The sequence below is a fragment of the Chenopodium album genome, chromosome 2, assembly GCF_948465745.1.
Source record: "Chenopodium album chromosome 2, dcCheAlbu1.1, whole genome shotgun sequence".
Classification (NCBI taxonomy): Eukaryota; Viridiplantae; Streptophyta; class Magnoliopsida; order Caryophyllales; family Amaranthaceae; genus Chenopodium; species Chenopodium album.
The window spans coordinates 65,010,023-65,069,500 of record NC_137835.1 but is presented as its reverse complement, the minus strand read 5'-3'; the positions used below and the strand labels follow the sequence as shown (position 1 = coordinate 65,069,500).

Here is a 59,478-nt window from a genome sequence, read left to right as displayed (position 1 = left end):
ACAATTTTTTTTTCTATCAAATTCATTTGACTAAAAGCTGCAACTCCATGACATTATTAGAGAAGAAGGGTAGGCGGCATGGGCATGGAGAATACAACGAAATTGACGATCGATTGCAATTCATATTGGTGAACATAATTCTGCCAACTCGTATTGCAATTCTTTGAGTTTGTATACAATGGATTAAGAATGTAATATATATTGTAGAAGATTTCCTTTAGAATCATGGATGGAAAGAGGAGAAGAAACATGATTTACCTTTATACCAAGACAACTATGGTGATGGGTTTTAGCGAACAACGCAAGATAGAGTAGGAAAATGGCTTCTTGAGAGTTCAATGGTTTTCTCACGGCAATTGGGATGGAGTGGTGTATTTATACATAAAGTATGGTTAGGGATTAATTAAGTATCTAGAAGGATCTTATGTAGGATAAGATTAAATTTAAGATGGAGTTGTTTTCTTGTTTCAATCCGAAACAACAAACTGATAAAATCAGTTTTTTTTTTTTTTTTTTTTTTTTTTTTTTTTTTTTTTTTTTTAAATCCGAAAATAAAAATAATAGTCATACAATTTGAAAATAATAATAATTAGTTTAAAAGTTTATTTTCGAAAATAAATTGTTGACTAAAAAAAATACTCCAAAATTAATACTCTAAAATTTGGGGTATTACAGCTTCAAATGTTAAATTGCGCTTATTTACATAACCGGTTAAAACAACTTTGACTAGTTTTAATTAGCCGTGTTAATTGGATTAACCACCTAGATTAGTTACTAGTTCACGCGTGTTTATGCATTGTTACTTGTTTATCGTTGTAAAATGCATAGGTCATTCACAAATAGTGAATGGATGAATGGAATGTATATTCTCTCACAGGTTTTATGAAATGGCAACTAGTGGGGCCCGATTAGGATAGGAAATACGAACTGCAATCCGTGATGTATTTTTGTAAATCTAAATACGGTCTGCGTATCATTGAGTATTTTTGTACCTTAATATTTAGATTAGTCCTATTCGTAGATACTAGTAGTTGCATTTAATTATGGTCAAGCCTTGAAGATGGAGGTTCTTGGAAGACGTAGCCATGAAGTTGCAATGAAGACCTTTGGAAGATCTCAAGGGGTCATGCTAGTTGCCAAATGCATCTATATTTATGTATTCGATATATATATATATATATATATATATATATATATATATATATATATATATATATATATATATATATATATATATATATGTTTTATGTATATGAATTATATGTTAGATGCATGTTTAGGATTTCGAATGTTGTGATGATTAATTAAGTTCACTTAAATCAACCAACATAGAAACCCTAGGTTCCTAAATATTGAGTAAAAACTTGTCATTCCAAAACAACACTTACCGGCCGAACGAGGGTAGTGGTGGGCTACGCCAAAGCGAGGCATCACTACCTCTCCTAGGAAGTAAGGCATACCGGGTATGCAAGTTGGTTTTGGTTGTACTCAACGATATGAGTGATGGAGTCCTAACATGTTGTGGCAAAGTGGATAAATTGTTGAAAGAGCATTAGATGCGACGATTTATTCAACCAAGAGTGGCTTGGAGCCATTAGCAAAACATTGCTTACCTTAGGAGATTGAGTGTTAAGACAAGCCAAAGCATGCTTAACCACTCTTTGTTTCTTCAGATCTTGGAATCTACTTATTCTCGCCAAATGGGGACAATTTTAATGCGTGGATAAGACGTTTAATAAGATTGAAAATTTGCATGAATACCTTTTAATTTTCAAACTTATTATGTTATTTACTTGATAAATGGTTATACTTTGCACTTATATTTGTAGAATTCCAAATCAAACTGTATTGTTTTTCATGATTGGTAAAGGAAATCTTTGAGAATGGTTCTTAAAGAAAAGTAAAGCATTTCTAAAATACAATTCTCAAAAATGACTTTTATAACAAAGTCCGAAAGGACGGTTGGACATCATGTATTCAAAATACTAGGTAGTTTTGATAAAACATGAAGTATTGAGTTGCAAACTCAAATTGTCAATATTGACAACCCACATATCTTTTCGCTCAATACATAGATGAGTCAAACTCATTGATATAGTAATTCAAGTGTGAATTAAAGGAAAAGATGGAACTTTGTTTTACGACGCATTAGATTCTTAATTATGCCTAACAAAGTATAAAAGTCAAAGACTCTTAAAGAAATGGTTCTTAAAGATTATGAGATAAAGTATGATAAGAAATATAGGAAACAAGGAACGAAGAAAGGAATAAGATTCCATTTCAACCCATGAGTTCATATTATTGTAGTTAACTTAGCAATTCGTTATCTTCACAAGTATCGGATACTGATTAAGTGTTCCACTTTGAAGTGACCTCAAACTATTGAAGTTAAGCTAAGTTATCGACTTACAAGCTAAGAATGAAGCATGTGGTGCTACATCAGTTGTAAGGGCGTATGCTTTGTTTAAAGACCTTTAAGCTAAGGCTGGAACAAATAAATGGTTATTGTGTTCCATAATCAGCAATTGATCCGTTTACACACGGAAAGACTCATATTCAAAGCAATGAGCAATAGTTGCAAATTTATTTGAATGGCATGGTTGTCTAAACCATGAGTCAAGAATGCTTGATTATAAACAAACATTATCTTAACATGATAAACTAGCAAAAGCTCAAATTCATGGGCATGATTTGCGTTCGAAACATCTTTAGCAATGTCACATCGACAAGAACGTACTCAAGGCTATATTAGATAGGCTCCTGATAGTTGATCGATTTGGAATCGTTCTAATACTAGCAAGTCTTACTTGTTGAAACCGACAAAGTAAAGAGCTATTGTTCTTGGTATAGACAATTGACTCCGAAAGCTAAAGAGGATTCATTTACTTCAATGTCTCACAAAGAATTTGAAAGAATATGGCTATATTCATCAAACGTGAACAAACTTGACCTTGAATAGTTCAAGAGTTCAGTAAAGTACAGAATCAACTTGGCAAGATATCAAAACATCTAGATTAGATCGAGCGATGTTTGCTTGAGCCAAGCGTGACCATCACAAAGTTATGAAATTGAAATTTTCATAAATAACTCCACAAAGAATATAGTGTGTCTTCATGGAGACCTTGATGCCATTTAAAAATGACTCGAACAATGATGGATCACATCCCTTCCTATAAAGTTCTTAAGATTTGCACGAAGGACTAATGTTACACTAAACAAAATGTCGAAGCTAAGAAAGAACACCATATTCAGTTTTGGATAGAATTAACTTCTAAATGTCTTTTCAAGTATATGTCTAAAACTCTTAGCCACAGTGGGAGTTCATTGGCTCAGTGGGAGCTAAGTGACTCAATGGGAGCTCACCGGCTTAGCAAGAGCTAGATGGTTGAGTGGGAGCTTAATGGCTCATTAAAGGCTAAGATGGCTTAAGTGGGAGCTAACTGTTTGTTTTACAACGAACTTTTACCCAAAGACAATATACATGTCTCTTTGTAAGCATTCAAGTGAGACCATGGGAATTAGCTCCACAACCTAAATGAGAGCATAGTGTTTGTTGCTCTAAGTGGTGTCTTTCTGGAAAGTAACACGTTTCCAAAACGACAAGTGGGAGGAAAATGAACTCGATGACCATCGAGCTTAGCAACAAACTAGAATTGAGAATCTCGGAAGACCTTAAAAGGGTTTTGTGAGAATACTTGATCAAGAATACTCAAAAGGACTTTACAAGTGTCTTAAAAGAGAATTCATTTCTCACAAAACTTTTGAAAAGTTGGAGTAACATCAAGAATATCAAAGGGCTTTGGAAGCGCTTTGAAACTCAATGTTTGATGCAATAACCCCGTATAGGTATAGAATTCACCAAAGGCTTGGATTGAATCCTATAAATTTTCTATTAAGTTAGAAATAAACCTAAGACTTACAAGCATACTATTTACTATTAGATAGTAAAGGAATAATATATTGTAAGATATCTACGACAAATCCAAATTCCGAATAATGGTTAGAGGCCATAAAAATCTGAAACAGACCCCATGTTTGAAAATCATGTTTGAAACTTGATTAATTTGCATAAAGGGTGAAAGACCCATCGATTGCAAATAAGTTTTCAAGTAGAAAACTAAAGCTAGATTGGATGAAAAGGATACAATTAAATTCACGGAGTTGATTTTAATAAAAACCTATTCACCAATAGGAATGCTAAAGTCTTTTCGTGATTGTTTTAGCAAAATTGCTCATATGAAATATGGCAAAGTAGATACCAAAACCGCCTTCCTAAAATAGGATTTTGGAAGTGACTATGAAAATAGTCTAAGGGGTTTGAAAATCTAAATAATGCTAGATTTGAAAGCAAGGTCAAGGAATCTGTCACGGGATTAATGGAAGCATTGCATATAGGAATTGGAACATGTTTTCTCATGAAGTTAATAAGAGGATTGACTTATGGAGGAACATAGAAATTCTTATGAATAAGAAGTTTAGTGGGAGCAAAAGTAAATTATATAAAGGTCCAATAAGAAGTTTACGAACTCTATTGTGAAATAACTATCAAATGCTAAAAGCTTAGATTTGAAAGTATTTTCGACAATGGACCAAGAAAAAGACGATACTTAGTACGTATAGGGTATTAAGTTCTATTGTATAGACTTAATAAAATGTTTGAACGTGTAAAGGAGTTTATCGTGTTAAATATGAATTGAAGGACTTTGAAAGACTTTCGACCCGTATGTATAAAACTAAGTAAATGTTTGAACTAAGTATAAGCTAGGCTAAATACTAAGTCAAACATGAAAGACTCTAATAGAGACTTTCAACCATATCACACAGCAAACTGTTTAGCAAAGACTCAGTGAAACTGAATGAGCTAAAATGACAAATTGATGGAATAAGATTGAGAATTACTCTGCAATTTAATTCATCATGTACGCTGTGATATGGAATCGTCGCACGACTTACTTGCTTAGAGCATCAGAAGTATGTATGTAGTACCAATCAACCTGAACCTATGTAATAGATCGTTAGATTATGACCAAGAACATCCAAAGTACTTGGATAAGTAACAAGATGAGTTCTTGACTTGTGGAAACAAATACAATTTGAGAATTGATGTTGCAAGCACAAGCCTTAATAAGGATTAGATCCTTAACAAGGAGGTTGTTTATAAGCACGAGCTTAAAATGAGTCGTGGCTTGAGAATGGTAACATGGACATGGATCCATGTGTAATGTGCAGGAATTTTAAGAAAAATTTCCATGATCACAAGTGATTAGGGTATCCCAAATCATTGTGAGCCGTTTGGAATGAAACCCAAGCAAAGCATCATCAGGAAGTCTACTAAAATATATGTTGAGAATATTATTGCCTTAATGGTGATAATAAAGAAGATGTTCTATGGAAAGTTCGTTGCTAAACGTTAATGATTGTAGGTTGTCAAGTTGAAGATCTCAATCATGAAAATGAGTGGGAGCCATCACTTGGACAATAAATCCTAAATCACATATAATCCATGACACTCTCAAATTTTATCATCTTATTATGAAAGTGATCAGCAATAAAGATGCTAAGATTAGCAAAGTAGTTATAACTAAATGATGTGTCTATTTTATATAGTATTTTACCCCCGTCCCTTGGTCATAATTAGTAGTGTTTTTGGCTCTTTAGAGCCATTTTTATTACTAATTGGTGTTTTCTAGTGTTTTCGTAGATTTGATTGACTTTTGCAGGGATTTATGCTTTTGGAGTATTTTCCCGAGATATTTTGGAGCAATCACGAGCATTGGAGAAACACGACCAGATTTTATGGCCCAGGGCCGGTTAGAGCCATCGAACCGGTGATTAAGGGCTCGGTACAGGTGATACCGGGGCATTTGGACCGAGTATTCAAGACCCAAAGAGGAAACCCAGATTGGCCCAAAGAATTGGAGCCCAATCGAAGTCCAAATATTGGCCCAAATGAGCCACCCGGCCAAAAAGGCTGGCGCCGGGAGGCGCGCCCGGCCGGGCGGGAGAAGCTTGGTCTGGCGCCCGGTGACGCGCCCGGCCGGGCGCGAGATTTGTATTGGAGTAAAAAAGGCGCGCCCGATCGGGCGGTGCCTTGCCCGATCGGGCGCGTGTATTTTTAGGAGATGATTAGCGTCGTTTGAATTTGTTTTAGTTTAGGATTTTTGTACGGAGTATAAATACTCCTACGTAATACGATTTTTATCATCTTCTCTCTTAGACTTTCTCTCTCTACTTAGTTTTCTCTCTCTTAATCTCTCTCTAAACTTTTGTTCTTAACTTTTTCATTAGTTCCAGATTTATTTTGGTAACGATTTCTCTTCCCTTAATCTTAGTTATTTATTTTATTCCTTTCATCATGATTTATTTTATTACTTTGATTAGTTTAGTTTTTAATATGTGTGAGTAGTTTAATTTCTAGGGTTTATGGGGATCTAATAAATAATATGAAGGGGTAAATTATTGTTGTTGATTATCAATGCTAGATTAATTTCCTATTGATTGATTTAATGCTCTGTGACTAGATTAGGCCTATCTTTTATGCATGGGTTTGACAATATTGATTCAAGAATCGAGAGATGAGAATTAATGTTTAGGTCTAGTTTCAATAGGCAAGTTAATTTATAAATGGTTAAGTCAAGATTCGAGAGATGAGATTTAATACCGATAAATTAATTGTGTGATTGTAATACGTAGCGAAAGCCCTTTACAATCTGGTTAATTGATGCATTGATGATTGACTATTATTGATTATTGGTATTGCATGATAATTTCTTATTGGATTGTTTTAATGTTTTACAATTGCGGCTTGTAAAAGTATAGCAATATTAAATTGATGAATCGAGCAGATGTTAATTTGATATTAAAGGCTATTTTCAATAAGGACTTAGATCTAGTAAATTGCGAGAGCCTGTTAGATCTATGTTGATTAATAAATTGCGAAAGCCTGTTAATCATGTTATTTATGCAATGTCAATGATTGATTACTATGTTTTACCCTGGAGTATTATTTATTGGTGAACCTATGCCCTAGATCCTTTCATATATTGTTTTCTTCCCATTCTCAACCTTAGTATTTTAGTCTTTTACTTAATTATAAATATTGGTTACTTAAATAATTTAGATTATAATATTTAATTAGGAGTAAAAAGACTTGTTTCCCTATGGAGATCGACCCTACTTCCCTATCTACCTTAGTTAGTGATTTAGGTAATTATTTTTGATTAGGGGATACGACTTTACCCTGTCACTAAACCTAAGCAATAAGTGAATCAAGCATATTAGATATGGGTGTGATTTCTTAGATGTTTTATAAAGAGTGATACTCTTAAAAAATTCGGAAAAACCATTTATCATAAGATGAGTCATTCAGGTTTTGGAGTAATTTAAAATTTCATGCAATTTTATCACTCCGTTTGCTATTTAATTGTGGTTTAGAATTAAATAATGAGTCCATTCGATTCTTGGAATATTCAAAATAGGGTATCGAGACCAGTCTTGGTAAGGAAACACCTATTAAGTGAACATTGAATATTATAATCGAAAATTATCCCTAATCGAGGTCATTTAAACAATGGACGATTAATGACCAGTTGAGATTAGTGTGTAGTCTGATTTATAGCACCGTTTCTTGTGCTACGAGGACATGATTGTCATAAATCATTTGCACAGGTATTGGTTTAGAACCATACTGGATCGACCTATGAGAATACTTTAAGAGATTAAAAAATCGTCATAAGTATACTTCTCATTATGGCTATCGGAACCTATTTCCTCGACCATGAGTATTGTGAGTTCTCTTGTTTGAGTACTAGTCCACTTTGATGTTGTCAAACGTCTGCCGTAATAGGGGATTATAACGACAACACTCGGGCGGCTAGGTCCTCTCAGTAAGAGGAGCTACATTACAACACTGGGAATGTCCCCCTACTAAAATAGGGAAGATGTCTTTGTTGTATACAAGGTGTAGACACCCATTTGTGTCTCCCCAAAACCAAACCCGATGATGAGTACCTTTCACGTCGAATCATAATCGAATAAAGCGAAAGTGTGGAAAGTTTAGTGTTGCGGATAGTTTTAATTTCTTTTCTCTTCTCTCTGTTTTTGAAAACTTATTTTAAGAAAACAGCCAATCCAGTTTGGTTGGTCCATGATATGGGTCCAATAGTAGTGTAGTTGGATGGGGCTTGCAAAGAGTTTTCCAACGATATATTATAAGCCCAATTCCGATGAATAATGAGGAAGTTATGACCAAATTACTAAACTGGGCCCGGTTTGAGCCTTATATGCGGCCCAATGATCTAGAGGAGGGCTCAAGGTTGGGTGACACATGGTTAGTTCACATTGCATGTGAATTACCTTGGGGACCAAGTGAGAAAGTGGTCCTCACCTAACCATGTGACACTTGTTACTTATTCCTTGGTTTATTTAACTAAGGATTGAATTCATTAATCTTTTTATGTGAGATCTTTTTGTGAAAAAGTCCTACATTGAAAGATGAGTGGAATTCACAAGTTATCCTTCCTTATAAATAGCCATAGCATGGCTTGAGAATTATTTGCTTGAGTGGTGATCGGGATAGGATAGGTCGTTAAACTATTCCCCTAATCAAATTAAAAATTTATAAAGCCTAAACCTACACTAAACTAGTTAGTGGCAAGTAAAGGGTCGATCCACTAGGGAAGCACGCTAATTCAACATCAAATATCACTAATGCAAGAGTGAAAAGGGGATTGTTTTGTTGGTTTTGTTGAGTAGAACACTAAAACTACAAGTAAGCAAGAAAATGATGATTAAAATCAATAGAAAATGACGCTAGGGGTTCAGGGGTTTCAAACATGCATTAGAAAGAGGGGAACAATGATAGTTATCATGATGAACATGCCAAAGAACACAAGATTCTACCTAAACAATTCATTCTCATGCAATAGTCTAGGCAAATCAATAAAAGGAGTCAATGCTAATTGGGATCATTCTCATGCATCCTATTAGACACAAGCAAATCAAGAGAATAAAGAAGCAAAATACATGAAACTCCATTTTAGGCTAAGAGTTTAGCCTAGAGAAGGGAGATTAAACATAATATCAAAACTAGAAATAAACACAAGAAACTCAAAACAAAACATGATTGAAATATATGAAATCAATAATAACTAGATAAACTAATAAGATAGACAAAAATAAGTAACAATAAAACAAATAAATAATATTAAAGGAAAGGAGAAGAGATTACTAAAGAAAGGATTGAAGAAAGATGAAAACTTGCAAAGTTGCTTGATTGATTGATTGAAGGGAAAGCTTGAACCAAAGTTGCATACAATGAGATAACTTGAGCAATACTACACTACCTCTCTCTAAGATTAGGGTTAAATTGTCTAGGATGATAAGATAATCCCCTACCATTACATAAAAACGTTCTAAATAACCGCCTAAAGTAAACCGTACAAAGCAGCTGGAATAAAAGAGATGATCCGACCGAACAGTGGGAAGGTTCGGCCAGACCACAGGGTAGGTTCGGCCGAACCCTGGGTAGGTTCGGTCAAACCTCCCTGATCCTGGTCTGGTCGAACTTCTGTGGTTCGACCACTCCTGCAAAATTGCCAAATTGCATCATGTCCCTGCCTCGACGTTCGGCCAAACCACTGAGCAGGTTCGGCCACACCTTCAGGAGGTTCGGTCGAACCTCTTCTGAATCATACTTCCTCCAGCTTCCCTTGAGCTTAGCTTCCTCCTCTTGAAAATCCCGATGGTTCTTACAAAGCATAAGCATGAAAATCACAATAAAAACAAAGCGAGAAGACTAAGAAAAGGGAAGATAAAGGAGAAAGAAAAGAGGAAGCAAAACTAAGTAAAAATGCTTAGAAAAAGGGCCAAACAAGTGCAAATGAGGGGAGAATCCTTAGAGAAAAAGGATAAAAGAGTGGTGAGTGGGAGTTAGAAAGAGCATTTCATTTTGGCAAAAACTCTTAAACTCCATTAACACTTAGGTTTTGGTCGGACCTTGCTAACTCAAAGGTAGCGGACCTAAAAAGTTGGTGTTCGTCCTTTGTGGGTGGATACTGTTGGAGGCTCGGTATTTTCGGAGCTGAAGCTTTCAAGTAAGAGCCCATTAGGTCGGGCAAAGCACGCGTCAAAGGTAAATTCCGATTTTATCCTTTTATGTTTATTTGTTATGCTTTATGGTTTTATTAATTGCGAGTGGTTCTTTGGGTCGGGGTCGTTTCCGTGGTAAGTTGGACTTACCAAACCCCAACACAATCAATAGGTTTATCCTAAACCTGTTTAATCTATGTTGGTTGAATATAAATGCAAAACAAAACTATTTTTGGCGATCACTTGAATTATAATCATATTAACCCTAAACAAGATTATTATTTATCTTATTAAGCGCGATTACAAGTATAAATTCCCTTTGAACATGCATAAAAGGCGTGATCAAGCAATAGCAATAAATATATATCAAGCAACATAATAATCATAATAATAATAATAATAATAATAATAATAATAATAATAATAATAATAATCAAAATAATCATGTTAAAACATAATAATAGCAAGATCCTAGGCATGATCCTAGGCATGATACTAACAAGATTAATAAAAAACCCTAGCATGTCACTAAGCAATAAAGATCAAAGCTTTAGCCCTGACATGATACTAACATGTTATTAAGAAAGAAAATAAGAAGCATCATAGAAATCATAATTGATTTAAGAAACTTATTCTTTACCCTAAACATGATACTAGGAAAAGCATCCTAACATGATACTAGGAATCAAAGTAACAACCTAAACATGATTTCTATATCATAAGATCAATTAAACAATTAAATTACTTGGATGCCTTGTATCACTTTCTAATAATAAAATACACGCGTTAGTAACTTCAAGGAAATAATAAATCAAAACAATTAAATAAAATAATTGAAATAGAGATTTGGAACCAAACCCTTACCTTTCACGTCTAGGGCGAAGGCAACTTCGAACTTGGCTAGGTGTGTCTAGTGCTAATGTATGAGGAATTGTGTTTGTAAAAGGCTAGGCTAGAAAGAGAGAGAAAGAGAGAGAATAAGCTTTAGATTAGAGAAAGAGAAGAATTAGAGAATTCTGGGTGAGAATTAATGATTGAAAACGGAGGTCCAGGGATCCTATTTATAAGAAAATAGTCCGGAATTGATAAAAACGAATCAAAGTTCGAAAAGGAATAAAACACGCCTCTACGACAGGGCTTGTCGCTAGGCGACAAAACTGTCGCCAACGACAGGGCTTGTCTCCAAGCGACAGGCTTTGTCGCCAGGTGACAAACCTGTCGTTTGGCGCTGCAAGACAGTTTTTTGCGGATTTTGTTTTTATCATATCTTTTGATCCAAAAGTCCAAATAAGGAATATAATATGTCATTGGAAAGCTCTTACTTTCCAACCCAATTAGAATCAGATTAAAATATTTTTTAGATAAAAAGATATGGCCGAAATAGTGGAAGGGTGTCAGTTTTGGATAGAGTTTCGTATTCCATTCATATCTTTTTCGTTATAGCTCGGAATTAATATTATAATATTTCATTGGAAAGAAAATTTCAATATCTATCCAACCATATAAGATTTGGATAAAGATTACGAGCCACGAAAATAGAATCTGAATATATTCCATTTCGTACAAAACAAGGATTATCAAAAGGAGTAGTTTTATTCAATTTCAAACTCTTTGAAACATAATTATCAATCCTCACTCCATTAGGATTTAAGAGAACCTTCTAGAGTATTCTAGAAGATTATAATCAATCCTAATAGCTTTAGGAATGATAATTAATAATAGGCCCTTCTCTAGATCATTGGGCCGTATGTAAGAACCAAACCGGACCCAGTTTAGTATTTTGACCATAACTTCCTCATTATTCATCGGAATTGGGCTTATAATATATCGTTGGAAAGATCTTTTTAAGCCCCATCCAACTACACTATTATTGGACCCATATCATGGACCAATCTAAACTGGAATGCACGTTTTTCATAAATAGGGTAAAAAAAGAAATATTTTCAAAAACAAAAAAAGAGATATTTTAATAAAACATCCTCATCACTAGACTTTTCACATTTTCACTTCGTTCGATAATCAAGTGACATGAAAGGTATTAATCACTGGGTTTGGTTTTGGGGAGACACATTTGGTGTCTACAATTAGCAACTTCTGGCAGTAACTAATATCATGGATATTCTCACCTCGAGGAACATTTTTATTTATTTTTTATTTTTTGTAAAATTATTAATTTGTTTAGGAACTTTATTATTTAATTAGTTTTTGTTATAATTAACTTTTGTGTAACATTTTTCTAGAGACTTCTACATTTGAATTTCAATTACACTATTTTTAAAATTGAGAGTTTCTAAACTATGTACTCTCTCCATTCTTTTTTGTTCAACACTCTTGTATTTTATGCGATCTTTAGTGCATATGATTGACCAATTACAGCTTTAATTACATACTAATGTAAATTATGAAAAACTAATACTACATATTTAGATACTACACTTTAAAATGATTCTAACAAGATCACAAATTATAATAAACTAATACTACATATTTAGATACTACACTTTAAAATGATTCTAACAAGATCACAAATTATAATGTTTTTTTTCAGTTCCCCCCCCCCTTTTTTTGAATAGTGATCCAACCCCATGAATAATCTGTGAGTATAACATTAATGAACAGAGGTAATACTTTGTATAATTTACCGTTGTGAAAAAATAATAATACAAAAACTTTTGCATGCCCCCGGTTTACAATAATTTTATTGTACATCGAACATTTTTACGAAAAGTGACCCTTTTTTCTTAAAAAAGTAACCCTTTTTTTTTGTACAAAAGTGACCCCTTTTTTGTACAAAAATGACCCATATTTTTACAAAAATGACCCTTTTTTCCACAAAAGAGATACTTTATTTCATAAGAGTGACCCCCTTTTTTTTTCTTCACAAAAGTGACCTTTTTTTCCACAAAAATGACCCTTTTTCACAAAAACAGAGTATCAAAATCAACATAAATAAACACAAAATTAACAATAGTCATGAAAAAAAGTACAATCACTCAAACAAATCAAACTAATAAAGATGGAGATCACATAACAACAAAAAAATAAAATAATAAAAGAATTAATCAAGAGTTATGACATTATCATTGATATAGTGAACTTTATCAATTCATCTCGTAGGTCGTAACCCCAAATCAACCCAGAAAAGTAGTGAAGAAACAAAACCTAGTTATTGTAGTATCTATCATTTCTCACAATTGATATAGAATTAAAGGGAAAAACAATTGAATTGATTTTGAGTTATATAGATTGGTGTATATTGGGAATCGATTGGGATGAGAGAGAAAGTGGAAAGAATTAAGAAATTTTCATTAAAATTTGAGAAAGAGAAGATTTCACAGTAGTGCAAAGGAGTGATTTTTTTTAGTAGAGGAAGATGGTCGATGTCGTCAAGTATCAGTTTTTTTATTAGCTGCTATATACTTGAAGAGGAAGATGGATCTTGAAAGAGAAAGGAAAAAGAAGTAAAAGTAGTAAGTCTCTGACCATTCAATAATTGACTGTAAATCGGACTTTTTGTAAAGTTTGTGATAATAATAAAAATATCTTTTTTCAAACTATTAAACCCACTTTCTCGAATTTTACCCCAAATCAACTAACATATTACCTCGTCAAAAAAAAAAAAAAAAAAAAAAAAACCCTACATATTACAATTTGTACCCCTTTCATCAATATACATATGGCAAAACAATGACCAGTTAAGATCGAGTATTAATTTGCCAGGACAAACACCTATAACACTTTGTATTATACATCTTATTCTTTCCAGTGTACAACAAAACACCCAAATTCGACATATGATAGTGATACACTAAAATTGCACCATACAAGAAAACTGTGTGAAAAATGGTAAGCTATCATGATCTGTAAATTCCTAAACTCTGAAAATGAGCAAATTATATGATAGTGATGTAATAATTTATATACACTAAAATTTGTGATTTTTGTCATGATTCCTGTCCCATATGCACAAGGATGTGCTTACTTAACAAACTAGATCCATGTTTAGAGAGCGTGTGGCAGAATGGTTTCTCCAACTGTTTCTTCAGCGCCATGACTGCAATAGGGGATTGGAAGAAATATAATTAGTAAAAACCAATATGCAGAGTGATGAAAAAGATTGGTTATATCAGAGTACCTTAAATGACTCAGAGCAGACATCCTGTATAGACAAGTAAAAACTAGGATATGTAACCCAATTGTGTAGAAGAATGCAAAAGTCCGAGCATATCTGCAACCAGCAAGTTTTGTTTAGTTCACCAACATTATAACGTTGATTTTAATGTTGATGAAAAAAAGAGGAATTTTAATGTTGGGATTCCCAGAAAAAGGCACGAGAAATATTACTGAGTATTTCCAGCCAAGAGCATTATATTTTTTGGTACACAAAATTTACATGCTGCAGATAAAAGTAGGAAAGAAAGGCAACCAACCAGAATACATTTTCAATAGTTGCATACAAATGTTAGAAATAAGAATGCAAATGACCAAAGGTATCAAGCAAAATATATGTTCAATCAATGAACGAAAGGAGCTACTTCTGCATATATGACCTAAGGAGGTAAAAAAGTTCAGTGATGCAGCATTGCAGCCAGTTAGCATGTATCTGATGAGGCATATACGTGGCGGAAAACAGCAATTACAATTTGAAGTGCACTCAAGCTAAAAAAAATAAAGTGAAAAAATCTTAATCTCTCTTGATTCATAAATCTAGATTTAATTTTAATCCCTGAATCTTCCAAAATTGCATTCATGGTTCCAAAAGATTTATTTCAATCAGAATTTGATTATTCATCATGCTGGGGAATCCCTGCTCAGCATCCATGGCATTTAGACACAACCTTATAGAGATGTGACATAATATTACATAAAACCTAGCATAAGAAAGCATACTTGTTGCCAAGAAGGAAACGCCCACTGGTAAGGGTTATTTTGTCTCTGAGACCCAACTCCTTGTACCTTTGATCCCGCTCCTGTAGATTAAAAAAAAACAGCATAAAACATGCAGTTTAAGATTGATAAATCAGCAAACAAAATAGCAAGAGAAAAGTACGAAAGAATCAATGGTCCAACTCTCTCTATCCCTTCCCTCTTTTAGTCTCTCATCTTCCCAAGTGCAGCAATTATAGCTACATTCCCTTAGGATGAGTATTATGAGGAATTGAGAAAACATTGACCTCAAGGAACATACTTTAGGATGCATAGACAAACTAACCAAATGGGTATATTTGTGGATAATGCCATGACTTTACTAGTCCCAATTGACACATACCCTAAAATGTATAGAACAAATTTACAAATCTTAAACAAAAACTTCACAGAAACTTCAAATTATAAGAAAGTAATAAATTTTAGCCATCTAGCATAAGGACATTCCTTCGAACCCTTCTTCAACTAATTATATATTTGTCAAATATGGCCTCTTTCATTGTCCTATTTAGATAGTCAATTTCAAGTTTCCATAACTATTTAATACTTCTTCCATTCCCCTAATATTGCAACAATTACCATTTTTAGAAGTTTTACAAATAGTGCAACATTTCCTTATTTGTGCATGCTTTTCTTTTTATCTCTCATCACAAGGGTCTCTAATTCTATTTTTCTCTCTCCTCAATCCTCATCTTAAAAAATCCATGCAATACAATGGTGCAATATTAAGAGAATGGAGGAAGTATTAGTTGTGACTTTGTGAGTGTAATTTCAGCCCGTGAATTGAAAATTTGTCAATTAATTATAATTCTTATTTATAACTTTTACTGGTTTCTGAAAAAAAAAATGAAGAGAGTAAGATTTACCTTTTTGGAGAAAGCTGCAAAAGGATTAATATCCTCCTCATAAATCTTCTTATACTTGGACTCGACATCAGAGCTCATGCCACTTTCTAGATCATCAGAGCCCTATATTTATGATACAAAAGGATTTACTCTGGTGACCTGAGAAAAAGGAAACACATATTATACCTGGTATATAACACACCTTCTTTGACCCTCTAGATATCACTTTCTCATGATTGTAGTCTTGGACATATCGGATCTTCCCATAAAGTTTTACATTGTCTGCTTTTGTTTTCTCCAGTTCTTCTGTCAGTTTCCGATTCTTGTCCTTCAACTGCCTTACTTCCTGTAAGATAGCAAGTTGGAGCATTATTCTAGCAAGAAATCTTTGCAAGATGTTATCATGAGCAATCAAAATTTGAACAAGAGGAAAACTGCTTTAACTTTATCAATTTACAACTACCACCTAAAAATATTAAAGATGAGAGGCAAAGGCTAATAAAGAAGAAACCAGGGGAAATAGTACAATGGTGAAGCAACTTACTTCTTCAGTCTCACGGAGTCGAGCTCGGAATCTATCCCTCTGATTACAAATCACCTTAAGCATTGAACTTTGGTCCTGATCAGCAGAAGTCTGCTTCTGTTCTGCACTCTGATCAATTCACAGTCATGCACTAGTGAGATACAACATAGGAATCTGGAAAAGCAACATACTCTAAAATAGGCATCTATAATTTAAAACAAAATTTCAAAATGAAAAATAACGTATAAAATTCCCAAGGTCATTTGTTCCATTGTGTCCTCACTAAAGTCCGTTTTGAAATCGCCATGATAGTTCATATTACCAGAATGTTTCATAGAGTTTAGAGGGACAAAGTGAACAGATGATGCATTGAAATTGGGAACTCACGTATTATTCAATTATGCAAACAACCAATTTAATATCTCAGAAAGCATCACAAATGCACTGGCACAAATAAAAAAATCACAAAAAATATATGAATCAAACAGTATTAAAAATTCTAAAATAGTAAAGATAACCTCAATGACAAGGTATTTTCTAAATAAGAGAAGTGATAAGCATTCACCCAAAAAAATCCTACAAAATTAAACTACTAGCATACCTCAGATGGCTCAGTAGAAACAGACTCTGAAAGATCCCAATCATTAAACAATGAGCCTCTCCTCTCTTTAGAGTTATATCCCTGCATTGCATATTTACAAATATAATTATAAAATACTATGTTCAATCATAAAGAGGTCTGTAAGAAAATATATAGATTATACAAAGTTATATTGAACGGTTGTCGATTATGAAGGTTGAACACTTGATCTTCGTCCATGTAAACATACCAGCTAGCAATAAGTTAAAAGCTAGCTTGAGAAAATTTAAAAGAGCTTATTGATAAAATTTTTGTATACCATTTTTGTTAATTCTCTAAAAACAAAGAACAAACATTCTTGAAAAAGTAATTATCAGTTTCCCCCAAAGAAAAACTTGTCGCAGCACATTAATTATCACTATTCTCAAATAGCACTTCTGATTAACCAAAAACCAATATTGAACATGTACCTTCAATATATCATCTTCAAGCTTCTGAATTAGTTTTTGCTGTTCATCAACCTTAGCATTAAGTTCTGATACCTTTGCTTCAGCAGCTTCAAGGAATGATGTTTTCTCAGACAGTTTTACCTAAGAAGGAAAAATAATATCACAGAACAATCAATAAAATAAGCAAATCTTTAAATGCTCCTCTTACTTTTCAAAGTGAAATAAAAGGCAAATAGAGAATTATCTTATCAAATGAAGTTATGAATTATTCATACCTTCAACTGAGTGAGTTCGTGTTCCATTTTTCTGTTTTTGTCGAGCAACAAAGATTCCAATTTGCTCATCTCTTCCCCACTTGTGGCTATTTCCCAATCTTCAGCCTCAATAGAATTGTAACCCACTGCCTATATAATAATCAAAGAACAGTTCAGACACACAAAATCAAGCCATTAGCATGGCTCTCAGACAGAAAAATGAAATTAAGAATATGTTAAAGAGAAAAAATAAAGAGATATTAGAGGTAGAAGGCTTTTCATTCATTGTGGACTCTTCTGAGAAATAATATTTAAATAAGAAATATACACTAACAATTGCATAGATCATCACTTGGAGAACTTGATACAATAATGTAATGAAATTGTCATGCAGCTGAAGCAATAAAATGAAAATCTACAATTCCACAAGAAAAAGAGTCTATTTAAGGTGACAGCTGTAAGTTTCTTCAAAAGAGAGCTTCACATTTCAAATTTCTCTCTTCAGGTTAAGATCATTGTTTGCTAGATTCAAGAGAACCAGAAATTTGCACCAATTACCAAGATGGTAACAAGTCATCAATTCATAACTCGAATAAAAGAAACCACATGGTCCTCATGTAATTAGTTGTGGTGATAAGAGGTTGACCAATTTTCTACGCTTAAGCTTTCTGACCACTTGTTTTTCAGATCATAGGGAGGTGAAAAAACAGATTCTTCATGCCAATTGTTTTGGGTATTTTCAAGCTTCAACAATGAGTTTCAGGAAAGCAAAACAAGGAGATCCCTTGGCAAACAGCTTCTTCAGCCATCTTGTTGGCAATGTGGTCGTAGCTAAGAACTCCTATACTGGGGTGCCCTTGGCAAATTTCCTTGAGTGAAATACTGTGTTCCAGCCTCCCTATGGGCTCATTGTTTCTAACGGCCCATATGGTACACATTACAATAGTGGTAATGAATTTCAATATGATTTTGGAACACAAGTCTTGTATAAATGTCCATCTAATGGAACTCTATCCTCATTTATGGTTTTCCTTGAGCCATTCATACTCGCCCCTATAGTCTAGTAACAGTAATTTATGAAGAGGAGACAAGTTTGGGGATGGACAAGATTTTCCCTTAGTTTTAAAAGGCGCAAGGCGCACCAAGGCGCAAAGGGTCCTTGCAGCCTAGGCGCAAGGCGCAAGGCGAAGGCACGCGCCTTTTGTATGCAAGGCGCATGTATTTAGATATTTATTTCAAATTATTTTTTACTTTGATTGTACTTAATACCAATTAAAAAGATTCATAATAAATTAAATAATGATATATGCTTAGTTTTAAAAAGCGCGAGGCCCACCGAGGCGCAGAGGGTCCCTGGAGCCTAGGCGCAAAGCGCAAAGCGAAAGCGCACGCCTCTTGAATATGAGTCGCAAATTTTTACGTAGTGCTGTTTTGAAGAAATTTTACAGCTTTTTTGTTATTATTTCTCTTAGAATACTTAAATTTAAGCATAATAAATAATTTAAACTATTTTTTTTGGTCAAAAAAAGGGAAGGTGGTCAGGTCACGTGATTAACAGTAAAAAAAAAAAGGAGGAGCAGGCTTTTTGGTAATAATAATAATAATAAATAAAATAAAAAAATAATAAAGAATAAAGACTTTACTTTATTGAAGGTGGGTAGAGAGAGTCAGAGTCTCAGAGACCGCATAGGAGAGAGAATAAGAAGCACCAGAAAAAGAAAGAATGGAGAAGAGTCTGGATCGAAGAGAGAGAATAGAAGCAAAAAAAAAAAAAACATACCTGGTTTGCTTCACCGATGCCGGCCGCCAGTATGTCTGCTGCCGGAAACCACCGGGACTGATCTCCGGCTGTCTGCCGTAGCAGAACCCACCAATTTTTCAATTGCAAAGCAACCCGTAAATTAGGGTTTTTAAAAAATTAGGGCTTTTAAATTGGGGGTCAAAAAGAGGTGATTTCATTCAATTAACGAGGGGCTTTTGCTCGAATTATCTCTCTAAAGATTGGGTTAGCTTTAATTTGGAAAAAAATGTGTTTTTTTTAGACAAAAATTAATCCAAATCCCCTTTTCTCACGCCTCTTAAACGTAAGGCGGCTCAGGCGCTGCGCCTTACGCCTTGGTGGAGGCGGTCTGAGGCGCGCGCCTTCTGGAATGCGCGACGCCTAGGAAGGCTGAGGCGTTTTGACCTGCGCATCGCGTCGCCTTGCGCCTCAACAGCGCCTAGGCGCGCTTTTTAAAACTAAGGATATATGTAAAGCTAAGGTAGTCTGAATTTGAAAAAATGTCCATCATTCTTCAATTTATAACTTAAATATTAGTTATTTTCCTTCAGGCGCAAAGGCGCGCCTTACTAAAGGTGCTTTGAGGCGCACGAGGCGCGCGCCTTCCGTAGGTGACTGAGCCTCGCCTAGCTAAAGCCCATTCCCAGAGCCTGGGAGCGAGGCGCGCTTTTTAAAACCAAGGATTTTCCATGAGCGTTGTCATGCAAATTTCCTTTGTTCTATAAATATTGCAACATGTAAACTTTTAAGATTCCCAACACACAACTTTAACTATTATCATCCCTAGTAATCTTTAAATAAAAGTTATAAGACTTGAATAAACTGAAAGTATCAAGACCAATCTAACAGGATCCACATGACTGAGTTTATACATATAAAAAAGAAAAGATGGTCAAATGAAAGTATGTGTATGTATTAATGGTCAAATGGGAGTATGTGAATGTATTAATGGCCAAACGTTGCAATGTTTATGGAACAGAGTAAGTGTAAATAATTATCACTACCACCAAAAAAGCAAGCTATCAGGACATCACCTAGATTCTATTTGCCTGAAGTGAACACAATTGAAGCTCCATACATTCTTGTGTAAGAAGTGTTCTACCCTCCTATAGGCTCATAGGTCTAGGGTCATCCCCTCAAATGTATGTGTCGACGTAGAGAGATTAAGGTTACTTGTTTTTCTCCTTAATTGGAAGACTCTTGGTCCTATCACTTCTAAACATTTCTTTTCCAATATTTTTTACCTTAGCTAAATCTGTATATAGACGCTTAGGTGCATAGAGACAGCAATAGCATTTAATGCTTATAAAATTTTTCAGCAAAGGCTGCTTGGCTTTTTATAAAACAAAAGGAGGTGGCATGGGGCTGTAATAAAATATAATGTACTAGTGTATAGATTAGCATATATATTATATCAGTCATCACAATAAAGTAGAGATGAAATAACCTGCAAAATTTTGACTTTTTTGCGCAAATCTTCAACCAATTTAGAAGTTGGTCGAGCCTGCAGCTCTTTCTTTAGCTCCTCAAGGGCAGTCTCCTGTGAATCCAAGAGTATTAAAATCCAATAAACAACCAAAAAGGTCCACATGTGATATTAAGGGAGGAACAAAAAGATATTGGTTAATAATGATATTAAGAAAATACTAAATATGGAAAATGAAAATTATCAACATTGAAAGATATATTTATGCCCCAAGTTGATCTAAGATAATAAAATTTAAAACCGAGGCCTAAACTAAATTACACTAAACATATCATTCATTATAATTTTCATCTCCCTATCCACAAAAACCAATACTTAGGAAAGTACTTTGAGCCTCAGAGGACCTTTAAACATTATGACCATTCCACTATGGCTGATTCGTCAGCTAATAAGAATTTAAAGTATGTTGAATATAGACCACTTAATCAGAAGCATTGAGCCTATTCCACTTCATGAAATGAATGGGGCACTCACCAAAAGTTTAAGTTTGGTTCTTCTTGAAAAAAATTAATCAAAAGCATTGAGCCTATGTACTTGAAGAAATTGTCCTAAAAGGAAGGCTAAGGCTCTGTTTAGTTCACCTAAATTATCCTAATATGATCTAGTCTAAGTTTTTCCTGATTTGATCTGAAATATGAAATAAGTCCAAAAATAAGGTGAACTAAATAGGCCTAAGTTTGGTTTTCCTTCTTAAAAATCTTACTTCTACCCAATGTTGTTGGGAATTTAGGAATTTGCATCTTCTTTTTCTACTGCCTACACGTATCCTTAACTTCACTTCCAAAGTTCACTCAGAATTCAATTTATGGAAATCTCATATATGGGTTACAAACTTACAATCCCACTTCAATGGTAGGGAAGTGTAAATATATTTATTGCTCAAAATTTTAAAATTTTAACGGACTCCGTTACACTATAGAATTTATTTAGAATCGACCTCTTAGTTTATTTTGTATATCAACAAAACCAAAATAAAAGGCAAAATAAACAAATCAAATGCCCCTTTTCACCTATCTTCTCTCCCTTCTCCTTTATTTCGATTGACACACTCTTACTACCCCACTTCTATAAAAATGTTCTGCTGTCCTTTCACCAGTCACCAGAAATAGCCACCAGCTACAGAAGAAAACAAGCAAACCCTTATCAGTTGCAATCCTGGAGCAACCATATGCCTGAAGGCTTGCCTCTTAATTTCTATCAAGCAAAGCCTTGATTAAACAAATCCAGGGTTTTCCGTGTGAACCCTATATCTAAAGAGATGGACTGCAATTTGTGAGAAGCAAGAGGAGAAAGTTTTTTATTTGTTATTTTTTACAGAGACTAAGATGTTCCAGGATGGCAGTTGCTAGGGTTCGCAAGCAAGAGTAAAGATAAAGGTATGGTTAGTAAATCTTGAGAAAATAATGCACTAATCAACTCTTTTAAATTAGGTTTGTAATTAATCTCCAATGACTCCAACCAGCTTTGGTTACTAACATGTTCCTCCTGCTCAAGAGCAAAATAATGGATTCCAAGCAACGGAATGGAATTGTTATTTTTTTTTTCGAACCTAAAACCAGTTATGAAATGCTATAATCCAAACATTTATACCCTACGTTGGCCACAAACAATATTCATTATCAAACAAAAATTTTGCTTCATTTCAAAAATCATAAACTGAAATTTTCGAAAACAGTTTCAGTTTATGAAAATGAGAATTTGTTAAAAAAACATGAATAAACTAAATTACCAGAACATTTAGATAATATAATGCAAATTTGAAACCATGACACAATTACCTTTTCATGAAGGAGAGCATTTAGTTTCTTGGTTTCAGAAATATGATGTTCCCTCTCATTTGATAAAGTGGTCTCAACTCTATGAAGTTCCATATTCAATTCAGATATAATCTTCTCCTTTGCACTCAAAGAGTTCTCAAGAGCACTATTTGGATCCTCAGTGTCACTGCAAACAAGAAAGATAGAATAGTTTGGACAATATGAAATTAAAATGACCTTAAAATAAAATTGCATTATTATAAAAGCATTTCATTATTGAGCATATTTAAAAGCCTTTCCAAATTTGATTAAAAAAAAAAAAAAAAAAAAAGACCCAAAGAAGGGAAGAAGAATGAAATCCATCACTAAAAAAACAAGGACATGTAAGGCAAATTTCCCCAGAAAGCCATATAAAAGTAAACCTTACCCTTCCAAATTATCAGGTAGTAAAATATCAGTGGTCAATTCCAAAGTCCCAAAATGAAATGAAAAAAATCCAAATAATTCATAACTGATTCTTTTTTCACTTCCTCTCTTTTCAAATCAACTTGTTAGGAGGAAAAAGGGATAGTCGGAAGTAGGGTAAAAATACTTATTCCAATTTTTTGTGTAGTTCCACATAGAGGCTTGAACTTTTTAAAACCAAACACCACTTTCCAAAAATTCATATTGATCCACTCCAACCATGAAATTCTAACCATCATCAAGCAGGGCGGGTAAAAAAACAGCTTTACTGCCCTTATTTCTCCCACAACAAACAAACAAGAACGATACAAAAAAATAGATAATGCCCTTCCAAAAATGGAACATAAATCTCAACCTAGACAATTTGACCTTTCTGCAGTATATCATGTCTATGATATCCAAGTTTCTTTCAAACCAACTAAACATGTCAAATATTTCCCTAGATAAAATGACAATTTCATGGTAAATGATTTATTTTATTTGAAATAAAGTATGGTAGAAGTTCACAATAATACAGATTAAAGCCTATTGCTCACCTTTTCTTGTTTTCACTATCTTCATTTGCAGACTGTAATTGAGATCGTAGATGTCCCTGAAATGAAAATGTGGGACAGAAAGTTAACATGGAGATATCCTTAATAAAATCAATGAATTATTATTCTGGTTTAAAGTAGGTACATAATTAAAAGAAGCATGCACCACATGGAGATACCCTTAATAGAATCAATGAATTATTATTCTGGTTTAAACCAGGTACATAATTAAATGAAGAATGCACCACTGCTCAAAAACTTAAAAAACAACAAATGAGATTCTAGAGTAATCAAAATACTCCAGATTTCTCCAGTAGCACATGAGATGATTTACCTTCTCTCTCTCAAGACTTAGAAGTCGGCTTTGAGCACGTTCAACTTCATCCATCAAAAGACTAAGTTCTGACTGCTTTGTTGCTGTCTCCTCCTCTGCAATTCAAGTAGAGTTAGAGGAACAAATCTCCAAACAAAAGCATGCTGATAAACAGTATTCATCATAAACCCAAAGAAAACATAAAATCAACCGAACAAGTGTAAAATATATGTAAATCTACACGTACTTAAGTAATACATGGCTTACACTATCAAAATACATGGAGCCTAAGCAGGCATAGATTAAGGTTAGATGCTTAGAGCTATCTAATTATTTACTTCAGAACCATTAAAAAGAAAAAACCTCAAATGCAAACTTCATAGGCTAAAAAAAATTTGCACACAACTACCCACAATTTTTGAATTTTTATGCTCACTTGACGTAATTATTTATCTTCCATCTCTTCCAGCATCATCAAATAATTTTGTTTCATTACTATTTTTATATTAGATAAGTTTTTTTTAAATTAATACTCTCTCCATTCCTTAATGTTCGTCCCACTTAACTTTTTTGCATTATTTCCAATGCACGTATTTGAGCTTGAACACATCTAAACAAATCTAACAAGATCTCGAGAGATTATGCTTATCTAATACTTCATCTGATTCTATTTACTTAACTAACATTTTTAAAATGGAGATGTCATATTACTTGACTCATACTATATTTGGTAAGCTTTGGTAGACTCGTTATCTAAATTACCCTCATAAAGTGCATATGGGGAGAACTTTTGGGGTAATCAAATACGCCATGTGCAACAAGGGCCACAAACTACAATTACTCTCCTCAAATATTGTACCAAAGGCTATGGGACAAGTAAATAGAAATGGAGGAAGTATTTATTATAACTTTCATTGTTAAAGTTTCTCTCCTCAAATTGAAGATTCCAAATGGGACAAACTAAAAAGAACAAAAGGCAAAGTTTGATGTTTAGCGTGTACTGAGTTACTTGTATGCCAAAAACTTAGAGCGAACGATACATGTATTGGTTTGATGAGTGATCATGGTTTCATATCTAGGCTGATAATGTAACGTACATATCAACTTCCCAACTTTACAAAATAATATTTCTTAGGGAAATTCTCTTTGGTACTCGTGTTTGGGGTTGCGGGGTTTAGGTTTGGAGTTGGTGGCTGGGCGTGTGTGTTGGTGGCTGTGTGTTGGGTTCCGGTGGGCGGTGGGGATGGGGTGGTCTGAAATGGGAGAGGGTGGGGCTGATTTTCTGAATTTTTTTTTTGTTTTTTTCTTTTTGTTATTTTTTTTTAATTTTTTTTTGTTTTTTAATAACTAAAAAATAATTAACCTATTAATGGCTAACACGTGGCATATAACTTACAATAACCGGTCATCAATAGGTAATGAATCTGTTGGAAAAGGTGGGGTATAAAGGTTGGATTTTTGAGGAATAAAACGAACGTTGGATTTTTAGAAGGGAAAAGTGCAAAGGTTGGATTTTTCTTTTCCATTTTTCCTAAAATATATCATTAATGTTATGATTAATATATTTTAATAATTAATGGTTGCCAAAGATAATTAAGTTTTTTGCATTTCACCAAAGAGAAAATTAAAAAAATTAGAGTACCAAAGAAATTTTCCCTATTTCTTAAGTCATAAACTCATAACTCACAACGGACTATTACATATAGATTTAGATAGAACTGAGAGGACCTAATTGAAAACCAATATGGGCCAATATAGGCCAATAAGGCTAACACTACCAAGTCTTTCTATATCATCACAATAAAGCACCACTTCTTACAAGTGCAGCCATTAGTCCATTACTACAACAGCAATCATTACCACAATTCAAACCCTGGATTGTTAGATATGAGATGTGCAAAAACTTCATCTAGAATCGACTACATATATAGGTTTTAGTAAAATATAAATATGATACAACAGATTTAGATGACCTAATCCCCAAAAAGATGAAGTGTTGAACAACTGTAAGCTACACTTTAGCTTAGTCACGAATGAGGATATTTAATGGTTCAAATCAAAGCAATTTCATGTAAATAACTGATGACTTTTAATTTAGGGCTCTAATAAATGTAATTTCCAAGTAATTAAATGAGGGCTTTCACTAATTTTGACTTCAAAGCCAAGCTTTAGTGTCTTTTATTAGTTCTAACCTTTGTCTCTTCTCACTCTAATATGGACAACAAGAGACATTGAACAACTGTAAGAGGTGCCTCTTGAACAACCAAGGACACCAAGTGTGCAAGATGCAAGCTGGTAGTTCCTCGCACTTGAGGCACACTTTAAAAACTTAAGGAAAAAATAAGCTCTTCTTTAGAAAGTACGAAGCGAAATTGTCATCTTAGTGTCACACTGTCACTTAATGTCTTAAATAATGTCTACCAAAGAAATACTTCAAGGATAATAAAAAATGAGCCTATATTATTATTTTTTATCATTTCATTTTCTCATTGACACCGACATTGGTAGTGCATTATCTTCCCAAGGAACAAGGGAGAACGGGGTAGGGGAATGGAGGCTAACATGAAAAAAAATTATGCTGCGTTAAACCATCTAGATCATGCTCAAATACAATTTGCACGGTAAGGTCCAAGCAGTGCAATGAATATTTTCCTTGGCAAGTAAAATAACTTTTATAATCTTGAGGAAAAGAGAGTACCTGATTGAGCACGGAGCTCAAACAACTGACTCTGGGCAAGTTCATGCAACTTTTGCATTGTTGTGACACTTTCTTTAGCTTGCCGTAATTGGTCCTGTAGAGACTGTTCTCTGCAACGAATAGGAGATAACAAGTCTCAATGATAGTACAAAGTTAAAAAGCTTGCTTGCATCATGTTTGCAACATAAATCTAATCAGAATTCAGAAGCAGAAATTTTCAGCCTATTTCTGCTATCTTTTGGCATTAAAAGCTTGCTTGGGGAAGTCAATAAGAACCTCAGCTCACAACCTTAAGGTCACGGGGTTGAATCCTGCTAGCTACAGAAGCTAGAAGGTGGCAAAGTCCTTACCTTGGATGGTAGGGCCCTGGCCCTGGCTCCTCTGGCCTGTTCATTACCTTTTAGATTTTCTTTTGGAATTTATACCCTTAATCCCAGACAACAGTCATATATCATGCTTAATTAACAACAGCAATGTAAAAACATATAAATTCCAGATAAAGGAAAATTCTCTTTTTCCACAATGTGTCTATTTGCTATTTTGTTTTACCTCTTCTATAGATGTACATGTACTTATAGCTCTCTAGCAGTCATCCATTATCAAAGAAGGCCATCTGTATTCTTCCCTGCCCAAACCATTTGCACCAGGTGGTGTTACACTTACACTGTTACTGCTTCTATTAACCAACTTTTAAGAAGTAAGTTCAGCCAAGATGTTTCATAAGGCTCTGACTATATGAATGTAACAAAGAAAATAGAGAACACACATGGTAAAGCTACAACATAATTCAATCAATTTCTTAAGTTAAACGAGAACTTTTATATTTGTTAATTAAGCCTACCAAACGGCTACAAAACGGGTGACAGAAATTAATGAGAAAATGGGCCTTGTTGCATTTCAGTTCATTATTTCCTTCAACAAACAAGAAAAGATCTGATTACTAAGGTTGAACTTCATAAACATACTCTAATTTTGAGGGCTCTAATCGCTCTGCAAGAGATGATACATAGAAGACCAGTGGAATCAAGAATACACACAAATTAGAGCATTAAGATACAACTGAAGAAATTATACAACAAATGATAAATGAGTCACAGAATTGGAGGATTACTTCAAGCACATTTGTGAGACAAGCATATCGAGTTGCCATATGCTGCATGATATTTCATGCTGGAATACTGAATAGATACAAGTGATTTGCAACCCAATAAGGTGATTTTGTCAGAGGTACTAGTGACCTCACAAATAAGGTGACTAAAGTGATCTTAAATGGATAAGAAAAAGGAAAAATTGACAGGAATAATCCCAACTTTGCCTCATTCGCTCAAAATAATCCCAACTTTGCCACAAAAATAATCCCAACTTTGCCTCATTCGCTCAAAATAATCTCAAGGCGAAGAAGGTCAGATCCGGCAGCAACACCTTGTTTTTCCTCTTCGTTATCACGCCCGGTGGTGGTTTCGAGTTTGTTGGTTGATGGGTGGGAGCTTTTGGGTCAGGTTGTTGTGGTTGGGATGTAGTGTTTGGGTTACGGTGGTTGTGGTAGAGGTAGGTGTGGAGCTGGTTGTGGCTCAGGGGAGGTAGGGTGGTGGAAGTGGTTGGGTTGGTGGTGGCTAAGGTGATTTGCAATCTTAATTTGGTTTTTTTAAAATATTTTGAAAGTAATTATTTTTAAAATTGTTAGTTTTAAATTAGTTAATTAAGTGTTATTTTATAACAAATAATCATTTTTAAAAAAAATCTTATTATTGACCAATCACGTGGTGATACATGTAAAATATTATTTTTTTTTTTAAAAAAAATTACCCACTCAACAAGTTAACGGTCACTTGGGACCATTGGAAGCAGATTCATATTAAAGTTCAGATTGTTAAAAAATAATCGAAAGTTGGGATTATTTTGGGCGAATGTGGCAAAGTTGGGATTATTCTTGTCAATTTTTCCTAAGAAAAATAATAAAAGTACTCTTCGATAGAAGACACTAAAAAGGTAGAAAAGACGCAAGAAAAGTACAGGGTAATGTACTAATGTGAACAATCAGAATTGAAAGATGATCTCGTGCCAAATATGTCCAACAATGGCCCTTGATAAATTACAAGGCACCCTAAGATCCACATCCAGTGTTTTAGGGTGGTTTGCATGCCTCCTATACAAGTCATAGAGCCACAGCACGTAATCCAAAAAAAGGAACCCAAAATTGCCAATGCCTTCTTTTTATCTCTTGCTCTTGTGTACTCACCAACTCTCTATTTAGCATAATGCCAAATTAATGATATACTCCATATTACGTTGTGAGGATACAGAATTTTTTTAGAATTTTCCTTTTTCATGTAAACCGCTGAAGTTAGGTAGCATAAAAGTTTGTTAGAAATGTTAGAGAGCATGACTCCCTCTGGTTCTTTGGATCATAGACTTAGGCTATGGGAAAGGGATTCTTTTAATACTTTTGGTGTAGTTCCATTTACAAACACCCAATAGCAACTGCTACTGTTAAATTCCGTTGTCTCAAGATTTTAGTTGTGAGTTCAGCTCCAAGTGGAATTGGCAGCCACAGCCTCTAAGAACATCTCTCTTAAAAAGATTTTTTTTAAAATCAAATTATGTACTCCCTCAATCCCTTATCTACAAGTCTATTTCCCATTTTTCATGGGAATTAAGAAACTTACATATTCCTTAAAACCCATGATTGGGAAGTACAAATATGCATGTGGGGTTAGAGAGAGATAGAGAGATAGAGAGAAAGAAAAGGTAGTCGGTAATTAATGAAGAGATGGAGAGAGAGAGAGAGAGAGAGAGAGAGAGAGTTGAAAAATAATGTCAAAAGTTCCAAAAAAATAAAAGAAAAATAATGACAACTCATCAAAAAGAGGGAAAATAATCAAAAAGTACATTCTTTAAATAGAAATAGGTATTAAGGGATGGAGGGAGTAATTATCTTTTTTATAAGAGGACACTTTGTCCACTGGATGGTAGAACTTAATCGCTTACTAGATCTTTTACATAAGTGCTATTCCACAACACAATGAAAAATTATGGTGCAACAAAGATTTACATTCAACACTTCTATAGAGATTTACTTCTCAAGTAATTTTGATCAAAGAGAAGCCTAAAGAATTCATTGTCAAACTTCTGAGCACTCATTATATTACAAGAGGATATGCACAACTGTTATCCCCATGGTTCGAAAAAGCGGTTCGAGCACGGTTTCGGTCGCGATTGCGGTAACGTGTCACGGTAACAGTATTGATACGGTTATCGCGGATGTTGAGACCGAATTTTAGTTTTATAATTTTATATGTTTTATTAAAATTACAACTCAAAAATTTAAAAATTAATATTTTGATCTTTATCTAATAATTAAAGTTCCGTATTATTTTCAATTATTAGTTCAATTCCTATAAACTAAATTGTCTTAACGGTAAGTTATGGTAACACACTAACACATAAATAAAGAGTAAAAAGAAAACAACTTGTTAAGTTACTGGAGTAGGTCAAAAGTAAAAAGTAATGGTTTATAAAATGACGCTTGTCCCACATGGGCCACATCCCAACTCTCACCTATCTAACAGCTCATTGGTCACCTCACACCCCTCTCAAAGCACCCCTCTCTCTCTCTCCTCTTCCTGCCCTTCTCTCTCTCCTTTTCTTTCTGTTTTTCAATGGAGTCAGAAGAAAAAATCACGAATTTATGCGATATCTCAGACAATTCATAGTTATATCGGTGTACCGGCCGATTCGGGCCAAAAATGCGGTGTATTTTAATAACCCGCATCAAATCACTCAATCTCGGTTCGGTAAAATTGAAAACCGCTACATCTCGGCCGATACGTTATGATACGGCTGCATTTTTGAACCCTGGTTATCCCACCTCTCAGCCTCGCAAAAGAGAGTTCAACAGTCGTATAGGTCTAGATGACAGGTACTAAAAACCAAATTTTAATATGTAATAAAGATATTAGATTATCTAAATACCGTTCTTTAAGGACTTCCATCGTCTTCTGGTTCTCTTCTGCCAAACTTCGCTGCTTCATTTCCACTATTTCCTTTACTTTTTCTTCCATCTGAAGGTTTACCAAACAAAAGATAATAATTGGAAAAAAAAAAAAAAAAAAAAAAAAAAAAAAAAAAGGATACTAGAGGCAACAAACGTAAGGAAAAAAAAAAAACCACAATTTTTAATTTTAATTTCGCAAATGATTTTCCATATTAGAAGTGAATGTTTCACCTGCTACTCTACCATTGATATGCAAACACATACCCAGGCTTCTCCAAAATTTTATAAACTATCCATCATCAACAGCATAAGGATATCCATTTTTCCTTCTTTACTTTGTAAATATAGCCTAATTTCCAGTGGAATAAAGATTCCGACGTTAACGTAAACACACAAGGGATGAGGTTTGTTAGATCTGGCATGTGGCATTAAATTTGGCAAGAGAGAAATATTTGATATAAATAACAAATACTTCCTTTGTTTTTTTAGTTGACACTTTTCTATTATCACGTTTGCCAACGCATGTTTTTAACACTTAATAACTTCAATTATCAACATTGTAAAATTATAAAAAGTGGATATTAATAAAATATACATATAGACGATTCAAACAAGATCCCACGTGATTATATTTTATCGTATGTATGAATCACAAAAGTGGTCAAAGTATAGCGTGTGAATAGTGTAAAAGACAAACAGTGTCAACTAAAAAAACGGAGGAAGTACACTGCAAAAGAGAAAGCATCCTAAAAAATACACCTGTTGCTCTAATTGACGATTGCGCTCTTCGAGCCTCCTTATTGTTGCCTGTTGATTTTTCAAATGTGCCGATTCAGCCCTAAATTCCTCAAGCTCAACTTTCATTTTTCTGTTCTCAGACTCCAGTTCAGAAATTTTAATATCTTGGTCCTGCATGGAGTTAGATATTAGTGAACAGATACTCTACAAACATAAGCGTGAGACCAAACAAACATCATCAACTCCGAATAAGATACTAGTCATGGATAGAAAACCACTAATCCCAATAGTACTTTGTATAACATAATAAATCTTGAAGATCAATTCTTAGTTCTTACGAAGTGGTGTTGACCACTCACAGTACTTACCAATGCAATTTCTAATCAAAGAATATTCTTCTCATATACAAAGGATAGGCATGCATAAGACCCACAAACTAGATAGGCATACGACACAAAGAAAGTGACCGAATCCGCAACAAAACACATGATTTGCATTTGCATATATAGACTACAGAGAAATACAGTTATAGCAGAAGATTGCCTCGCCTGATACAGAAAGAACAATGTAACAACTGTGAAACTTTTCCATTTAAAACCTATGGTCAAGGCAAACATGTGGGGGAGTGAATTTACAAATTCGGTGAAAACAATAAAACCCTAAAATATGAAGAAGATGAAAGGAATTTGGACTTGAAAATATAGAAAAGACAAAGGAGGAAAGAAAACTCAAGTTAATGCACTACGAGTCTATGAGGGCTAACTTCCCCACACATTAGTCCAAAATCTATAAATTAGCATAAATTCCATATGAAACATTCAGTGAGGAGACTAAATTTCAACATAAGATCTTAAAAGATCAAATAAGCACTCACAGCAATTGATGCAAGAGCAGGAAAAGGATCTGGAGCCTCATAGAGTTTCTGGTAGATATTAAGAAATGCATTTTCTCCGAATTTCGCACGCTTAGTTAGGTTATCAACTTCTTCCTGATATCCCTTAAGCAATGAATTAAATAAATTCAGTTTTTCCTCGGCCGAAGCTTTCTTGAAGCCTGCCCAAGTACAGTACAAACAACCATAAACCTACATGTTTCTACGAATTCGAATACAATTACTACAATTTCAACAAGTAGTGAGAGAAATTACAACCTCGAGTGCTCTCGGCGAGTTTACGCCGATTCTTCTGGCTATTCTCCTGATTTTCAGCAATTCGAAGCCCTTGTTCATCCAACAAACTCTTTTCCTTCTCTAAATCAAACTCTGCATTGAATATTCATCCAGTAAAACCCTAATTAAACGATCAAACTAACAATTTCCTCTACAATAACCCTAAAATCAATCGACGAATCATAAATCATCCAATTAAATCGAAATGCAGCATTAAAAATGAAAAAAAAAAAAAATGAAATCAGGAAAAATACCTTTCCAGAAATTGGCGACAACAGAAACAGGAGAAGCAGAAGATGAAGTCGAAATTTCTCTCTCCAATCCACTCGGTGGAACCTCCATTGATGATTTCGGATCTGCAACAAATGGAGGAATCCAAGGGTTTTGTGATCACGATTGATTCTGACTTCGATCGATTAATCTCCAACAATGTAAGAATTTCTGGATTTGTGAGTGAACTTCGAACGAGAATTAGCGCGGGAAGTTAAAAATTAAGATCTGATTGAAGAATTAGGAAGTAGTTTTGGCTGTTTTGGCAACAAAAATGTATCTGGTGCTGCATTTCATCGTCATATTTTGGCTGCAAAATGATCCTTACTCATACAAAGTGTTACTCCATCATTAACTTTTGCGTGCCAAATTTTAACATAGGTTGTCAATCGGGTTAGTTAAGTCGGGTTGGATTCGGATTGGTTCATGTGTTGAGAATTGGTGAACTACTATTAAGTACTAATTATGACTCTATGAGTAGAGATGTCGGTGGGGTGGGTCAAATAGATCCCGGCTTAGCTGGTAGTGGGGCGAAGATGTGGATAAAAACCATACTCATCGGATGATGGGTCGGTGGTGGATTTTAGGTTGTACCCGCCCCATCCCTACCCTACCTCGTCCCGCCCTACTCCATACCCAACCCTTATAAGGTTAAAAATAAAATTATTGTTGTAAATTTATATTATTATTATGGATGTCCATTATGGCTTGTAACTCCCGCATCTTTATGACTCCTATTGTAACTCTTTTGTAACCCTCTTATATAATGACTACTTTACTACACTTTGTAACCCCTACTTATTATGAACTCTTCATTGTCTTATAGGTTATCATATGCTCATGTATAAATATGGCATAGTTTAATGAAATTGAAGATAGAAAACATTGCATTACCATCTATATCTTTCTCTACATTATTCTCTATTCTCTTTATTTCATAACACGTTATCAGCACCAAATCTCTAAAACATAGATTAGATTAAAGTTTTAATAATATATAATCATTTCCATAATTGTCTAGTATCAGAAGGTGAACGATGCATGTAGATCATTGACGAATAATTATTCGAATCTAATGATTATCTATTTGCCGCAATTGATGACAACCTCCAAATTAGAGAATGTCAACTTCAAATTGCTATTTGTGTTGCTAATATATGTTGAATTGAAATCATACCTCAAAAGGTACGCATTTACCATCCTACCCGTATTATTAATTGATTTTAGATTGTCATGGTAAAATTTGCAATAAGAATTAATTGGATAGTGATTGGTATTAGTATTCTTTTCATATTTGTGTCGATATGCATATCTATATTCATATTTGTAAGTGATTATAAATTTGTGATAAATTGATAATTTGTAGTTCTTGTATTAATTATTGTGATCATAACATAGATTAATATTATATTTTAACAATTGCTCCAATCCGTAGGCCGTAGCATAAATTCCTCTTCAATACTAATTCCTAGTTCAAGATTTTGAGTTGATGCATAAATTTTATGATATATAATGAGTTATTGAATCAAACTGAAAGGGTTTGTTAAACGACATTAGCTTATAATTTGGTATTTGAGAATAATAGCGTAGACCCTCGCGCGCATTACGCGCGCACCGATTTGCATTACGGTTGTGGTTGTATATTATGAAATTACTTGCCGAGTAGTTATTGTATTTAATGAATTAAAATTAATTTATTAATTAGTAATACTCCGTAACTTTATTATTACTCCTTGTAGACACCTAAAAATGTCTCCCCAAAACCAAATCCGATGATAAACAACCTTTCACCACCACTATTGGTCGGGTTCAGTATTTAATCCCGAGAGTTCTTAAAAAATCGTATTTAATTAAATTCAATTTTTTGAATAGTCCGTGGATCAGTCTTGATGTTTAGTCAAAGCATAGTTTTTCAATTTCAGCCCAAACTTTTTTTTTTTTATTGTTTTATTATTTATTTTGGCCCAAACCTTTTACTACCTCCGTTACAGGTTATGTGCAACGATTTGACATAAAGCAGAGATGGAAAATGTCTAATTGTTGCACATAACCTGTAACGGAGGTAGTATTTATTATTTATTTTAGCCCAAATAATAATAATAAATCAGAAATGGCCCGAGATTATCAATCGACACTTAAAATGCTGAACGAAATTAGGGTTAAAAATGAAGTTAGACGGAAAAACGGACTACAGACTCCCGCATCACGGCATTTGTCCACCGTGTCATGGGAAACTGCCCCATTTAACGGTGGGATTCCCCGTGACACGGTGCACCTGCTGTGACATGGGGAATTCCGTGTCCGTTCCGCGTAAACCCTTCACGCGTTTTATTCCCCGTACCCTAAAATATTTCCTACGTCACGGGAATGTTCCCCATCTGACGGTGGGATTTCTGACAAGGTAAAGTTGTATCTCCTAATCAAAAGTAATTACTGAAGTCCTCTAACTAAAGTAGATAGGGAAGTAGGGTCGAATCCACAGGGAAACAAGTCTTTCTACTCCTAATTAATTATTATAATCTAAATTATCAAGGTAACCAATATTGTTGTAAATAAAGACTATACTACGAAGAATAAGATCGGAGGAAATAAAGTAGGGAGAAATTAAATATTAAAAGACCTAGGGCATAGGTTCACTAATAAACAATAATCCAGGGCAAATCATAATAAGCAATCATCAAGCATTGATTAATCAGATTATAAAGGGCTTTCGCTACGTATTATAATCACAGAGTTAATTTACCGGTATTAAATCTCATTTGTCGAATCTCGACTTAACCATTTATAAATTAGTCCGCCTATTGAAACTAAGCTTAAACATCAATTCTCATCTGTCGAATCTCGAATTAATATTGCTAAACTCATACAATTAAATCTGGCCAAACCTAATTGCATAGCATTAAATCAATCAATAGGAAATTAACCAAGCATTGATAATCAACAATCACAAATTTACCCCTTCATAATATTTATTAGATCCCCATAAACCCTAGAAATAAAACTACTCAAGCATCAACATATCTAAACTAATCAAATAAATAAAGCAAGAGATAATCAAAGAAGTAAATAAAATAACTGAAATTAAAAGAGAAGAAATTGTTACCAAAAGAAATCTGGATTAATGAAAGTAATTAAGAACAAAGTTGAGAGAGAATTTAAGAGAGAGAAAATATCCTAAGTAGAAAGAGAAAATCTAAAAGAGAAGGTAATCCAAAATTACGTACATAATTCGTACTTAAACACTCCTAAAACAAAAACTAAAACAAAACTAATCAGCTACTTATAAAAACACGCACTCGATCGGGCGAAGGGCCGCCCGATCGGGCCCGCCTTTTTACAACGCCCATTGCTGGTATGATGCGCCCGATCGAGCCTACACTCACCCGATCAGGCGCGGCTCCTTCCTTGAGGCTACATTGCGCGCACTCGCCCGATCGGGGCGTATGCTTGCCCGATCGGGCCCGGCTTCTTCTTCGAGGCTTGGATTTCGATTGGGCTCGATTCCTCGGCCCAATCCGAATTTCCTCATCGGGTCTTGATTACTTGATCCAATAGCCCCGGTATCACATACCGAGCCCTTAATCACCGGTTCCCACCGATCCTGGGCTTCAAGAATGGTTGTGTCCTTCTAGCTTCCGTAGTTGATCCATGAAAACCTGGGAAAATGCTCCAAAAGTGCAGTTTCCTGTAAACTCAACCAAAACTACGAAAACACTAGAAAACACAAATTAGTAATAAAAGTGGCCCTAAAGAGCCAAAAACACTACTAATTATGACAACGGGACGGGAGTAAAACACTATATAAATTGGACATATCAAACTCCCCCAAGCCAAACCTTTGCTTGTCCGATCCCTAAGCAAAGAGCTCATCAATGAACATATAAAACATGTCTCATCCCAATAAACAAAATCAAGCACAAATGATTCAAGACAAATCTAATGAACATGCTTCAATGTCAATCAATCTCATTCATCTAATCATCCTTCATCCCCAACAATTGTCAAGTAAAGCAAACCACATGAGCATATAGAATTCAATACTAGTGCTCACACACTCAACTCTCATTTATGTGGCGAGTAAAAGATGTACTCGATCGCTCTCCAACCAACCCCTTTATTTGTGAACAATGCCCTCCCATCTCACACTCTCGTGTGTTTAAAACAATGAACGCTCAACCTACTAGTCGACTTGAAATATGTCAAAATCATAACTTGAATTGATAAACAACACTTTCAAATTCATACAACTCTATGCACAAAGGTCGGAAGGTCTTTAAAGCTTGTAATGTAAGGCTAGGGTAAAGGGTAGGATAAATTTAGGAAAATGTGAGAGTAAAGCCATGCTTAAAGGAGCCATATCCTAACAAAACCCAAGGTCACAACAAGTGATGACCTAAACATCTCCAACCACAACTCAACTCCACAAAAGTTCACCAAACAATCATATATACAACACAATCCCAACACTTACAAATTCACTCACAAAATATGATAATATGAAATAGAGTGAATTAAAACAAACTTTAAACCACTTATTCTTTTTTTTTTTTTTTTTCAAACTTGAACTTTTTTTTTTCTTCTTTTGATTTTTTTTTTCTTTTTTTTCCTTGAACAACCTTCAAATAGAACATTTGAACATATGAAACAACTTTTTTCTTCTTTTCTCTTTTTTTCCTTTTTTACCTCATATTGGAAATTTTCAACTTTGTAACACAAAACATCAATATTTTCCAATCATAATATCAAAGAACAATCACTCTTCTTTTATTCCCACATTGTGCAAATAATGTGCACACCACAACTCCCTCACCTCACCAACTAATAGCTCCCCCAAGCTAAGCTTGGGACTAGTAACCAATGGGGCTCATATAGGCTTGTAATGTGGCTAAATAAACAATAAAAGGGCACAAGCAACAACATGGGTAGCAAGAAGGGAACAAACGTATCTAATATCGTCTGAAGGCTTCCTAAAAGAACAAATGCCTTCGTCCTCCTCAATGTGCATAATATTGATCTATATAAACATTACTAATAGTTGCAAACCAATACTCAAATTCATCGACATACCAGGAACTAACACACATTCCTAACCAAATCAACTAGTCAAGCACTATATTCACAAATAGTTGGCAAAAGTGACGCATGTTTAGGAATCCAAACAATTAAACTTCAAATCATGATAAACAAATTCACAAAGCTCATTATCATGTACCAAGAATCAAAACAATATTTTCTAAGTATGGGACACAAGGAAGCATGATTTATAATTCATTGGAACGTATTTTTGAATTTTTTTTGTTTTTTCAAAATTTTTTTGTATTTTTTTCATAAAGGAAAGCAATAAAAAACTATACTAGGAAAGCAATAAATAGAGAAGAGAGAAAGTGAGTTACCATATATACAAGAAATCTCCCCCCAAGCCAAATCAAGCAATTCCCTCATTGACTTGGGAAGGTAGCTAGGAGAAGCTACTCCTCATCATCATCCATCCTCTCGTACCCTCCTCCATAGCTCGAGTCGGCACCACCCTGGCTCGTTCCAGCACCACCATAACCCGAACCACCTGCAAAGTAGTTAGGGTTCACATTTCCCCCCATACCCCCAAAAGGAGCATCACCCTCATATCCATGGACTGAAGAGTAGTCCACATAAGTACCAAATGCTCCGGGGGTGGAATACCCTCCTTGGGGGTATTGGAACCAGTCGGGAACTAATGCCTCGGGGGGAATAGCCCCTCGGCGTGCATAGTCATCGTACATGGGGTATAGACCCCCTCCCAAGGTTCCTCTCTATGTGACCTACCCGACTATCCAAAGTACTTAACCTAGAATCTAGGTTTTTCACCATGCCCTCTACTCTCCCTTGCCCCATCTCTATACGGTCTAGTTGGCTCCTAAAAGCCGAAAAGTCATAAGGGGCATTGGGGTCGACGTTATAATCGACCGAGGAGGTGGGTATGCCATAGGTGAAGGGTGGAGGTGGTGGGTAGTGTGGTGAATGGTGTTGGGTGGAATGGTCTTGGGGTGATTGGTGGGGTTGTGGTGAAAGGTGAGGTTCTTGAACCTCGCCTTGACCGTTTATCTCAAATGTGTAAGAAGGCTTCCCCTTCTCAAATTTGGTCAAGGCGGGGTTGGGTAGGGTAAAGGCTTGGTCTCTCCTACCCGATTGCCGGTGGACTATCCACCAAGTCTCACCTCCCATGGGTTGCACCCAGTTTAGGCTCCCTAAATAAGCTAGGTCCATGAGGTTTGAGCCCACTATTTTCCTATGCCCATCCGGGTTCCAACCTAGGTGTTTGATGGCAATATGGGTCACTAACCCCCCAAAATAGATAGATGCCCTAGACCTACCCGTTTCGGCCGCATTGGCCGCCCTTTGAAAGTGATTGGCAATCCTATGGGGTATGTTTAATTTTTCAGCATTAGGAATTACATAGAATGCCAACAATTCTAATTCATCCCTCCTCACGTTTGCCGGTTCATGCCTCCCAAAAATAGTGAGGCCGGCAAACCTTTGCCAAAACTTTGGGACGGGATGTTGAATCCACGTCCCTTTGGCGTGTTGGAGGTTAGCCAAACCCTCCCCAGTGAGTCTCTTGTAGACCACGACAATGTGGTCTTGGGAGGGTTCGATAGGTTTATCCGATTTCAATTCAAACAACTTCCCAAATTCTTTTAGAGTTAATCGCACATCGTTGTTTAATAATCGGAATTGCACATGAGTGATTATAGCATTCATTTTAATAACATTAAAACTAGAGATAAATTCTAATGTTAAATAATCATAAGTATCATGATGCATTTGGAAGAAACCACTCATGCCTATACCCTTAAACAATTTTTCTACATATTTATCAAGACCTAATCTAGATAACGTAGGATGATGAACAAAACGGGTTGAGTTTACCTGCCTCTCGATGAGATTGAGCATCCTTGCCCGTTGTTCCGCCGAAGTGATAACAACCTCCTCCCATCCCGGTATTTGAAGCTCCGGGTCGACCATTGGTTGTTGTTTCCTCGAACTTTCGCCCCTTTGTTGTCTAGAACATTTGGAAGTCATATGTAGGTGGAAATTTGGGTATTTGAAGCTTTCTCTCACTAAGGGTTAGAAAAAATTATGAGAGAAAGTGGGAGAAAGTGGGTGGAAAATGTAGAGGAAGGTGTGAGGATTGAGAATATGTAGAAATTTTAAGGTTTTGATGGGTGAATTTGAGGAGATCTTGGAAAGAAAGTGAGGTTGAAGGTTTGGAAATGGAGATTTTAGAGAGAGAAAGTGTGAATGAGGAAGAAGAAGTAAGAAAGAAAAAGAAAAGAGAAAGGGAGAAGGAGGTTTAAAAACCTCCGGATAAATAGGCGCGCCCGATCGAGCAAGCCTCGCCCGATCGAGCGAAGGTGGTTCTTGCTGAAATGTAAAGTGCGCCAATTTTCTCGCCCGATCGGGCGAGCTTCGCCCGATATTTCTTTTTGTGGCACTCGATTTCTCCAAAATTTCGCCCGATCGGGCGAAGATTCCCTTGATTTTCTTTCTCACTTGCGCGCCCGATCGGGGCTCCTTGCCCGATCGGGCGAAATAATGCTCCGATAAAATCAATATTTCGCGCCTGATCGGGACTCCTTGCCCGATCGGGCGAGATAAACTTCAATTCTGACCCTTAAGTGCGCGCCCGATCGGGCCCGCACCAAATACTGGAGCTTTTCTTTTCTTCGCCTTTTTCTCTTGAAACCTCCATACTTTGTGATCTAAAACCTGCACAAAACACTAATGAAAGGTAAAATTTCACTCTCCTCACCTCTCTAAAAAGAAATAAAAATAGAAATAAAAATAACGAAAAAATTAGTCTAAAAAGCAAGAAATACGGGTTGCCTCCCGCAAAGCGCTGGTTTATCTAGGTCCCGCACGACCCTCTTACCACATTGAAGCTCAAAGTGAATCGGAACCGCTTAGGTGAAGTAATTCAACTTCACCAATCGTAGCCCCCTCATGATATAGCTTGAGTCTTTGACCATTAACCTTGAACTCATTACCATGTTCGTCGAAAACCTCCACAGAACCGAATTTATTGGCCCTTTTTACAATAAAAGGACCCGACCACCTTGACCTTAACTTTCCTGGGAATAGTTTAAGTCGAGAGTTGAACAGTAACACTTTATCACCCTCGTTGAATTCTCTCGGAAGGATCATCTTGTCGTGCCACCTCTTTGTCTTCTCCTTGTAGACTTGAGCACTATCATAGGCCGTCAACCTAAACTCATCGAGTTGGTTAAGTTGAAGTAACCTCTTTTCTCCCGCTAGTTTGGCATCCAAATTAAGCTCCTTAATAGCCCAATATGCCTTATATTCCAATTCGACCGGGAGATGACATGCTTTACCGTACACGAGTCTATACGGAGTAGTACCTATAGGGGTCTTGAATGCAGTTCTGTACGCCCAAAAGGTGTCATCCAACTTGTCGCTCCAATCTTTCCTTGACTTTGCCACCACCTTCTCTTGAATGGCCTTGATCTCACGGTTAGAAACTTCAACTTGACCACTAGTTTGGGGGTGGTAGGCTAAACCTGTCCTATGGTAGACACCATACTTTTTGAGGAGGGTGTCTAACTTCCGCTCATGAAAGTGGGATCCTTCGTCACTTATTATCACTCTAGGCACGCCAAATCTTGGAAATATGGTCTTCTTGAAAATCTGTGGACCACCTTGGCATCATTGGTAGGAGTGGCGATGGCCTCAACCCACTTGGATACATAGTTGACGGCGACAAGAATATAGCGGTTCCCTTTTGAAGAAGGGAACGGTCCCATGTAATCAACACCCTAAACGTCAAAAATTTCAACTTCTAAAATTCCGGTTTGGGGCATCTCATGCCGCCACGAGATGTTGCCAGTCCTCTGGCAAGAGTCACAAGCCTGCACAAAAATGTTAGCATCCTTAAACATTGTAGGCCAATAAAAACCCGACTCATTAATCTTGGCCACCGTTTTAGTGGGGCCATGATGTCCTCCATATGGTGAGGTGTGGCAACTAGTAAGCACACCGTGGACTTCCCATTCGGGAACACACCTGCGAAACAATCCATCTGCACACTCACGAAACAAAAAAGGATCATCCTAAAAATAATGTTTAACATCAGAAAGGAATTTCTTTTTTTGTTGGTAGGATAAGTTAGGAGGTAGAGTACCACCCACTAAATAATTAGCAAAATCTGCATACCATGGGTGTTGCTCTACAACTGCATATAGGTTGTCATCAGGGAAAGAATCATCTATAGGAAGAGAATCCTTACCCTCATCATACCTGATACGTGACAAGTGGTCTGCCACTACGTTCTATGCTCCCTTTTTATCTTTTATTTTGATGTTGAAATCTTGGAGCAAAAGAACCCATCGGAGTAGCCTTGGCTTTGATTCTGCCTTAGCTATCAAGTACTTCAACGCTACATGGTCAGTAAAAACAATGACTTTAGAACTGTAGACACCTAAAAATGTCTCCCCAAAACCAAACCCGATGATGAACAACCTTTCACCGCCACTATTGGTCGGGTTTAGTATTTAATCCCGAGAGTGCTTAAAAAATCGTATTTTATTAAATTCATATTTTTGAACAATCCATGGATTAGTCTTGATGTTTGGTAAAAACATAGTTTTAATTTCAGCCCAAACTTATTAATTAATTTTTAGCCCAAACCTTTTTTATTTTATTGTTTTATTATTTATTTTTGGCCTAAACCCTTTATTTATTTTTATTTAATTATTTTCTTATTTTAGCCCGAATAATAAAAAGTCAGAAAAGGCCCGAAATTATCAATCGGCACTTAGAATGCCGAAGGAAATTAGGGTTAAAAATGTATTTAGACGGAAAAACAGGCTGGAATTTCCCAAGCCACGGAAGGTACCTACCGTGTCACGGGAATCCTTCCCGTCTGACGGTGGGATTTCCCGTGACACGGGAGGTCTGCCGTGACACGGGACATTCCGTGTCTTTTCCGCGTTAACTCTTAACGCGTTTTTTATCCCGTTTTCTGAAAAATTTCCCGCGTCACACCTAAAATGTACCGTGTCACGGGAAAGTGTACTGTCTGACGGTGGAGCTTCCCGTGTCACGGTACAGTTTGACCGTGTCACGGGATACTTTTTTAGGGTTTTTATCATTTTAGGGTTCCGTGTGCTCACTCAACACATTTTCCCTATAAATACCCCCTAATTTCTAATGAACGGGGCACCGAGTAATTCTCTGATTTAATTTTCTCTCTTCTATGCTTTAGCCTAAACACTAGCCTACCCCTTTTCTACTTCAAAATTCCTTCTTCAAGTACTCAAAGGAGTCCATACTTCACTCGTGGTTCCATCCTTAAGCCTAGGCGTGAAAGGTAGAATTGTTTGAGGGTTTGACCCCAAAATCAACTTTACTTTATTTAATTTAATTTAATTTAATTATTTCTTTATTATTTCCTTGAAGTTACTAACACGTTTATTATTTTGCAGTTGCAAACAAACAGAATCAAAGTAAGAGTCATGCTTCTTTTATTTTTATTATTTTTCTAACGATTTTATGTTGTTGGAATTGTGATTAAATTGGTTTTAATATTAATGTTGTTTTATTATATTTATGATCACCATATTGCATGTTTAAAGGGAATATGTAATTGAAAATCACGCCTAATAAGATAATTTGGACAACCGGTTTAGGATCCTTTTTAATCTTATTATTAATTGAAGTGATCACCAATATTTTAGAATTATGTGTGCATTAATATTAAACCAATTTAGTTAAATAATAGTTTGGAGCGAATTGAATTATTGTTTGTATGCCTTTGAGATCACAGGAATGCTTTTCAATATAAGAATCGAGTAGAGGCCAATACGGGCGAATGTGACTCCATGACTCACTTCGTACCATCATCCCCGATCCTCCTTTCGTGGTTCCGAACCATATGGAGTTAGTAATCTCATGGATTGTGAATGGGGTGTAACCTTCACGGGTCAATCGTTGTTGCCTTCGTTGTCCCTTATCGTGGTTGCCTTTTATGATCCGTGAACGGTTTACAAGTTCCTTAAAAACTTGTTGGCGGCTCCCTACTTTCCTTGTCCCTAATCGTGTCCCTTACCGTATATGTCAATTCCCACTTCCTATGAGTGCCAAGCATATTCACACATGCTTTTTAACATAGGCGCACTTCGAGCGACGCCTACAAGAACCAACAAGATATGATCTAAATTTTTCTAAAGCATATATAACAGCAAGAAACTCCTTCTCCGTAGTGGCATAGTTGACTTGGACCTCATCCAAAGTTTTGCTTGCATAATAAATAGCATGCAAAACCTTGTTCTTTCTTTGTCCGAGCACGGCTCCTAGCGCAAAGTCACTTGCATCACACATGATCTCGAAAGGAAGATTCCAATCGGGAGCACATATGATGGGTGCCGATATCAAAGCCTGCTTAATCCTGTATGCAAGAAACTCCGCATGACCCAAGAAACTTCTAACTCCCTTAACATTAACTGGGGGAGGTAATTGCTCAATCACTGAAATCTTAGCTTTGTCTACTTGTATGCCCTTATCAGATACAATGTGACCTAGAACTACTCCCTCTGTCACCATAAAGTGACATTTCTCCCAATTTAGAACTAAATTGCATTCTTCACATCGTTTTAAAATTTTAGCGAGATTAATTAGACATGAATCAAATGAAGAACCATACACGCTAAAATCATCCATAAAGACTTCCATAATAGACTCTATGAAATCAGAAAAGATGATCATCATACAACGTTGAAAGGTAGCGGGTGCATTACATAAACCGAAAGGCATTCTACGATAAGCAAAAGTGTCATAAGGGCATGTAAAAGTTGTCTTTTCCTGATCTTCAGGGTGAATCGGAATTTGGAAAAATCCCGAATACCCATCCAAATAGCAAAAGAATTTATGGTTAGCTAACCTCTCAAGCATTTTATCTATAAAGGGAAGAGGGAAGTGGTCCTTTTTAGTGGCGATATTTAGTCTATGGTAATCAATACACATACGCCACCCTGTTACAGTTCTAGTGGGAATTAATTCATTTTTTTCATTAGTGATCACAATCATCCCACCTTTTTAGGCACTACCTGCACAGGACTTACCCATTTGGAGTCAGAAATATGATAGATAATACCTGCATCAAGTAGTTTCATAACCTCTTTCTTGACTACTTCCTACATGTTGGGATTTAATCTTCTTTGGGGTTGAATGCAGGGCTTATAGTTATCCTCTAGATGTATCCTGTGCATACAAAAATCAGGGCTAATACCCTTGAGATCATCAATATTGTACCCAATAGCTTTCTTATGGGTTTGAATAACCCCTAGAAGTTGGGAAGTTTGTAGGTCATTAAGTGCAGTACTGATGATCACGGGGTATAGTTCTTGTTCATCTAGAAAAATAAATTTTAAATGAGAAGGGAGAGATTTTAGTTCAGGTTTCTTGACCTCTGCAGGTTTCAATTCCTGAACTAAATTTACTACCTTCTTGTTTCCTTAGGGCTTAACTCTTTTAAGGAAAGAGCTTTTTCAATATCCTGTACCTCACTACCCCAAACGCTTGCATTGTCTTTAGCTAAATTCCCGCAGAGAACTTCCTCTAGGGGATCCCTTGCAAGAACCTGTGGCAAGCTATCATCACAAATATCATCCATTATATCAATTATATCAATATAACAACAATTTTCCTCTAGCATAGGCCCTTTCAAAACTTTCCCTAGATTAAAAGTAACATTATTGTCACCAACAGAAAGGGTTAGTTTGCCATTTTTCACATCAATAATGGCTCATGCAGTATGGAGAAAAGGCCTACCTAATATAATGGGTATTTGCGTATCCTCTGCCATGTCTAACACAACAAAATCAACAGGAATAAAAAATTTACCAACTCTGACAGGGACGTCCTCTAAAATACCTAAGGGGTATTTTACAGAACGATCTGCCATTTGCAAAGTTATATTAGTTACTTTTAATTCTCCCATATTAAGTTTAGCACAGACAGACGATGACATAACACTGACACTAGCACCCAAATCACACAAAGCTTTATCAATAAAAACATTCCCTATATGACAAGGGATAGAAAAACTACCGGGATCCTTTAATTTAGGAGGGGATTTATTTTGCAATAGAGCGCTACACTCCTCTGTGAAAGCTACAGTTTCTACTTCATTAAAGGCCCTTTTCCTAGTCAGAATGTCTTTCATAAATTTAGCATAAGTAGGAACTTGAGTAATTAAATCAGTGAAAGGAACTGTTACCTGCAGGTTTTCACAACCTCTAAGAACTTACCAAATTGTTTATCAAACTTACTCTTCAGTTGTCTATTAGGGAATGAAAGTTTGATAACCGGGCTCTACACATCTCCTCCCTTATCCTGAGATTTACCCTGCACAGAAACATTAGTATAGTTAGTATCTATTTGTAGCCCTACAGGGTTAGTAGGATTAGCGTTTGGTATAGAGGAATCTAGATCAGGAACTGGTCTATATTCCTTTGGCATAGGAGGTCCATCATAATGTGAACCACTCCGTAGAGTGATTGCATTGGCATGATCTGTAGGATGGATAGATTGTGATGGTAGAGCTCCCTACTGCCGGTATTGTAGGGTAGATGAAAGTTGTGCAATTTTATTATCCATGATTTTATTGTGGGCTAAAATAGAATCAATTTGCGCATCCCTACTCTCCATATGCTTTTGCATATTGGCAAGCATTGCTCTAATTTCTGTCATGGCAGGGTCGGAAGATGATGAGGGTGATGCTTGGCTTTTCTGGCCGGAATTTGGGTGGTAATATTTTTGCTGTGGTGGGGGTTGCTGTTGTGGTTGTTGTGGAGGTGGAGGGTTTTGTACATTGGTACTCCGGTACGAAATATATGGATGCATGGTTCCGGTAACCGGCATTGTAAGAGTTGGAATATGGGTTATTATGCCTATAAGTTTGAAAGGCATTAACTTGTTCCATGGAGCTCCTACAATCTTGCTCTCAATGCCCTACAATTCCACAATTTTCACAAAAAGCTTCATTGTTAGCAACAACAGAAACATTAGCTACAGAGTTAGGAGTAGCAGTAAGATTATCTAATTTTTGACAAATAGACGTTAATTGAGCTTGCAAAAAGGATATGGAATCGACATTATGTTTTCCTTTATTTGCAAACCCTCTCGGATTCCCGTACTGGGAATTGTGTATTGCCATGTCTTCGATAACCTGTCCTGCATCGTCCACATTTAAATTCATGAACCTCCCACTGGCTGCAGAATCTAGAACTGATCTAGAAGAATTTCCTAGTCCATTGTAGAATGCTTGGATCAATTGCCATTGTGCTAGATTGTGGTGGGGGCATTCTCTCTGTAGATCCTTGACCTCTCCCAAGCCTCATATAGCGTTTCGTCGGCCTCTTGAGCGAAGTTCTGAATAGCACTCCTTAATACCGCTGTTCTCTCTGCAGGATAATATTTATTATAGAAATTCAAAGCAAGAGTTTCCCAGTCAGTAATACCAAGTGCAGTTCTATTCAAACCATTAAACCATAATTTAGCTTTGCCACATAATGAAAAGGGAAAAAGCATCTCCCTGATTTGGTCCTGCGTGACCCCGGCTTGTCTAATGGTGTTACAATACTGGCAGAAATCTGCGATGTGAAGATTAGGATCTTCGCCCTTAGCTCCACTGAATTGCTTCCTTTCTATCATAGTGATAAATTGGGGCTTGATTTCAAACTGAACTCCATCTAGCGCCAGAGTGGGAGTAAGGTGCGGGAAATCTGTGAGCTTCGGTTGCGAGTAGTCACTGAGTTTCTTCTGGGCCGTCATCTCTGATTCTGAATCTGAAGAAATTTCCGTGTCACTAGAATCAAAGGGAGGATCTCTTCGACTATTGTCCTCCTCAGAACCCGCCAGAATTTGTCTATAGATTTTCCTTTGCCTATGAAACGAGCGCTCGATCTCAGGATCGAATGGGATGTAACCTGATCTGGAACACCTGGGCATAAACAAGGAACTAAAAGACAAATATGAGAATTGCCTCAAAGAACTAACGTTCTATGAGAAAAAAGGGGATAATCTAGACTACAAAAAATAATCAGAAAATAAAAATAAAACCGTTTCCCTGGCAACGACGCCAAATTTTTACAAGGTAAAGTCGTATCCCCTAATCAAAAGTAATTACCTAAGTCCTCTAACTAAAGTAGATAGGGAAGTAGGGTCGAATCCACAGGGAAACAAGTCTTTCTACTCCTAATTAATTATTATAATCTAAATTATCAAGGTAACCAATATTGTTGTAAATAAAGACTATACTACGAAGAATAAGATCAAAGGAAATAAAGTAGGGAGAAATTAAATATTAAAAGACCTAGGGCATAGGTTCACTAATAAACAATAATCCAGGGCAAATCATAATAATCAATCATCAAGCATTGATTAATCAGATTATAAAGGGCTTTCGCTACGTATTATAATCACAGAGTTAATTTACCGGTATTAAATCTCATCTGTCGAATCTCGACTTAACCATTTATAAATTAGTCCGCCTATTGAAACTAAGCCTAAACATCAATTCTCATCTGTCGAATCTCGAATTAATATTGCTAAACTCATACAATTAAATCTGGCCAAACCTAATTGCATAGCATTAAATCAATCAATAGGAAATTAACCAAGCATTGATAATCAACAATCACAAATTTACCCCTTCATAATATTTATTAGATCCCCATAAACCCTAGAAATAAAACTACTCAAGCATCAACATATCTAAACTAATCAAATAAATAAAGCAAGACATAATCAAAGAAGTAAATAAAATAACTGAAATTAAAAGAGAAGAAATTGTTACCAAAAGAAATCTGGATTAATGAAAGTAATTAAGAACAAAGTTGAGAGAGAATTTAAGAGAGAGAAAATATCCTAAGTAGAGAGAGAAAATCTAAAAGAGAAGGTAATCCAAAATTACGTACATAATTCGTACTTAAACACTCCTAAAACAAAAACTAAAACAAAACTAATCAGCTACTTAGAAAAACACGCACCCGATCGGGCGAAGGGCCGCCCGATCGGGCCCGCCTTTTTACAACGTCCATTGCTGGTATGCTGCGCCCGATCGGGCGCGACTCCTTCCTTGAGGCTGCATTGCGCGCACTCGCTCGATCGGGCGTATGCTTGCCCGATTGGGCCCGGCTTCTGCTTCGAGGCTTGGATTTTGATTGGGCTCGATTCCTCGGCCCAATCCGGATTTCCTCATCGGGTCTTGATTACTTGATCCAATAGCCCCGGTATCACATACCGAGCCCTTAATCACCGGCTCTCACCGATCCTGGGCTTCAAGAATGGTTGTGTCCTTCTAGCTTCCGTAGTTGATCCATGAAAACCCGGAAAAATGCTCCAAAAGTGTAATTTCCTGTAAAACTCAACCAAAACTACGAAAACACTATAAAACACAAATTAGTAATAAAAGTGGCCCTAAAGAGCCAAAAACACTACTAATTATGACCACGGGACGGGAGTAAAATGTAGGGAATTATAGGTACTACGCAGCGGAAAAACATGAATCATATTCATACAGTACCTAATCCCAAGATCTAATGCATAACACATAAAGAACATATAATCGTACCTTTGAAGTGTGATTCCACGTGCGATCGAGCAAGAACAATGGGAGATAAAGAACCCCAAGCGTGATTCCTCTACTTAGTCCACGAGCATGGATTAAACCTCCACTAATGCTAGTTAGTTGTGACTGAACACTTCAATCAACCTTCAACGGAGATTTGAGCCACGAACACACCACAACACCACCCACGCACCACCACACGCGCCACCCACAAGGGAGGGCCGTACGGACAGGGAGGAGAGAGAGAGAGAGTGTTAGGGTTTTTGGGAAACCTGGTTGCTTGTGTGACAATTCACTGTATGTCAATTGTTGTATCATGCAACCCTAGGCATGATTTATATTTATAGATCATATCTAGAAATAAAACCATGTCAAGTCCAAAACCCATAAGACTCTTCTAACTATCCAAGCCCAATTATCAACATGGTATGTCATGTACTCATGAGGCCCAATAATGGGCCTCTAACTTGTTTAACCCAATACTCTTATGTGTGACCTTGTAGGATCCATTCTATAAGGCTTTGAGCCATTAAGCTAGCCCAAAGATCAATTGTCATATCTAGCACCAAACATTGACGACCCTATAGAACGAACTTATTATCTCCATAATAGTGATCCTTGATATGTCTAGTAATTGCACTTATCGAAGACATAACTTCTTCAATCTCCCACTTGTCTGAGACAAGTGCGCAATATTCAAATTCCTTAAGTCAATGCGTGTCGATTTGATAATATGATTGCATCTCATGTCGTGATCATATTAGTCTACAAATCTTTTCTTGAAAACTGAGTGAGAATTACAAAACAAATGGTTACTATGTAATCCATTTGAGCACGGCCATGCATTTTCTGAATTCTCCCTCTTCAAGGGGCCAAGACACATTCCTAATTAAATAGGTAGACTCTATCCAATCTTGTGGCAACCAAAGCTCCCACTCAACTTCTGAAATAACCGGGAAACACCCTTTATAATCTCCAGTTACGGGCAGACGTTTGAGTGTACCACAGCCATAACATCCATTGAATGAAATCAATGTTCCACTCATGTCAAAGGAATCCACTAATATATCCGGAAGCTCTATACTTGAACTTCAAAGTAGGTCTATAGTTCGATCATGCATCATTCATGCATATCCATGTGATTGACCGAGCTTCACTACGCTCCTATAGCCCATGAAACTGCGCTATCCAATCAATCTTACATGCTAGTCCATGAATTGAAATCATTTATGTCCAATTTAATGATTCCGAACTAGGAACTTAAATAATATATGAATTTAGTTCACCTGTGGGGTTTCATTCACTAGGTCATCAACCTGATAAGCCCATCAATTCATAATTATTTTGGACATTTTATTTAATCTTGAAACCACGATTAAATAAGATTGAAACTTTGTTTCAATTGATAAACATAATTCTGCAAATGAATGTATTACATATGTAACTTGTTTTTCTCCAAAAACAAATACAACTTCTAATTACATCATTTGCCTCAATCCAATTTCATTAGCATGTTTCTCATGCTTTGGAAATGGAAGGGGTTTAGTAAGTAGAGTTCATGAGACTTTCTCATAAACATGAATTTCGCAATTTCTAAATTTATAATCATTTTCATCTCCATACACTAAGAATTTTCCTTCGTCCTTTCACAAGGAACTTAGAAATTTCTAATTTATATTCCAACATTACATTGGATTTCGACTGAAATCTATCATCACTTGTTCTTAAAACATGTGAATCAAATAGACGAGTATAGTCCATGACATGCATGATGCATCCTTTGCAAACTGCATAAGGATCATCACTCAAGACCTTAATTTCATCAAACTTTCTCAAAGTATTGAATCATTAAGCAATGTGCCATGTTACATGGGATTGAAACTCCATCCTTTCAATATAACGTTGAACTTTATACGAATCTTATCAATATAAGTTTCTTAACAAAGCTCAAACATCCATCAAAACCTATCTCTATAGATTTTGAATCCCAAATGTACTCATCATTCTTCTTCAATATTTTCATACAAAATGCACTACCCACCACTTGACTCTTCAAGCAATGAATAATTTTCTCTTTATACTAGACCAAGAAGACTTCATAGCTCCCACTAAACATCTTGTACACACAAGACGTTTTCTTCATTTTACGAGAACATCAAACGATTTGATTTACTCACAAAATTAAGAACATTAATCAACTCCATGATGCTAACTTTAATCCATTAAAGGATCTTTTATGCATCTTTAGGATTATTGGATTTTCAAAATCATTCTGATTGTATCATATACAAATCTTCTTTCATGAACAATTTGAAGAAGGCGTTTTGAAATCCATCTACCAAATCTTATAAGGTAGAAACCACTAAAACATCTCTCTTTAATAGATCTTTGCAACGTGACTAATGTAAAGGTTTCATCGTAATCATAGTCATACTATGAATTAGTTGAATCCTTTAACAAGTCTTTGCTTACTTAGAAAACATTTTTCTTTCTTGTTTGTTTTGCTTATAATGGGTCTCACCCAATTAGGAAAATTATTCAAGTGTCATACACTTGCTTTCAGACTAGAATCTATTTCAGATTTCCTGGTTTTTAAACCACTTGGAGTCATAACTTGTCAAATCATATTTATTACTTGCATAATCATCATGTTCCAAAATGAATATTTTAGAAATCTTAATCAATATGAAATCATATTTCTTTGACTAAGTTTTACATATGCTAGTCATCCTTGTGGGTTTTTATGCAACAATTGAAACTCATACAACAACTTTGTTTAGTTTCAATGAGAAACGACAATTGAGGATGTGCACTTGGAATGTACTACCTTCGACACATGGTTATTATTCCCATTACACTTAATGAGACCACGCGTTGTCATTTGTAACATGAGGTGAATCATGCTCATATTGTTGCTTTTATTCGATTACTTCTTGAATTTCTTCAAGATTTTTGAAATCACTTTTCTTGAACTTTTTAAGGCTCTCAAACATTTCGAGATTCTTATACTCCCACTTGCCTTTTGAGGAGGCACTTTTAGCATAGGGTGAACCAACCATGGTTTGAACCATGTTTGTTTGTTGCTTTTCTCGAGCTCTTTCGAGATTTATACTACTCCCACTTGACCTTTTGGAACAATTTCCATAAGGGCACCTACTTGAGCAACAAACATTTTGTGCTAAGTATGATTTGTGTAGTAGTACCTTGTGCTCTGTATAGGAATTGATCATGCATTAAACGATTTAATACAACATTTATTCCTTGCTTTGTAGAAAGACTTAATAAGAACTTTTCTTATCCATATCACATATGAAACCTTTGCTACAATTTGATTTGACCTATATTTCTTTGTTTAGTTTTGTAGCTTATCTTAAAAGTATATCCCTTGAACAATGGTTGGAAGATAGGTAATTTTCATCCATTATCAAAACATATCTCATATAGATTGATAGCTCCCTTCATAAACACTTCACAAGGTTTTCTTTCGGAGTTTGTCGTAAAACGATTTTACAACTCTTGTATGTTCATCAAGGTCTTGGCTTAAATTTTCATTATTACGATCATATCGCAATATTTTGAATGTGTTGCTAAATAAATGTCTTGACTCAAATTTTCACAATTACAATCATATTGTAATGCAATTATTATCTTGTCAAGTTGATACTGAACTTCACACTGAACATTTTGAACTTTTCAAAATTTTCATACTTATGCTTCAACTAAGCATAAATAGTGATCATATCACAAATGAAGTTTTATTGTGCGTCTCTAGTCTTTGAACCTTTGGTTTTCTTACATCAATATGTATTCGACCTTGAGTTCACATCATCATTTCTCTAAATGGTGATTTTGTCAAAATTTCAAATTAGAATGATAATTACATATATCAATGGATTCATAATCTAATGATATTGAAAGTCTATCCCTTTGGATCTTTTGCATGCAATGTTCATTTTTCATTCGAATTAATTGACATATTAGAGACAATTTATATATAGAAATGGTTTAATAATTTCTATCATATAGAACTTTGAACCTATTTAGCAATCTCAAAACACATTACGACTCAATGAAGCATAGAATAACATTTATTCCAAGTTTTTGAATCTTCGATGCATAGTCATTACTAACATTGAATGGTGTTTTGATAATGGCAAAATTGAATAACATTTATTTAATTCTAGCCAATAACAAGGTAAGGTGAAATATCGGCTCTACTTGTAAAGTTGCAACTTTTGCTTCCAGACTCGTAGACTCTACTTGTGAAGTAGCAACATTTGCTTCTAAACTTGTAGATTTATTTCTCCCTTAGCCATACTTCTTCATTTAGTTCAATCTCATTCTCAATGAGAGAGAACTAAACAAGACATCATATGTCCAAGAAGTAGCAATGTGCTAAATCAATTTCTATAATATACTTATTAAATTGGAACATTTCCATTCTTTTACCTTCCAACTATATGAGGTAGTTTCTAATCAATTGGAATTGGTCCATTTAATTTGAAACATTTGTTGTTTATAACAACTTTTAGCATGTAAGTAGTTCTTGGTTTGAGAAGTAGCAACTTGTTAGCATTTCTTGGCCCATAACTTCTTAATGCAATCCTCATATATTCCTAAACCTTTCCATTTGAGTCACTTAGAACACTTCTCTTTGGTTCAAAATGATGCTTTGCTTAACTACTTTAAGCGCTTTTCATGATTTTGCTAAGTCTATTCAATCATTATTTATAATAAAGTTTAATCAACTATTTAACTCTTATATAAAGTGGATGAAGAATAGCGTCATTTGATCAACTTTTGATCATAAAGATTTCCAATCACTTTCTTATATTCAATCATATTGAAGATAAGAGATTTTATTGGACTTTTATACTTGTCTTTTAAAGGGTTTGTACCTCCCATCTCATTATATCCCCATGAAACACTTTTCAAAATGAAGATGTGTTGGCATTTTACTCAAACATTTTGAATAAAAACAACCTTAGACATGTGACATGGATTTCTAAAACTTGCCTTTTAGAACCATCTTAGCAAAATTGGAATATAGGTTTATGGATTATCTTTTAACCTTTTGAGAACGTTTCTCAACTTTATTTTCAATCGAGAGAATATATATAATAATAAAATTAGAACGACATGTTACTTGTAAGTAAACGCAAAATTCAATTATGTTTAATAAAATTTAAAGTGCCATAAGCGAATTAAATTGACAACTTTAAAGCATTTATTCAATTTTAATTGATCCCTATTGAATAAAATGATTCCAAGATCCTTTATTTGTGCAATAATTGACCGGACTGAGGCCCTACCATCAAGTATTGCATTTTCAAGGTGAGTAAACTCTTTACTGATTACAACTCTTTGTAACTCTTGGTTGAATAATTAACCATCACATGTTTAATTATTACCCTTAGCTTCAAGGTTCTAAACTCTTTAGGTAACCTTGTTGAGTATAACCAATTAAAAGTGTAAAACGTGATTTACCCCCACTCCCCTAAGATATAGTATGACACCCAGCTGAGGCATGACCTGTCATAAATATCGAAGGTTTCATCGGGTTTTTAATTGGAAAAATAACCTCAATATTACTGGGACCTAGATTTATTATGTTGTGATTAAATAGTGAACTCTAGCGCATCATCACAAAACATCAATAAAATCTAACATGCATAATAAACTGAATGCATAAACAAGACATAGCATGGCCCCTAATCCTAAGAAACTAATAAAGCAAAAAACTCCCACTTGAACCTTCATGGATCTCATCCACCTTGCTCCTTTGGGCCTTCACTTCATGGATTTCTTGGATTAACTGCAACATGTAATTTTACTCTATCCTATCTACTACTTAAATAAAATGAAATAAAATTACAAAAATACTTTATCGGTACGTAGACCGTATTAAGATTACAAAAATACATCACGATGCGCAGATCGTATTTAGCAATCTACTGGGCCATACTAGTCATTATATAGCAGTTAATAATATCATATATTATAAAGTGCCACATAATAAATCACTCATCATGCTTTACTAAACTACAACATCGAATGTTCATAATTAAGGAAACATGGCACCAAAATATCTCATATTTTAATTAATGCAATTAGATAATATCATATATTATTCATGACCATCAATAAAATATCATATATTCTAAATTAGTCATGAGATAGAATCAAATCTTATTTTAATCTTAAAAGATAAATCATATTTATCCACAAAGATTATCCTAACAAAATTAGGAAATTCTATACTAATTACTAGCCAATCACAAAATTTTAAATCAATTATTATCCAAAATTAATTATGGGATAATCACATTATTTAAATCAATTATTATCCTTTTGGAATATGCTCAGAATATCCTAACAAATCTTATCCAAAATTAACCACTTTAATTATGGATAATTACCAATTTAACAACTTTAAATATGGATAATATCAAATATAACAACTTTTGAATATTTGTTTTTATCCTAAAATAAAATATTTTATCCAAATAAAACCAATTTTATCTTTTAAAAATAAAAGATCATATTTTCAAAATATTTTATCTTATCCAAAATAAAACTAATTTTATCCCAAAATAATTCATAATTATCTTGAAATAATTTTCAAAACAGTTTTTTTTTTTTTGAAAATCGTGTACCACCACACCGGCCACCGTGGTTGGCCAGCCGAAGCTAGCCACGGTGGCTGGCTGCCAACAGCAGCCACTGCCGCAAGGGCAGCAGCACTAGTAGCCGTGCCAGCAGTCGTGCAACGCTTGCACGCTGCTGCCCACAACCACCTTGGACCGCCGCCCTCCCCTCCATCCCTCTTGCACTGCCACCAGGTTGGTAGCCGCCGCGGCTGCCGGCCTCAAAACTATTAATTTTTTTTTTATTTTCAATTTAATTAAAATAACATTTATTAAAATTAAATCAAATCAGTCCAAAAATTAAAATTAAATCACATTCAACTTTAAAATTATGGTTCATCATAAAATTAATCCCAATTTAATTTTAAGTTTTAAAATTAAATTGATCATCATACATAAAACACTTTTATGCATAAATCAATCCGATTAAAATTATGAATCGTAAAATAAATCGAATTAAATCAAAATCAAGCACAAAAATCATATTTTAGGGCTAGGAATTTTGAAAAATTTGAAAAATAGGGTTAGGGGGTTCGAAATTTTCGAACATATTAGGGCTAAAATTCGGTCTCTTCATGGCTATTTTGAGCATAATTAAATCACATTTAATCGATTCCAAAAGTTTAATCACATTAAATATAATAATTGAACCATAATTAAATTAATCTCCCTCTTAATTGAATTAAAATTGTGGACTATCAAAGAATTATAGTCAATATGCGTAAATGCAATAGGCTAACTGATACCACTGTAGGGAATTATAGGTACTACGCAGCGGAAAAACATGAATCATATTCATACAGTACCTAATCCCAAGATCTAATGCATAACACATAAAGAACATATAATCGTACCTTTGAAGCGTGATTCCACGTGCGATTGAGCAAGAACAATGGGAGATAAAGAACCCCAAGTGTGATTCCTCTACTTAGTCCACGAGCATGAATCAAACCTCAACTAATGCTAGTTAGTTGTGACTGAACACTTCAATCAACCTTCAACGGAGATTTGAGCCACGAACACACCACAACACCACCCACGCACCACCACACGCGCCACCCACAAGGGAGGGCCGTACGGACAGGGAGGAGAGAGAGAGAGAGTGTTAGGGTTTTTGGGAAACCTGGTTGCTTGTGTGACAATTCACTGTATGTCAATTGTTGTATCATGCAACCCTAGGCATGATTTATATTTATAGATCATATCTAGAAATAAAACCATGTCAAGTCCAAAACCCATTAGACTCTTCTAACTATCCAAGCCCAATTATCAACATGGTATGTCATGTACTCATGAGGCCCAATAATGGCTCTCTAACTTGTTTAACCCAATACTCTTATGTGTGACCTTGTAGGATCCATTCTATAAGGCTTTGGGCCATTAAGCTAGCCCAAAGATCAATTGTCATATCTAGCACCAAACATTGACGACCCTATAGAACTAACGTATTATCTCCATAATAGTGATCCTTGATATATCTAGTAATTGCACTTATCGAAGACATAACTCCTTCATAAAACACTATATAAATTGCACATATCAATTTCCCGTGCCACGGTGCCCTTTCCCGTGTCGCGACACATTTTTTTAGGGTTTTTATCTTTTTAGGGTTCCGTGTGTTTCCTCAATACATTTTTTCTATAAATACCCCCTCATTTCTGATGTACGGGGCATCAATTAATTCTCTATTTTTCTCTCCTCTATGCTCTAGCCTAAACACTAGCCTACCCTTCTTCTTTCAAAATTCCTTCTTCAAGCAATCCAAGGAGTCCATACTTTACTCGTGGTTCTGTCCTTAAGTCAAGGCGTGAAAGGTAGAACTGTTTGAGGGTTTGGCCCCAAATCAACTCTATTTTTTTTAATTTAATTTAATTATTGTTTTCTTATTATTTCCTTGAAGTTACTAACTCGTTTATTATTTTATAGTTGCAAGCAACAAAATCAAAGTAAGAATTATGCTCTTTTTATTTCTATTATCTTTCTAACGATTTTTTATTGTTGGATTTATTGTTGAATTGCTTCCAGTATTAATGTTAATTCTATTATTGTTATTATGATCACAACATTGCATGTTAAAGGGAATATGTAATTGAAAATCACGCCTAATAAGATAATTTGGACAACCAGTTTAGGTTCCTTTTTAATCTTGTTATTAATTCAAGTGATCACTAATATTTTAGAATTATGTGTTGCATTAATATTAAACCAATTTAGCTTAATAATAGTTTGGAGCAAATTGAATCTTTGTTTGTATGCCTTTGAGATCGCAGGAATGCTTTTCGCAATAAGAATCGAGTAGAGGCCAATACGGGCGAATGTGACTCCATGACTCACTTTATACCATCATCCCCGATCCTCCTTTCGTGGTTCCGAACCATATGGAGTTAGTAATCTCATGGATTGTGAATGGGGTGTAACCTTCACGGGTCAATCGTTGTCCCTTATCGTGGTTGCCTTTTTATGATCCGTGAACGGTTTACAAGTTCCTTAAAAACTTGTTGGCGGCTCCCTACTTTCCTTGTCCCTAATCGTGTTATGTCAATTCCCACTTCCTATGAGTGCCAAGCATATTCACACATGCTTTAACGTAGGCGCACTTCGAGCGACACCTACACTCCTTTTCTTGAACTTTTTTTTTTATTATTTTATAATTAAAGTTGGATTCAAGTACAGAGAACAATCAACAAAAGTTGAATTGTAACTGCATAAAAACACAATCAAACGAACAAATATTTTTTGGGAAATTATATGTAAAATTTAACTTAATTCAAAGGAGAATATCATACAATTCTACGATAAAAACCATATTCAGTTTCGCGGTGAAGAAGAAGGTGATGTTTCCATTGTAATCGAGATCGAATCGACAACAATCGGTTGAATCAAGCAATTAAACAACTCCGAATTTAACTTATCACTTTTACTTCATTCACTCTCCTCCTTCGTGAGCTTCAATTCAAGAACATTCTACTTGAAATATACGCTAAATTGTATTTTTTTGGTTAGGAAAGGTTGTCGAATTGCGGAAACTTTGTTCGATTAGCTTCTCGACTGACCGAGTATTAAGCTTCATCCAATACTTTTTGTTTACTTATTTAGTTGCCATAATGCTATTTGTGGCGAGGGACTAAGAAAAGAATTGCACATTTTGTAATGTTTTTTATGCTAATTACCTTAAGTTTCATAAGTTAATTGCCCTAGCTTCTTAAGTAATCTTTCTTAAGTACTCTATCTTAGTATCTTTGTAGCATTTTATTAAGTCTTTCCTTAAATATTGCACACATCCTTTACCTCAACACTATTCAGTAGTTGATGTTATTCTGATAGTGAGCTTTTGAATCT

General features: G+C 35.3%; 1 protein-coding gene across 1 annotated transcript; it reads right to left on the bottom strand.

The window, feature by feature from the left end:
* Positions 1-13,698: 13,698 nt before the first annotated feature.
* LOC145586418 (protein CASP-like) lies at positions 13,699-33,243 on the bottom strand. Its single transcript, XM_081643260.1, has 19 exons — positions 32,853-33,243; positions 32,581-32,691; positions 32,305-32,483; positions 31,452-31,601; positions 30,671-30,759; positions 26,699-26,808; positions 24,022-24,116; positions 23,691-23,746; positions 22,711-22,876; positions 20,894-20,986; positions 17,688-17,816; positions 17,434-17,553; positions 16,985-17,065; positions 16,405-16,512; positions 16,063-16,206; positions 15,882-15,983; positions 14,980-15,059; positions 14,225-14,317; positions 13,699-14,143 (listed from the first exon to the last, which is right to left on the bottom strand). Exons 1-19 carry the CDS (start codon positions 32,938-32,940, stop codon positions 14,092-14,094), a joined length of 2,046 nt encoding a protein of 681 aa, XP_081499386.1. The 5' UTR covers positions 32,941-33,243; the 3' UTR covers positions 13,699-14,091.
* Positions 33,244-59,478: the final 26,235 nt, after the last annotated feature.

Coding starts and splice junctions, on each gene's coding strand:
- LOC145586418 (XM_081643260.1), bottom strand. CDS start 32,940: ATGGAGGTTCCACCGAGTGGATTGGAGAGAGAAATTTCGACTTCATCT. Junction 30,760..31,451: donor ATCGTCAATTAGAGCAACAG/GTGTATTTTTTA, acceptor GTAAACCTTCAG/ATGGAAGAAAAAGTAAAGGA. Junction 14,144..14,224: donor TCTGCTCTGAGTCATTTAAG/GTACTCTGATAT, acceptor CCCCTATTGCAG/TCATGGCGCTGAAGAAACAG.